At 35.7% G+C, this 60,716-nt stretch overlaps 1 protein-coding gene across 4 annotated transcripts; it reads left to right on the top strand.

The window, feature by feature from the left end:
• Positions 1-7,884: 7,884 nt before the first annotated feature.
• Positions 7,885-47,090, top strand: LOC127865021 (uncharacterized). 4 transcript variants are annotated; one of them, XM_052404881.1, is made up of 9 exons: positions 16,231-16,560; positions 19,907-20,070; positions 28,364-28,948; positions 34,443-34,552; positions 36,884-36,976; positions 41,348-41,528; positions 42,052-42,147; positions 44,846-44,977; positions 46,127-47,090. In XM_052404881.1, exons 3-9 carry the CDS (start codon positions 28,471-28,473, stop codon positions 46,246-46,248), a joined length of 1,212 nt encoding a protein of 403 aa, XP_052260841.1. In that variant the 5' UTR covers positions 16,231-16,560; positions 19,907-20,070; positions 28,364-28,470; the 3' UTR covers positions 46,249-47,090. The 4 variants fall into 4 exon arrangements, with proteins under 4 accessions (XP_052260839.1, XP_052260838.1, XP_052260841.1 ...); XM_052404879.1 differs by lacking the exons at positions 16,231-16,560; positions 19,907-20,070 and adding an exon at positions 7,885-7,975; XM_052404878.1 differs by lacking the exons at positions 16,231-16,560; positions 19,907-20,070 and adding an exon at positions 7,910-8,068.
• Positions 47,091-60,716: the final 13,626 nt, after the last annotated feature.

Genomic DNA, 60,716 nt, shown 5'->3' with positions numbered 1-60,716 from the left:
GAAAAATATCTAACTTGACCTTAAAATTTTATTTTTATTTTAGCTCACCTGAGAACGAAGCGCTCGTTGAACAATTGGTACAAGAGATCTCTCCGGCGTCATGTGTAGTCCGTTGTCCGCCGTTCATCTATATCAGCCCGATAGAGACTTCTCTTTTATTCAATCTTAAGCAAAACAGTTCAGTTTGTGCAAAACCATAATATTTATGTTTGCATTGTTTTCGGGCTTTTCCCACAAGTGCAATTATAGACATTGCCTATTTATGCACCGAATTGCAAAGCAATTTGTGCCGCATATATACTTAATTGTCCGTTGAATCTTTACCAGTCATAAACCGTTTGTATACGATTATCAGATCTTAGCAGAATAACAAAAATAGGCAAAAGTTCGGTACACTTATTTGAGTTATTGCTCCTTGTTACGAAAAACACTCAACATGGACATTATTCATGATAAAAACTAAACAATTGCCAACAGTGTGTATACACACATTTCTATATAGTACTATTTGCATGTACCTAAAATTTAGATACAAAGTCATTCAAAATGATCTCTTATGTACATTTAAGATTGCGTTATTGCTTATCACTTCCTACAAAATGGGAGCTTGGCGTATCTGAGTAGTTGGGAAGTGCACGAATGCTGTTCCAAAACTCTTTGACCAACGGTCCCGATTTTCCAATGTATTCACAACATAGGAGGCCTATGTCAAGATATTCCGCAAAGGAATGAAACTTGCAAGAAAGCCCGAGCTTGCCAAGTTGTTACCAGGGTGAGTAATATAAATATGTTGTTACCGGTAATATTGTTCCGGTTTGTGTGTTTAGGAAAAGAACATGATCACCATAAAATATGTTCACCTAAATAAAGAATTCTTGATTTGTGGATATTCCAAGAAGCGGATTATAGTTTTCGTTTTTTTCTGTTATCATGGCAAAACCAATTTTGGTCGGACAAAAAACAAAAATAGTGTGCATATTCCCCATATTGAGCTCCACAAACATACTCTGTTTAAGGTTATCGCAGATTTTTGGGTCGGACAGACGGACGGGACAGAATTACAAATAGACAGTAGGGCACAATTGAAATAGCATGCATATTCCCCATTTCAACTGCTATCCACAAACCAATTTTCATCAAAGTAACTTATTTACTTCTTAATTTACCTAAACACGTAGTGTTCAATGTGAGGCATTTTGATCACCTTTTATCCGGCGTCCTTCGTCCTGCGGTATCCGGTGGATGATCCAGATGCTAGTTTTCGATAATTTCTGTAACAATAGCATCGATAACCATAGCCACCACACGTTTTGTCTGACGACTATTATTAAATGTCGTGCATATTTGCTTTATGTCATTCCATCCAAATACCAAGTTTTATCATCCTAGCTAACATACTTTATGTGTAACCTTAGGATCCATAGTGTATTGTTTTTTTATATCCCCGACTATTTCAACGGCAATTTTAGTCCTACGAAAAATATGAAATATCGTGCATAGTTCCCATGTCGTCATCTTTTCACATACCAAGATTCATCAACCTAGCTTAATTTCTTTATGAATTATCGGAGTATCCAAAGTCGGACCGACTGACGGACAGACTGACAGAGCGCGGGCAAGGCTTTCGGCCTAGCCGGTTTAACCGGTAGGGCACTGATAAGCTATACATCAATGTAAAACTTATTATATTATCAAATTAACGCTCTATAACATCTTTCTTATATATGCATTCCAGATAAACGGTTTCAGACAAGTTCCCCACTGCGATGAGGAGGCCATAAAAGCCGCTAATTATACGATACCAGTCTTGGCACTGGTTGATGCAAGTCATCCATCTTTTCAATTATATAGGAGCGGTGTGTACAATGACCGTCATTGCTCAACAACCAGTTTGAACCATGCGATGCAGGTGATTGGATACGGATCGGAGGACGGCAAGGATTACTGGATACTGAAAACATGCTGGGGTGAATGAAAATATTGCCACTAAAATAATTTTGGCAAGCGAAACAAAGTTAATTACATGTTCCTTGGCCAATGAAATTGCAACATTTTAATGCCCAAATACGTTTTTGAAGTTAATAAATTAATTTTTTTGGCTCGACTATTCACATATAGTATAAGCTACACCACTCAACAAAATGCCGGTGGTATTTAGTTGAAACTTCACATATGAGTTCGGTATCATCATTTGAGGTCCTTTACAAAGTACCATAGCTCTGACCTGTAATTTAACATTATGCATGAATTTCTGCGTTAAGGAGTTTTATGAGTAATCACTTACAATGTACGAGAACTGTTAGAAGCTTTTTAGCAGGAATATATCCCCGTTTGGCACATATTCAAGTGTGGTAAAGGTTTGCGTGATTTATTTAACGTTTGTTACGGTTTGCTTGCACCAAGTTCATATCTATGTAACTACTACTGATATTTAATTGAACCTTTAGACACTTTTTGGGGAAGCATCTGCGATGTCAATTACCAGCAAATGTATGCCCTTATTATTCTTACAAAATACAGATAAACTTTGGTTTACAATAACTCTTATTTCTATCTGACATGTTAATCAAGCATAAGGTTCCATTTTGAAATCAGTTGTACAAGTTCAAAGTTGCGGTTATATAAAATAAATATAAAACGTTTGTATTCAGTAACTTCAGTTTAGATAGAGATCTTGTGTGTAATTTTGTTGTGTAAATATGTTACATGCTGAGCTAGAGATGTTTTAATTTGAGACCAGTGATTCAATGTGACTGTTACTTTAATTAGACAAAGGGTTTCAGAGTAATAGCTTAAAAGTAATAATAGTTCGGATGGAAGTAGTTTTTGTAATTTTATGTGTGGGTAGCTTGCATATATTGGGATAGCTTTTGGGCCAGTTATTTCAATGTAACGGTTACTGAAAATAGATACAAGTTAACAGTTTCCACTCAACAACATGAATTTTGATGGAGGAAGTGTGCTGTAATTTTGTTTGTAGTTAGCTTAAAGACCTAGGCTGGGATTGCATTTGGGACTAGTTTGGATAAGGTTACTGTTACTAAAAATAGAAAACGAGTTTACGTTCAAAACTTTAGTCTTGGGGGAGAAATTGTGCTGTAATGTAGGTAGCCTTTATACAGACATTGTTTGCAAATGCATTTAAATAATTGAAAGTCTTATTAATTGGCATGGTCCCATGTATTGTGTTTATTTATAATTTTTCATTTAAAAGTGTTCTTATACTAAATATCATCTTTAGATATGACAATCTTAAAAAATGTATTTTTTGTAATTGTATTAAGTGACTGACAGACAACGTGCATAATACTATCCAAGCGGCAGAATAGTTTAGGGCGTTGTTTTTTTAAGCTTATCATTTGCCGAGCTCCGATCTTATGTTTAGATTAAAAAACTCACACTATCTGAATTATATGTAATCTATGTGTTTGATGTTGTGCTGCATGTAATAATGATTTTCAGGTAGATGTTGGGGCATGCAAGGATATATGTATTTGGCAAGGAACCATAAGAACATGTGTGGAATCGCCACTTTCACGACGTATCCGGTATCATGATGCTTTGATATTTAACAAATTTGCCAAATTAACTTTGTTGTGCATACTATATTTGACATTACATATATAAATACAATGTATTGGTATATTGTTTTAGTGTGTTGACAAAATACAAAGACATCATGTTTTCATTTTGTTTTTCATTTTTCCAACAATTGAAAAGTTAGAAAGGAAATATACATTCAATTTGACTGTACTCGTTTTCGACAGTTTTTTTTTTAAAGACATGTGCTTTGCATCCATCAAGACTGCACTGCTCTTATTTAAAATTAACGCAAATAATAATCGCAATAACTCGTTTTTCATTTTTTCATCTCAACCAAAAGTCTGTATTATGACCCTATTACAATATCAATCAATATAAATAAACATGGGCGTTAAGTGTTTACCGCAAACTTTGAAGCTATCAAGTTAAAAAGATATACCCCGGTAACAACAATCTCGTTTAGTTTTAATTGTGTGTGTTTGCGTTTCTCTGATCATTGTTGAAACATATGGTCAGTCCGATGAATGGTTGATATGGAAATTGGTACGTCAAATCATCTACTCCGGCCTTAGTTATGAACATAGGCACAAGTGCATTTTGGGTAGAAAAGTATCGGCTTGTTCAGGAACAAAATACAAACTGACATATACACAAAATTCATGTAGGTTAATTATTTTTTTATCTTTTTTGCGCATGTTTAAACTTTATGGCATTTTCAAGTTTTGTTTCATAATAGACTTAATGTTAATTGACCATGTGACAGGTCCAGTTACACGGCCGTTAATCGCGAGAGCAATCTCTTTTTGGGATGAATTTGTTGTTTAAAAAAAAAGAGTTAACTACCCGTATTGCGGACAATTTGTATAATTTGGAAGTCAGCACATATGAATTCAATGAATGGTGACGTTTGAAATTTTTTTCATGACAATTTATAAACAAAAAAATCAATACATTTTCTTCAAATTGGATAATGTATTTCTATATATAAGAAGATAGAGTGTTCGTTTTCCCATTTTATTATTGTTACAACATAAACACATAGTAAACAAGAAATGTTTTTTAAACAGACAAACGGTGTTTATTGTGGTTGATGATGGTGAAATATGAAGTGTTCTACGATAAAAACATGTGTGGAATCGCCACTTTCACGACATATCCGGTATAGATACCATGATGCTTTGATATTTAGCAGTGCCAAATTAACTTTCATGTGCATACTATATTTGACATAACATATATAAATACAATGTATTGGTATATTGTTTGTTTGTTGATAACTTAAAAAAGACAAAGACATCGTGTTTTCAAAATTAACTTTCATGTGCATACTATATTTGACAGTACATATATATATATATATATACAATGTATTTGTATATTGTTTATGTTTTTTGATAACTTAAAAAATACAAAGACATCGTGTTTTCATTTTGTTTTTCATTTTGCCAACAATTGAAAAGTTAGAGAGGAAATAGATGTATATATCCAATTTGACTGTACTAGTTTTTGACATTTTTTTCAAAGACATATGCTTTGCATCCATCAAGACTGCACTGCTTTAATTTAAAATTAACGCAAATAATGATCGCGATAACTCGTTTTTCATCTCAACCTAAAGTCTGTATTATGACCCTTTTACAATATCAATAAATATAAATAAACATGGACGTTAAATGTTTACCGAAAACTTTGAAGCTATTAAGTTAAAAAAATATAACAACGATCTTGTTTAGTTTTAATTGTGTCAGTCCGAAGACTGGTTGATATGGAAATTGGTACGCCAGACCATCTTCTCCGGCCTTAGTTGTGAACATATGCACAAGTGCGTGAACATATGCACAAGTGCATTTGGAGAGAAAAGTATCGGCTTGTTTAGAAACAACACGCAAAATTAATCACCTTATACACACAATTCATGTAGTGTAATTATTTTAAATCTTTATTGCGCATGTTTAAATTTTATGGCATTTTCAAGTTCTGTTTCATAAGAGACTTAATTTTAATTTGACCACGTGACATGTCCAGTTACACGGCCGTTAATCGCGAGAGCTGATCTCTTTATGAGATGAATTTGGTGTTGTTTTGAAAGAAGGGGTTATAATACCGGTGTTGCGGACAATTTTTATAATTTGGAAACCATCAAAGATTGATTCAATTAATGGTGACGTTTGAATATCTTTTTTCTTCATTACAATTTATAAACAAAAAATCAATACCTTTTCAAATTGGATTGCACTAAAGAAAATGTGTTTCTATATATTGTAAGATAGGTATGTTCGTTGTTCCATTTTAGTATAGTTACAACATGAACACATAATAGACAAGAAATATTTTTAAACAGACATACGGCGTTGATTGTGGTTGATGTTGGTGAAAGATAAAGAGTTCTATTAATCTAGTTCGACGATAGCGAACTTCTTTTTCTGCGCAGTTCTTAACTGCATCACAAGAAAATCGATTGCGGGGTGTTACGCAAGATTTCGTGGCTTATTTCTTACTATAATACTTAAATGATCATTTATCTCTAGATAAAAAGAAGAATCAAAGAAGAATGGAAATGAAATCAGGTGAACCTGGCCACACGAATTATCCGTACACAGATCTTTTTGAAATATTTATACGCGCGTACTTCGAACAGACCTATGTTAGTGGTTTTATAGGGTATTGTTAATTGATTCGATTTTTAATGCTTAATAAATTGGTAAATATGGTGGGGAAAATCTTGTTAAATTAATCAATAAATATAGTATGTATCATGAAAACCTCAATACACATTACAAATCAATTAATGTCATACCTTAAGTATATCGCCGAATATCTTCATTTATGATATTTCTGGTCAAACTAAAATTCGAGTTCACCCAATTGATGCGATAGCGTTTATATTATATAATATTATATTATATAACGATCCTTTTACTGACATCGAACTTATCTTGATACCGTGCGGGTTGGTATGCTATGCATTAAAGTGAGGTCACTATTCCACTGCTGGAACGACGGCTTGTTTAAAACTGTATACTTTTGCAAGTTTAACGTTCGATTTCGAAAACAATTTTGAATATTTTGGTAACAACAAATACCAGTATAGCGAAAAACAATACTTTTGTCATATAAAATATACTGGTACACAGAATACAATATAGTAGTAATTACTTAACATGGTATCATAGCCTTTAAGTGCAAACGCTGGCGCTGACAATCTTTTAAGTAATAAGAGGCACACACAAACTGTATTGATGACGAAAGTTGAGTGTAAAACTGTTTCATCCCTGAAGCTTTTTCATAAGAGATAAAATTGTTTCAAGGTGAACACGCATTTACCATCGTTGTAAAACGTACTGTTGTATCTCTTTTGAGGGCCCCTCTTTTGATACCTATACTTCACAAAATAAAAAATCGGTAGAATTACCTATTAATGTAAATGTAATAAGTTTTTGAAGATTGCACGTTTTCTATTTCAACAAGTTTCTGGCCCACTGGCGGGATAGTTTTATTGAGTGAAGGAAAAATGCCTCTTTTATACAGTAATAAATAGCGGCATAGTTCAGAAACAAGTCCTATGGTCTGAAGATCGTTAAGGGCCAAAGTTTTGTTTTACAATAAGTTGTCTTGGTAGGGTGAACATTACGTTAAAAGCGACATCCACTAGCACAATTTTAGTATTATCATGTGCATTAATATAGGTATTAAACACATAAAGCGTATGTAAGTTGGTCGTTATTGAACTTTCAACCATTCGGTTCAACATTCTGTCATCGTGTCTGAACAAAGAGAGCATAAATAAGTCAAAATTAAATTTCACTGGTCTCCCTAATAATATTTTCAAGCCACGGTGGAGGCTCTCGAGTTAGAAGGAGAAGAAACCATTTGCATGAAAAGGCAAACATCAACCTGCTTTTAGTGTTCTGTCTTTATACCGATGAAAGACGTTGATAATTACAAACTACCTTGATCGTATTATTTACGAGCAGAAAATAAGAGACCGATAGTGAATGTACGTGTATGATACTGATAATTATGATGCCTTTTTTTCAAGCGGAATAGCGGTTTGGACAGTTTAAAACGGAGAGATTGAGCCATTTGCGCTTCCTTGGAAGTATGATTCGAATGTATTTAATATATTGATCTTTCGGAGGATTCCGGAGATGTATCACAAATGCGTTTTACTATAATCGCTATCGTTTTAATATATCAGTGATTTCTTCGTGAACACCACCATCGGTCTCAATTGTAAAACATGACTTGGAGTAAAATATATGGATGCATAAAGAGAGTATGCTAATTATAGAGTACACATGACTTGATAATATTATTATTATATATTAGTATTATGTAACCAAACCGAAAACAACAACAACAACACACAATACGACGGGTAGTTTGAAAATACATCCGCCGATCTTTTTAATAGAGCTTCATGATTAAAACGGTAGGGTCATTCAAATAAAATCTGTATTTCCATCGGTGTTTTTTTTCTTCGGATTGTTGTCATGCTTAAGTGTGCTTTTTTGGAAGATGTAGTGTAAGTTAATTCGGATGGATACAATTTCGGAAGTGATGAAGGTCACAATATACTATTACCAATCCTTATGTAATTTAATGTAAAACCCTCAAATTGAGTCAAAAACTAAGTCAACATTGTGCACGTACAGACCCCTATAACCATACATTTACATTAAGAGATCTCTCATCTTAACCCGTTTTAGAACAAAAAATTAGTTGGCTTGTGATATCTTTAGAAAGAATTTGACAGATATCACACTACACCGATTTTTCAAGTTTTCAGTGCTATGATTTTAAGGAGTCCTTGAAGCAAGGGTGAAGATATCACATGATAAATATGCACACCATATTGAATGATGACAGCAGTATTGTAGTGTTTTTACGGTTAGCTCTTTGTGGGGTTCGTCAACAACTACAGCAATTACTTGCAACGGCACTAAATACAATACTCACGTTGGCATCGACTGGAATGCTCGTCAGGATGGCACCAAACGTCCTCGTCGTCTTCGAGGGAACTCGTCGGCTATACTCGTCGGTTGCACGTCACAAAATGGCACTATACATGTACTTCTGGGAATACACCTCCAGGCAAATACGTACTTAAACACACAGTCACCGGCTTACATACACATATACTTCTGGGAATACACTTCCAGGGAAATGCCTGTCATTTACACAATCACAGGCAACTCACAGACTCACATACACAGTCACAGACTCACTTATATCTTCTGGGAATGGCCTTCCAGGTAAATACGTGTTGAACACACATAAAATACAATATAATACAATATGATACAATATAATCTATACTCAGGCTCACAATTACTCACTCAGGCTCACAATTACTCCAAGCAATACTCAACTTGGGAAAAGACGTCCACTCGCATCAGTCACCCGTGCATAAGAGACCGTACAAACTCGTGCTACCCAGCATGCACTATTCCGATTTGTCGCTGGTTCCCAATCACGAGGTATGTGCGCATTTTGTAGACCGGGCACCGGCACAACACTCCTCCCACTTTTCTCCTTTTGGGACGACGCCACACAGCGAAGGAATCATACCGGCGCAACCGATGAAGTAATAGTGCCCCTTGCGTAAGCACCTTGACCTAACACCTCAAAGTTAGGTCTGCATGCCGGCCTCTCTTGGCGCAACGCCTGCCATAGACCACAACTAAAGTTAATGCATCTCCATTAAATGACCATTTGTGTTTAGCACCTTCGCACAAATATGAACGCATATGAGCCATAATCTTTGTTAATAAAGAGTTAAAAATAAAAGTTCACAATAAGGTCCGGTAACTCTTGCTCCTTTTCTTGTCTGCACAATAATTGGACAAGTGTACCCACCTTCCAACCTATTTTCACAAATTTTAAGAAATAAAATAACTTATCCAATAAAATCATAAAATATCATACAAATACATCCCCTCGCAGCCCAAATGAGAAGGCCTACGCCCTCTGCATGTGACTGCATAATATACAATAAAAATCCGCTTGGTTATATTAAAATAAAAATCACAAGAAACGTAACCTTCTAAGGCACTACAAATGCGTTTAAATAATATCTCAGTGACAAAAAGGTTAAAAATATAAGAATAAAAATAATCTTATTTTTGTCCAAATAATACATATAATCATTGACATTATATGGAGGAAAAGACAACTAAAATAAAACTATTGTACCCACTACATTCCTCCCACTTTTCTCCTCTTGGGCCGCCGCCGTACGGTCGCACCCAAGGCAGAAGAGACAAAGACTCAAATGGGACCATGATCCCCCTCCCGCAGGCACGGGAGTGCCTTTGCCCAGCGGGGTACATACAGACCGCTGCATTCTAGCGGTTAGTGACCAATATGTTTCTTGCATAAGAAAATTTCCATCACATTAGTAAATAAAAAAAACATTATTGTCGGCTATCGTCCGACAATTGCTTAATCAAGAAAAAACATTCTTGTTGGCTTTCGTCCAACAAGTACAGTCACTTATGTATTAGAATGTGGAGATCACACTGAGAAATAATGTACTTTACAAAAATAAAAACAAAATAAAAGTGTACATGCACCGGGAAACAACTCCGGCCATTCAAAAAATTAAAGTGACGCTACGAGACAGTTGCCGTCAAGCACGGTCACACACAAATTTAAAAAGACCTGCAAATATTGTTTAAAAGAACAACTCCGGGAAATACCACTTCCGGCCAACAGTATTGAGTGTGACAGTGTTCGTCAAGCACTGTCACCTATAAAAAACAAACTCATGCGACAAAATTCTACGACATTGCTCGGTATATGGTTGGTAGAAAAGAAATTCATTTATAGAAAATTACGGAAATAAATGACATGATACAGCAATGACGAAGTGATTGAAGTTAGATCGACTCACAAATCTTAACATGGAAGGATAAAAGGTGACGGAGGTGCCAAGACTGGGATATTGCAGGGGAAACCGGGTTTCTATTCACCATCTGCGTAGTTACCACATCCGATGGTGCGGTGTGACAGCGGTCGTCCGACAATGTCACACCCGACCATAAGTTAAAAAAAAACAAACAACAGACTTCACGGGAAATAATCAAACACATCCGTGACTGTGCAAAGCACTTCTTAGCGCGGTAATACAAAAATTACAGGAAGTTAAGCGCGGACGGCACAAGATAATTTGGGACGACACTTTATGCCTATTCATTAAACCCCCATTTCGCAGAGCACTGTTCAGATTAATTTCAACAATATTGCAATAAAAGACTGGGCTTAAACTGAGACAATAGGACATATATATTCAAAACAATCTAATCAAACTAATCAAAATGTTTAAAAGAACTATTACTTTTATACACCGCGTACTTCATGTAATATTCATAACAACAACTTTTACTACTACTACTACTACTACTACTACTTCTGCTACTACTACTACTACCACTACTACTACTACTACTACTACTACTACCACTACTACTACTACCACTACTACTACTACTACTACTACTACTACTACTACTACTACTACTACTACTACTACTACTACTACTACTACTGCTGCTGCTTTTAGTGTTACTACTAGAGATACTCCGCGTACACCGTAATACGTTATCAACACCGCGAATAGAATGTCACTGCAACTTTACTGTAATTTTTTTTTTTTAATTGGGGGTCTTTTGTATTTTGCATTGTTTTCCTAGTTTTACTAACAATTAACCTCGCCATTTACAATTTAAGGCGGTACAGATTTTGGAAGTTAGACGCTCTGGTGGTCGCCAACCTAATTTCCACCGCTGGGACCGCTCCCAGCGGCGAGAACTAGAGGGTCGCCACCCTTTGGAACCACGCCTAACAAGTCTTCGAACACCACCTTCCCAGCTGTCATCTGGGGTAACTCGGCATCCGCATGCGCCGCCCTTACGGCGGTCACACGCGGCAACTTCTGTCGCCCTTCTGACAGGTACTGACCTTCCGGTGGCCGGAGTAGTTTCAGCAGCTTTTCGTTGGGCTATTTTGGCCCCCACCTGGTCGGCCCTGTCGGTCGCCATGCTTTTAGCCGCCTCCGCAGACTGAACCGCAACGCGCTGCACGCGAAATTCATCATCGCACACAGGATCTCCATGGTCTCCTTCAGTGCTCTCGCAAATGACCATCCTTGGATCACTGACGACATCTGGCACTGTTGGCAGCACCAAGGGAACTGCATCGTGCACGTCCTTGGCATGCTGCACCTTCATGCAGAACTGGGAAACCGGACCTAGCTGGTTTACATGATCCACTTCCGGTTGGCCCAACTGCTTAGTCGTCGCAGCTACCACAACGGGCTCCTTCTCCTTATGGTTGGGCAAGGACATGGCATGAAAATGTCCCCAGTTGGAACCATATCTGCCGCGATACGATCCCTCAGGGCGGACTTTTGAATTTTGGTTCCGATGCCCACGTAAACCTCCGCCACCAGCACCCGCAGGATACATAACCTGGCGTTGGTCGTTGTACCACCGGTTCCGGACCTTCCCTGGGTAGGGGCACTCCACAGGGTATTCGGCATAGCCTTTTTTATTTCGAAACGGCTTACCCGGTTGTCGGACAAAGGGATCAACGGCCGAAATTCCAAAAGAGTTTGACAATCTCTCCACAGCATCCAGCAACTTCTCGACCACCTGGGTCAATTTGTCGACCGCCGACACACTGACCTCATCCGCAGTGGGTGCTTTCTTCACCTCGTGAACCCACCTTGACTCTTCTTGCTCAGTCTCCTGGGTATACCTCGGAGCCGCGGCGCAAGCCGACTGAACATGGCTATATATCTTCAGCATGTTCATCGCATCTCCCATAGATGTTGGTAACTGCAGACTAACATGCTTGCCGGCCTCCTCGTCAATCAAACCGTGACAAAACTTCGTCACTGCCTGTTCAGCGGCGTATGCATAGGGCAGATCACGAAACGCCGCTGTTGCCAGCTTCAGCGCCCGATCTGACCAATTGTCTAGGGACTCGCCTACTTCCTGATGGGCAACGTGGAAACGGCCCTGCGCGGTGGCGGTAAGCTCCCTGGCGCCAAAACGCTCCTGCAGTCGCTGCATTAGCTCTGCGTAAGGTACCGCCCCTCTCCCTTCGGTAAGCAACGCATAGAAATCGACCGCCTTTCCTGTCAAACACCAACCAAGGCAATCGGCGCATTCTGCGTCAGACCAATCTTGCACCCTTGCGTAGCGCTCAAACTTGCTCTGAAAAACAAACCAATTGCTCTGCCCATCATATAACAGGCTCTTAGGCAATTTTGTCAGAACATCCCGATCTTTCTGTGTCGGGGGAATACTTGGGCCAGGAGGGTTGCTTGGTCCGGGCAAATTATTGAAAACCGGTGCATTGCTGGGTATGGGAATAGTGATGGTAGATGGAATTGGGACAGGTAGACCATTCGGGGCAAGAGGGCCCTTTGAGGCACGATGGGATCCCGTAGGCCCATTGTCCCTACTCTGGGGCAAACCTAACAAAGGGGGCGGGGCGGGGACGCTTGATGCGACATTAAACGGTTTCGGTATGCTTGTCATCATATTGTCCGGCTGTAACAACAGACGCTTTGGGAGCAAAGGCTTTGCAATCTGGGGAAGAAAATCGTCCCATTGAGCTACGTCCGCCTCAAGAGCCGAAATTTGGGCTTCGAGTTGGGCCCTCTCGTGATCCTGACTTACCGACTCCTTCTCGAGCACAGACATATCTATCCACCTTTCGTGTGGGTCCATGGGCCTATTAGCGATTGACCGCCCCATTCCACCCTCCCCAACATGTTCCGCCCCATCCCCATACCCCAGGGCTTCTCTAAATAATGCGGGGTTAGTACTAAAATCCAACTCGGTCATGTCACCAAAGGTCAGCGGCCGCCCTATAATTGCCTCTAAAGTATGTGGTAACAAATTTCCCGTATTTTCCCGTATCAAAACAATGGCCTGTGCCAGTTGTCTGCCCACACCCAGAATATTGCATAATCTAGTGGGAGTGTCGTAGTTCACTCGAATTTTTCTGGGGGCTACCAGTAAAAATGGTGGGGTATATCCACTTCCCATATCCATTGTTAATTTAGAACTTTACAAGTAAATATGAAAAAGTTAAATTAATAAACAACCTAAAATAAATGGGCCAAGAAATTCTGAAATAAAAACTTTTGTATCTACTGGTAGGCAATTAAAATTTAATTGCCAAACAATAACCAATTAACAAAATCGCTATCACTGTTGTTGCTATCAATAATCAATAAAAACTAAAAGTAAGAAACACGTCGCTTTAACTTGACGTTAAGCACTAATTTCCCGGGACCCAGTTTACTTTCGCAATAACACTGCTATAAAAAGAATTGCCAAGGACAAAACTCGTGCGTGTAAACTTCTATTTCCTCGGACTTTAGTTACCGATATATCAGCAATTTACACTGCTATATACAACAGTCAACCAAACACGTTTTTCATGAACTGCTGCGCACAGAATACGCGCCAACTAATCACGGGAAAATTGCCAAATAAAAAAAAAACACGTGGCCATCCGTTGATTACACAAGCAATTAAACTGTAACAAACAGCATTGGAAAATCACGTTTTTTAAGAAATATTTCACCAACTGATTACATGGCCGGCGAATGCCAACAATGGAAAAAAACTACGATGCCGTCTGTTTGTTACACACTTCTTAAAATAGACGAACACTGAGTTCAACAAGTTAAAAACAGAAATCACGTTTTATGAAACGAACAGTTTCTATAAACTTTAAATTAAATTTGATCCGTCGATTGAAAATAAATTATGCGATGCCGATTGATTTTGCAACTAGCCTAACCGTTAAACACAATTTTCACTTTGTCCCCCGTTGGGCGCCATTGTAGTGTTTTTACGGTTAGCTCTTTGTGGGGTTCGTCAACAACTACAGCAATTACTTGCAACGGCACTAAATACAATACTCACGTTGGCATCGACTGGAATGCTCGTCAGGATGGCACCAAACGTCCTCGTCGTCTTCGAGGGAACTCGTCGGCTATACTCGTCGGTTGCACGTCACAAAATGGCACTATACATGTACTTCTGGGAATACACCTCCAGGCAAATACGTACTTAAACACACAGTCACCGGCTTACATACACATATACTTCTGGGAATACACTTCCAGGGAAATGCCTGTCATTTACACAATCACAGGCAACTCACAGACTCACATACACAGTCACAGACTCACTTATATCTTCTGGGAATGGCCTTCCAGGTAAATACGTGTTGAACACACATAAAATACAATATAATACAATATGATACAATATAATCTATACTCAGGCTCACAATTACTCACTCAGGCTCACAATTACTCCAAGCAATACTCAACTTGGGAAAAGACGTCCACTCGCATCAGTCACCCGTGCATAAGAGACCGTACAAACTCGTGCTACCCAGCATGCACTATTCCGATTTGTCGCTGGTTCCCAATCACGAGGTATGTGCGCATTTTGTAGACCGGGCACCGGCACAACAGTATTGCAATGCCATTCTAACAATCTTAAAATTGTTCTTATTGTGTTTTATACAAGATTAAAATTAAAAATTGTAATGAAAGACACTGCAGTTTCTGCAACTCTAGTGAGTTTATCTCATGTCTGCAAGTTTATTCAATTAAAATATCAAATAAAGTGTTGATTCTACAATGAAATACTTTTTAGAATTGTGACAAAATGAAAATATATCTCAGCATACTGGCTTCTTCGACACCATGGACATCAAGTGTCACATTAAAGTGATATCAAGCCGACACCTGTGGTTTGTAAGACCAGGTTTTTCAGAAATGGCATCTGGCTTATAAGTTTTTAGTGGATAGAATGTATGTGAGGAACATATTTTTGCCAGGCTTTTTAGCACATTGGAAATAATGATACATTATGAGTTATAGCAATCGTGGAATGCAAAACAATGAAGCACTTTTGAGTTATGACCCTTAAATTATGTCCATTTGTTTATCTTTGACTTGTGATTAAATTTTGTCAGACTAGAGGATATTTTGAAAACTTAAACTCCCATTCCCCAATTTGTAAGGATATTTTGCTTAATTTATTTGTACTTTATTCTGTTTACATAATAAATCCATGTGATGACTGTCCACCAAACACTTGTTTATATGTCCAGCAACGGCACATGTGTGCGATGGACACATGTTTTTCTTTATTTTGTTTTATCACTCTGAAAATAATTGTTATTTGATATTCTAATGGCTCAAACAAAATTGAACACATTGACTCATTAAGATAATATCCATAAAATTATTTCAATAGTACTTTATAAACTCATTGTTAACAATGGTATAAAATAAAATATGTATCAAATATATCAATTTCCTCCAACAAAATCATTCCAGTTGATTGTATTTATGTAATTACAATCCTATTAAACCAAGTTTCTATTTAAGAAATCAGTGTATGTGCATATTTTAATAAAAAAATCACTATGATAATGTTATGGATAGACTGCTTTTTTGTGGAATTATTTTGAAATTTTCAAATGTGCCTAAAGTACCCCATACTGTTCTCAATGATAAATTTATATTATGTACATTTAAATGTATATATTAAATATTTTAAACATCAGTCTGTGGTAAACACCATAATGTCCAACATTCCCACAATGAATTTTCCACTGAGTTTACTGTAGCAGACAGATTTTGGATTTTACATCATCCTTCTGTGTGACTTTGGATGACATGTCCTCCGTTTTTGGCACCACCTCTGCTACTCTCCGCCTCCCATCTTTGTCAACCTCAATGATTGCATGGGACCCAACTCCACACACCAGAACATGTCCTGAGTCAGTCACACGGAGGCCAGGTGGGTAACCTTTCCAGTTCAGTGCAGGGTCAGTTAGAGTGGAGATCACTTTGCCATCCCTGGACAGGGTGACCAGCTGATTGCTACGGATGTTGGCCAAATATATCCTGTCTCCATCATTATTCACTGCACAGGAAGCAACTGTGGAATGGAAGACAGTGAAAAAGAGGTTTTGCTTTTGAAAACATAAAGATAATAGCAGGTCATATAATAAAAAATAAATATAAGTTCATTAATGTCAAGATTTCTGGTAGTATTTACTTCATAAATAAAACACTAAATGAGATGAAACATGAATAAAAGTACTTTATCATGTCTCCATCAGGACTTTTGCACAGTGTCTAACTGTGGAATAGGAAACACTGAAGATAGGATGTTGCATATGGACATTAGGGCATGCAATAAACAAAGATGTAATTTGAGTTTGCATTTGGCAATATAAAGTCCAGATTTCTGGTAGTACATGTATATTAGAAACATAGATAATTTTATCAAATAAAGCATACATTTAAGTTAATGGGTAGAACATTTTAACCAAATTGTTAATACTAAAAACTAGTAGAACTATGCATGTGATTAATTGTGTTTATTTTGTTGCAAAGGTTAAGTGTAAAAGATATGAATTGTTTTTTAAAGACATCATAATATAATGGAAGTATCTTTTTTAGCTCATCTAGTTTTTGAAAAAAAAAAAATGAGCTATTGTCATCACCTTGGCGTCGGCGTCCAGTTAAGTTTTGCGTTAAGGTACACTTTTCTCATAAAGTATCAATGCTATTGCATTCAAACTTGGTACACTTACTTACTATCATGAGGGGACTGGGCAGGCAAAGTGAGATAATTCTTGCTTGCATTTTGACAGAATTATGTGCCCTTTTTATACTTAGAAAATTGAAAATTTTGGTTAAGTTTTGTGTTTAGGTCCATTTTATTCCTTAAGTATCAGGGCTATTGCTTTCATACTTGCAACACTTACTATCATAAGGGGACTGTGCAGGCAAAGTTATGTAACTCTGACTGGCATTTTGACGGAATTATGTGCCCTTTTTATACTTAGAAAATTGAAAATTTTGTTAAGTTTTGTGTTTAGGTCCACTTTTTTCCTAAAGTATCAAAGCCATTGCTTTCATACTGGCAACACTTACTAACTATAGTAAGGGGACTGTGCAGGCAAAGTTATGTAACTCTGACTGGCATTTTGATGGAATTATGTGCCCTTTTTATACTTAGAAAATTGAAAATTTGGTTAAGTTTTGTGTTTAGGTCCACTTTTTTCCAAAAGTATCAAAGCCATTGCTTTCATACTTGCAACACTTACTAACTATCGTAAGGGGACTGTGCAGGCAAAGTTATGTAACTCTGACTGGCATTTTGACGGAATTATGGGCCCTTTATACTTGATTTTTTTTTAATTAAAGATCATCTAATAAACACCACACCCTCACACTATACCCCCCCCCCCCAACCCCCACCCCAAAAAAATAATTTTTATGGCCCCAGTAGGGTGGCATATAGCAGTTGAACTGTCCGTCAGTATGTCAGTCAGTCTGTCTGTCAGTCCGAAAAAAAACTTTAACATTGACCATAACTTTTTCACTTTTTAAGAAAGCAACTTGATATTTGGCATGCAAGTGTATCTCATGGAGCTGCACATTTTGAGTGGGGAAAGGTCAAGGTCATATGTCAAATTTATGGTGTCTGTCCGTCCGAAAACATTAACATTGGCCATAAGTTTTTCAATATTGAAGATAGCAACTTGATATTTGGCATGCATGTGTATCTCATGGAGCTGAAAATTTTGATTGGTGAAAGGTGAAGGTGAAGGTCATCCTTTAAGGTCAAATGTCAAATATATGGTGTCTGTCCGTTCGAAAACTCTAACATTGGCCATAACTTTTTTAATATTGAAGATAACATCTTGATATTTGGCTTGCATGTGTATCTCATGAAGCTGCACATTTTGAGTGGTGGAAGGTCACGGTCATCCTTCAAGGTCATCCTTTAAGGTCAAAAAATAAAATAAAATCAAAGTGGCGTTCTCATGAAGCTACACATTTTGAGTGGTGGAAGTTCAAGGTCATCCTTCAAGGTCAAGGTCATCCTTCAAGGTCAAAAAACAAAAAATTTCAAAGCGGCATTATCATTAAGCTGCACATTTTGAGTGGTGGAAGTTCAAGGTCAAGGTCATTCTTCAAGGTCAAGGTCATCCTTAGAGGTCAAAGGTAAAAAAAATAATTCAAAGCGGCATTATCATGAAGCTGCACATTTTGAGTGGTGTAGGTTCAAGGTCAAGGTCATCCTTCAAGGTCAAGGTCATCCTTCAAGGTCAAAGGTCAAACTAAATATAAAAAAATCAAAGTGGCGTTATCATGAAGCTGCACATTTTGAGTGGTGGAAGTTCAAGGTCAAGGTCATCCTTCAAGGTCAAATAAAAAAAAAAAATCAAAGCGGCGTTCTCATGAAGCTGCACATTTTGAGTGGTGGAAGTTCAAGGTCAAGGTCATCCTTCAAGGTCAAGGTCATCCTTCAAGGTCAATGGTCAAAAAAATTTAATCAAAGCGGCGTTCTCATGAAGCTGCACATTTTGAATGGTGGAAGTTCAAGGTCAAGGTCATTCTTCAAGGTCAAGGTCATCCTTCAAGGTCAAAGGTCAAAAGAATAATAATTTCAAAGCAGCGTTATCATGAAGCTGCACATTTTGAGTGGTGAAAGTTCAAGGTCATCCTTCAAGGTCAAGGTCATCTTTCAAGGTCAAAGGTCAAAAAAATATTTCAAAGCGGCCTTCTCATAAAGCTGCACATTTTGAGTGGTGGAAGTTCAAAGTCAAGGTCATCCTTCAAGGTCAAAGGTAAAAAATAAATAAATAATAATTTCAAAGCGGAGCAATAGGGGGCATTGTGTTTCTGACAAACACATCTCTTGTTTTTTTCAAACATGGTTAAAAAACACAAATATATATTTATTATTTTATTTTTGAAATACCGTCCAACCATCCCACCCAAGAATCCCCCCCCATTTTTTTTTGCATTTTTGGAAGATAATGTAATAAATGACCACACCCCCACACTATACACCCCTCTCCACTCCACCCCTCCATCCTTTGTGATTGAAACTGAGATAGGTCCCTACACCTTTAAAAAGAAAAATAGATGAGCGGTCTGCACCCGCAAGGCGGTGCTCTTGTTTAATTCATCTAATTGTTTTGGGAAAATACTATTTTGATTTGAAAACATATGTTTCTGTGAATGTGAATACAAACTAGAGATTATGACATTGTTAGATATGTTCAGCTTATTATTTACAAAATGTACATTTGTTTTTTAACATTTTATGAAACAAATTGCTTATTGATTTCATTGATAGTTTAAACATGGGTCTTATCAGTATAAACAATTGGAAAAACTATGTTGTTAATGATTACCTGTCTGTGAATCCAATGCATCCTCATACATTTTCCTCACCAGTGTTCCATCCACAGTGTACTGGTACAGAGCTGTGCTTGATGTAATGTACAGGTGACTGCCTTTATGGGCAATACACAAACATGGATGTTCGAGCTTTTGTATCCTGTCCTTAATCAACTGACCATCGGTCACTCTGATGAAATGGACCTCACAGTTATCCACAGCAACAGCCACCAGATTGGAGTCAATGCTGCACATAGACAATGGTATACCAGGCAAGTCATAGTGGGCCACCACCTTGTAGGTCTTGTCCAGTAGCTTCACTTTACAGTTGGACTTGTCTGTGATAAGGCGTTCTCCCATAGATGTCTCACAGATATTGGATATGTTGCATTCATTTCTATCTTTTGTTTTTACTGTATATCTCTCTCTGTTCTTTTTTGTGATGACTTCACTAGTATTGCACAGCTCTGAAGGTTTGTTCACATCGCTTTGTTGCTGTTGTTGGCTGCAAACTGTGTTGGAATCAGGCATTTGGCTTCTTTTTGCCATGTTCTCTGTTGCGCTTTTGGAACTTTTTGATTGTTTCATTTGGCAGAGTATCTGTCCCAATCCAGAGAGGGTAGCTAGGTTTTTTTTTATGGTTGTATCAGGGTTAAAAGTCAGTGTCATTGCTTGTGTTGTTGCCATGCCTTGTAAGATTGTCTTTGTCTTCAGGGACTGTTCAAGGCATTTTCTATACTTGATGAAATGGATCACTTCATTCTTGTCTTTCACATTTAGCCAATCATCTTGTACACATGTCATATTTTGTACTGACTCTGTACACTTTTTAATATCAGCTTGAATTGATGTCCTCATGGTAGCCAGTAACTTGTCTAATTCCTTGAGAGTACTATTCTCAAGAAGATCCAAAGAATCGTTTATTTTCTTGCGTAAAGCTTTGATTTCTTTGAGACTCTTTGTATAAGATTTTCTAAAAGACATAAGACTTTTCCTAAAGTAGTCTATCTTCTTCGTCAACTTCTGGCGTTGTTTATCAACAGTTACTGACAAGTGATCAAGCTCTCCTTTCTGGTCAAGGTCTTTCACTTTATCAGCTATCAGTATTACTTGGCTGCAATTCCTAAAAAAAATTTTTTTTTTTATATATTTTTTGTAGAAATTGTTTCCATTGTCATATGTGTTTTTTATTTTAAATTATTATATTAAGTCAGAAGAAATAATTTTAAAAATCTATTTGGCTGTTATTTTCTAACCTTAGATTTTGAATCAAACTGATATCATATGTTATACATAATTAAAACATTACGCATAGACCATATTTGCACACAATTCTCAAGAACATCATCATATCTGACCTTGAAAAAGATTCCATTATATACTGGTGTGAGCATATTTATTTTCTATGGTGGAAAAAATATTAGTTATTTACACATACTTTAGGATTCTCTATAAACTCCTTCAATGAAGGGAGCATATAGCAACAGTCTCCCTACTACAAAGGTCACACGAAGTGGTCTATTTTGACCATAAAATAGCTCGTCTTAGCCATAACTTTTACATATATTGATGGGTTTTTTAATTTCTAAGCACAAAGCTTATCCATCAAAGGACAACTTGGTGTGTAAGACATGTCTCCCTACCTTTTAGTTCAAAGTCACATGTATAGTTCAAGTCAAATTTAGTCATAAAACAGTTTGTTTTGACTTAACATTCATCATACAAGAGGTCAATGTTGGGAGGGGTTAGTTACTTTTCAGCGCTAAATAACATTCACATTTTCTGGCCTTGTTTGTTATTTATTAAGTTGTGCATGTACAATATTTCTCATAGTACGTAAAAAATTGCAAAAGTTATGCCAATTTTCAAACACCTGTTTAAAAAAGGGGATGTATTATGGAACATCATTCTGTGGCTGGTGGTTTTGCCAGTGGGTATTAGACTCAGTAGGCAGGAATGTTGGTGGGTACCAGAAAAAAACATCAGCTCAAATCAGTTTAAATCAGATCAGCATGCATCTTGGTGATAATGTTTATGACCAATATATCTCAGCCAAGTTTTATTACAAGCCAGATCACTTGAGCTTTTCTGAATTATGGCCCTTGAATTATTGAACAAAAAAGTTTTTATTAACCTTGTCTGCTCTCTGAATCAAAATGTTTTAAACAGATTATCGTGAAACTTGGTGATGATTATTTTGGCATAATAACTGAGTCAAGTCTAATAACCAGTCAGTTTGTATGAAACACTATTATGGCCCATGAATTGTACTACAAAAAGGTGACATAAAATGTTTCCACTCTCTAAGTTAAACAGTTCAAACGGGCTCATCATTAAATTTAGTGATAATGTTTGTGGGCATATAATATTGGCCAAGTTTGATGCCTACCCAGATACTCTGATTTCTGGGGAAATAGAGCCCGTGGGCTCCTTTGGGGGTGGGGGTGGGGGTAAGGCATAAGTTTTACACAGAATGCCTTGACAGGAGAATTGAAGAATGATATCAATTCACTTCAAGTTATATTAAGAAATGAATACCTACTTACTATCTTTGTATACCCTTCTGGAATATAAGCATTATACTCTTTTGTTAAGCAATTTATACTACTTAAACTGAACTAAGATAAAACTTAAAAATTCAGATTTTTTGTCAGAGGGGTATTGTAAATTTGAAGTCAAATATGTATACTGTTTTCTAGGGACAATGTGGCCAGACTTTGGCGCCAAAAGTGGATAAAGTGTGTGCTGAAGCACTTCAGCGATATCGCTTTCGAATCATCCAAGGGCTTAATTAAATAACTAAATTGAAATGTAATGGTCACATAACCCTGTTCAGGCATAAATATCAACTGGTTTTAATCTTCATCAAACTTGGTCACAATGTTTGTGGTTATAAAATCTCGTCCAATTAAAATAACCAGATAGATCATGTAAAGCACTTCTCAATTATAGCAATTCAATATTCAGAAATGGTCAAATTAATGTTGTATGCTCACTAACTCAAATTTTTCTCATCTTATAATCATCAAACTTAATCAACTTGAGCCAGCCCCTTTATCAGGGTACTTTGTGACAAGTTGTGATGCTTAAGACATAATTATAACATCAGGCTTCCTATTAGGACATGTGACATCTGTGTATATGATAAGTTTCTATTGTGATGAACGTAGTATTTACAACATTGTAACGGTATGAAAGATGGTCAAAGATTTATTTAGACATAATTTAATACACATTTTGATAATAGTGCAACTGTACTTACTTATGATTGTGCAGATGGCAGACATGACATATCAGTTCCAAATGGTCCTCACAAAATCCTGTTAGTCTTTCTTTCGTGTGCTCTTGACATATCTCCAATTCATCCACATTGGTCTTAGGCCACTGGCTTATGTGATTTCTGCCCAACAATTCATGCCTCTTAAAAAGTGTGTTATGGAGCTCGACACAATTGCAACAAAAAAACTTTGAACATTCCTCACAGTAAAATGCAGCCTCTGAGTTTCTGTCATTTTCCTGACAAGTCAAGCAAGAGAAATCATAGATCACATCACAGCCTTTTTCAATTGAACTCTCAACATTGGAAGCCATTTTTTATCACTATTGAGTATTTCTTTTGTTGTAATTGTAATCATTGACATTTAATCTTAGTTACCTGTTTATCGTTTGCTGCTTAATGAAAGTTTAAAGTTCATTACACCATTACACATTCATTCACTGTAATAATTAATATATTAATGAGTGCCTACTTAATTGGCACTCATTCTGTATACCGTAATTACTTTAAGTTTTCGGACACCCTCCTTTTTAGTAAAAATATTTATTTTTTCGTGACTTAATTTTCGGACATATGGGTTTTCGTTCATAATTAATGTCTCTTAATTTTTGGCAGAAATATTTTACCGTCCTATTTAACAGACTTCAGCTCTGTTTTTTCGCTTATCTCGTGACACTTTGATCATGGGTTTTTACAACCGGATAACCATGTATATAGGTAGAAAATAATGGATTCACTTAACAGCATTTGAAACAGTGTCATCTTACTATTGAAGCAGAATGTTTTCTGTTTTTACTTTTTTGTTCTATATCATTTCAGGTAAGTGTTAGCAATGCTGTGAAGTTGTATTTATTTCTTAAGGCAGAACAAGAAGATTTAATCACAAACAAATTATTGTACATTTGTTTATTGCATTTATTTCAAAATAATTATAATTTTCGGACACCTTAATTTTATCTCGAAATTTTCGGAAACCTGTAATTTTTGAATATTTTTTATTATTATTAAGTGTCTGAAGACATAGAGTAATTACGGTACTTCAGGGCAATCTTTAAACTCCTGTTTATTATAAACATTTAAGTCAGTATTGATGGGATTTAAACTTGATCACCATATAAAATATACAACCAGTTGAAAGTACAGGCTAATCTGGGTTTAGAGACGGTAAGAAGGTTGATCTTTAAACTGATTTCTTAACAAACGTGGTCTGTTAATACTTATTAATGCATCCTGGTCTCTTGTTGTGCTTTTATGATTGTTGCTTAATTAACAGGTGCTATTATAACATATATTGCATACTGCTTTGTATTATTTTTCTATAGAGAATATATAAAAATTGCTGGTAGTAAAAAAGGTTTGTTTAATGAATCTTTTTTTTTCATACGGATTTATTTTCAGGTTGATTTTCTGAACAGGTATTGAAGGGACATTTTCAAGTTTTGGTAAATTGGCATCTTGAAAAAAAAAGGTTCAGATTTGTAAATTTTCTTTGTTACAAGTTATAATAATTATCAGTAATACTGAAGATTTACCCTGCTGTAAAATATCCATAATATGCATCTTTTGACGATTTAAAAACATGAAAATCATAAAGCGTAAAAATCATAAAACAATAGAATAATTTGGAGAGCTCTGTTGTTAATATAATATTTTGTGACACTACCAGGATTGCTTTTATAAAGTATAAAAAACATCACGCATTGTATGAGCATGGATGGCCGAGTGGTCTAAGTGATAGACTTTTACTCCAGGGGTCAGTGGTATGAGCCCAGTTGAGGATTATTTTTTGTTCTTTCTTTAATTTTATTCTTGATTTTTTACTGCAGTTTTTTAGATCAATTGTTATACATTTATCAATATATAAAGCATTTAATGACAATCTTCAATACATGCCAAAATCTGTGAAAAGGTCCCTTTAAAGACAACGCAATACAGCAGGGCATTAGTGGGAATTTTTTGTAAAAGAAAAAAGTTTATTTCATTGTTATTCATCTGGTTGTGTACTTAAGTGCACTAGACTGACTTTCCTAATAATGGGTTTTTCGTGGAGGATACAAAATGGTCTTTGTAATAAAGTTTATTCTTTTCTCAAAGAATTATTTCTCACTAGTTTGGGATTGGCACTGTACTGGTCAAATTAGGAAAATTAGAGTTGTTTTCATTAAAATTGGGACATTTATGTTTTTCTTAAAAACTGACATAAACAATAAATTTAGGGCCCTTGCTACACTTTGGGGTATTGGCGCCGGGGCCCTTAGAGGGGGGAATTTGGCGTCATTTTTTGGCAAAAGGGGAATTTTAAAAGATCTTTCCACCAACCATTCAACACTTAAAATTGCTATATTTTAATGTTATTTACATTAATATACATTTAATCAAAGGTTAATAGCACGATACCAGCTGGCAACATAGGTATAAAAGTAAAAAAATAAAAAAAAATTGGAGGGGGGAAATTTTAAGCTGAAATATGGGAAAAAAGTATACTATTTTAAGTGGGAATGGGGCCAAATTTCGGCCCCAAAAACGGCCAAACGATCGAGGGCCCTGAAATTACAATAAATAAATTCTGAAACAGCATTTTCAGAGGAACAATTGATTTTGATTATTCATTTGTACATGATGGTATTTCTTTTGGGGTCTTTTTGCATTATTTTCACAGGCTTTCAGGATCTTGCACCTTTATATCAGGTATAAATGAAGGAGAATTTGATTGTAAAGGTACCATGTTAGGGTAGGGTAGCAAGTTTATATAGGGGGACAACGCTCAAAGCATATGAGCGTAATTTTTTTAATTTTTTTGAAGTAAGCAGAAAGAGAAAGCATTAAATTGCCACATGCTTTAAAAGAAAACATCCTGGTGACATAATCATTTTTAGCCGGATTTTTTTCGAAAAAATCTCGGCTTATAGATTGATGTTGTCGGGCGGGCGGGGGGGCGGGCGGGCGGGCGGGGTGGCGGCGTGCTCGAAAATGTTTAAGTTCTTATTTCATGGTATAACTTTGGTATGCTTGGACCTAGAGTCTTCAAACTTGACATGAAGGTTGGCCAGGATTAACAGATGACCACTGGTCATTTCAAGGTCATTCATTTGAAGGTCAAGGTCACTGTGACCTTCAATATAAAAAATGTTAAAGTTCTTATAACTTTGGTATGCTTGGACCTAGAGTCTTGAAACTTGACATGAAGGTTGGCCATAACTAGTTAGTAACCACTGGTCATTTCAAGGTCATTCATTTGAAGGTCAAGGTCACTGTGACCTTGAATGTAAAAATGTTAAAGTTCTTATTTCATGGTATAACTTTGGTATGCTTGGACCTAGAGTCTTCAAACTTGACATGAAGGTTGGCCAGGATTAACAGATGACCACTGGTCATTTCAAGGTCATTCATTTGAAGGTGAAGGTCACTGTGACCTTCAATATAAAAATGTTAAAGTTGTTATAACTTTGGTATGCTTGGACCTAGAGTCTTGAAACTTGACATGAACGTTGGCCAGAACTAGTAAGTAACCACTGGACATTTCAAGGTCATTCATTTGAAGGTCAAGGTCACTGTGACCTTGAATGTAAAAATGTTAAAGTTGTTATAACTTTGGTATGCTTGGACCTAGAGTCTTGAAACTTGACATGAAGGTTGGCCAGAACTAGTAAGTAACCACTGGACATTTCAAGGTCATTAATTTGAAGGTCAAGGTCACTGTGACCTTGAATGTAAAAATGTTAAAGTTCTTATTTCATGTTATAACTTTGGTATGCTTGTACCTAGAGTCTTCAAACTTGAAATAAAGATTGGCCAGTACTAGAAGATGACCACTGGTCATTTCAATGTCATTCATTTGAAGGTCAAGGTCACTGTGACCTTAAATGTTAAAATGTTAAAATTGTTATAACTTTGGTATGCTTGGACATAGAGTCTTCAAACTTGACATGAAGGTTTGCAAGCACACTTAGATGACCACTGGTCATTTCAAGGTCATTCATTCTAAGGTCAAGGTCACTGTGACCTTGAATGTAAAAATGTTAAAGTTCTTATAACTTTGGTAGGTAAAAATGTTAAAGTTCTTATTCCATGTTATAACTTTGGTATGCTTGTACCTAGAGTCTTCAAACTTGACATAAAGGTTGGCCAGTACTAGAAGATCACCACTGCTCATTTCAATGTCATTCATTTGAAGGTCAAGGTCACTGTGACCTTCAATGTTAAAATGTTAAAATTGTTATAACTTTGGTATGCTTGGACCTAGAATCTCAAACTTGACGTAAAGGTTTGCAAGCACACTTAGATGACCACTGGTCATTTCAAGGTCATTCATTTCAATGTCATTCATTTGAAGGTCAAGGTCACTGTGAACTTAAATGTTAAAATGTTAAAATTGTTGTAACTTTGGTATGCTTGGACCTAGAATCTCAAACTTGACGTAAAGGTTTGCAAGCACACTTAGATGACCACTGGTCATTTCAAGGTCATTCATTTGAAGGTCGAGGTCACTGTGACCTTGGATGTAAATATGTTAAAGTTGTTAATACTTTGGTATGCTTAGACCTAGAGTCTTCAAACTTGATATGAAGGTTGGCCAGAACTAGTAGATGACCACTGGTCATTTTAAGGTCAAGGTCACCGTGACCTTGAATGTAAAAATGTTAAAATTCTTATTTCATGGTATAACTTTCTTATGCTTGGACTTACAGTCTTCCAACTGGACATGAAGGTTGGCCAGCACTAGTAGATGACAATTGGTCATTTTAAGGTCATTGAAGGTCAAGGTCACTGTGACCTTGAATGTTAAAAATTAAAAGTTGTTTTAACTTTCGTATGCTTGGACATGGACTTTGCCATGACTAACAGATGACCACTGGTCAAGAGAACAACTGGTCATTTTAAAGTCTTTCAATTGACAGTGACCTTAAATGTGAATATTTTTTTCATGATTTAACTTTGGTATGCTTACCACTGGTAATTTCAAGGACATTCAATTGAGGTTCTCAGTTGCGGCAACTTCAAATGTGAAAGGGCTCTAAAATAGGTTTGCTCATGCCTTGAAAAGTACTTACATTTCATTTTGACCTTTGAACAATATTTCAGTAATTTAAGTATTGCATTGACAAAAACACGAAAGGTACTTTCCTGTCATTTAAATCAAAAATCCGGCTTCAATGCGGTCATCTCCGACCGCGGAACTCTTGTTACTTTTTAGGTTTGCTCATTCTGTGATGAATAAAACACAATAACAGGGTTGGTTAAAAAAAAAAAAGAATGTTATTAACAAAAAACCATATTTTCATTTTCAGGTGCTGATAAGATGTACAAAAAGGGCAGTATCAAAAGGCATATTGTTGTTGTACTGGTTTGAAGAGGTACTCACAGCAACAAATTCACACTAGATAAACTCACTAAAATGGGCACCCTAAGAGGAATGCTGACGATCATCAGTAATGCAACTATGAGGAACAACAAAGGGACACAACTCATCCTAGCATGCTGTTGTATCCATTCCTCAACTTGGCATCACTCCATTTTTAAGAAAAATCTTCAGGTTAAAACAGACACTTCAGAGATTCCTGAAATTGGCACACCAGTTGAGTCGTGGTATTTTGATGTTTCTCGGTCAGGGCGAATTAAAATCGAATCAAAAATGGATGTGCATGTAGAGCCAATAAATTCACTGAAATTTCCAGAGATGAACAAGTTGTTTATCAATATAATGTACATGGGACAGAAGAAGCTGAGCAGTTATGATATTAAAGAGTTATCGAAGCAGTATGTGGTTGATGTTGATCTTGAGGACTTGAATGCAGGGATGCATCTTAAAATCGAGCAGAACACAAAAGCTGTACTGGAGACTCTGTGTCATATTAAACTGCCGCTCCAATATGGTATTTTACTTGCTTTTTGTTTGTTTATTTTTCAATTTGAAAATCATCTTTTGATTAAATTAAGTATGGACTTCAAAATACAATTTTATATTGTATGTACATGTATTCATTGAATCCTGAATGAAAAATGAATTAAAATACACATTTTTTTATATGAATTGTCCCGGAAGGATTTTAAATTGAGTACATTCAATTTTGCATATCTATGTTGCTCAATTATTTAGTTATGGCCCTTACATGATCTGCCATTTGCCATTTGAACCATTTACACACATTTAAGTCCAATACTTTTGTATAGCTTATTCAACAAATACGAACAAAACTTTGCCATCTTTTATAAATAGACATTTAAATCTTGCTTAAATGAAACTTGCTAACATGCTCTCAGTTATGGTCATTGCCTTGATATACAAAAAAGCTGTAGTTTTTCATAAAATTGCTTTAGCCAGCATATAACGGTTGGTTCTTATCCCACGCCAAAGGCAGAGGGATAAACTCATAAAGAATTGGCGTTGTCTGTCCATCAGTCTGTCAGTCCATCGGTCTATCAGTCTGTCTTGTGTGTCACAAACTTTTCAGGGCTATATCTTAGAAACTTTAGATATCAACATGAAACTTCATGGGTGTATAGATATCAACTAGGAGAAGTGCTATGAACAAGAACCATAAACATACACTTTCTTAATAAGAGTTATTGCCCTTTGTTGTATGAGGTAACTTTTCAGGGCTATATCTCATATATCATTCAAGATTTCAACATGAAACTTCAGAGGTGTAATGATATCACTGAAGAGAAGTGCCATTCTGAAGAACCACAACCCTTCAGTTTCTTAAATAAGAGTTATTGCCCTTTGTTTTGTTTCTATGATGCTACTTTTCAGGGCTATATCTCAAATATCCTGCAATTACCGTACACTAAATTTTTTTTTTGTATTATACAATACCGTAATTCCGCAAATATAATACGCACTTTTTACCTGGCAAATTTTTCTTCAAGTAGGGGGTGCGAATATATACGAGTTTAGATCAGAACAAAAATTTTCCTGTGAAAATTTTCAACTTAATCGTTGTTATTCGCTTCGTGACAGCCATTTTGAACTGCACCATTACATCAAAGGGGGGCACTATTAGTGAACATGGCTCGCACTGTCGTTCGCCATTTAAGCCATTTGTGAAAATACAGTCCAACCCCTTCTTCTGGTCACCCCTCATCGCCGGTCACCCCGTGTAGGCGCCCGGTCTGCGCCGCGACCATCGATAAACACTATATAATGCACCCCTCTTAAGCGGTAACCCCGTTTCTCCGGCCAGCGGCCAGCAATTTTGCATCCCAAATGTTAAATTCCCCCCATATGAGTGGTCACGCGCATGTAAGTCAGTCATGTAAATTGGCAAAATTACACAGACGCAACGGCGAAAAAATCGATACTTACTTCCAGTCTGCGGTTTAGGCTCTGTAGTACTGAAGCGTGATGTGTTATAAACATTTTGACAGCCAGTTTGCAAATTGCAATTAATTAGCGGCGGATTATCGGGTTATCGGGTTAAAAGCAATATGCGACCGTTTGATCTTTTTATTTCCGCACATGCGAATATCACCTATTATTAATGGAAAGGAGATTCTTAATTTATAATTTATTATTGTAGCTCATACTATTTCAAGCACACATTTATGACAAATATCGGCTAATTTAAAGTTAAAAAGAACAACAAACTTTTAACCGAAATCAACTGATCTACATGTTCTCTGTGCTACAAAGTTTTTATCCAAAAATCAATACACGCATGCTTTCGAACCATGGGTATGGCGTGACATTGTACATTGGTGCATAATTTTCGCGCGATTTTGTCGGGACAAAGGAAATACACGATGCTAGAATTTGTAAACGTCTCGTTAACATTAAACAATCGGGAGTGTGTTTCGGATTACAAATTATTATTCTCATTTGGGACTAAAAAAACCCATTTATATTTGTTTTATATTAAACAATGATTTCAATATTAATTTTGATAAAACCCTTTACACGGCGAAAAAACGTTTTTATAATATTATGCATGAAAAGCACGATTACCAGGAGGATAACACCCGGTTGCTATTATCAGTCTCTTAAGTAACTGGCCACGATTTTATCGTGAAGGAGATCACTGTCGGGACCAATTCGTGTGGTAGGTAATCAAAGCCATAAAACTTCAATAAACCGATTTATAGTGACACGGGAGTTATTCACGCATAACTGATTCACAACTGTTCCCATCTTAAGTGCATTGCGGCCATACAACGTGCATTGTGTAAACAATGAATCATGAGAATGATTCTTTTTCATTGACTTGATTTTGATGATGATATTGATGATGATTAGAAAGATGAAAAGAATATTTTTTTGAATGAAAATGTTGTTTTATAGGTGATTTTAGAAAGGAAGAAATAAAATTATTTTAAGTCTATACATTGTTTAGTACTTGTACACATATTTACCATTTTGTTTATACAAAATTTGAACAGTTGGCCATGCACTCATCAACTCCAGACTCTCTATGACCCAACCCCCTCTTAAGAGGCCACCCCGCTTAAGCAGCCAATTTGGCTGTTTCCCTTGACTGGCTGCTTAAGAGGGGTTGGACTGTATTGAGAATTTGGCTCACTAAAAATCTTACTTGCGAAAATTCTAAAATCTAGTGAAATTTCGTTGAAAACATCTGCAATTTATATTGGACTGGTTTTCTATATTTGTCTCTTTGTTTCAATGAAAGTGTTCGCAATTCGAACAGTAAACAAAACCCAGTCTGTACCCGATTATGACACATTGCTTGACCTTATTGTTATTGAAGTGCACATAGTAGCTGGCCAGTCAACATTGAGCTGGCTTACACCTGAAATGACGTTGTCAAATGAAACGTGAGATCGGGTGGAGCTATCGGATAATATTGGGTCATTCATGCGCAGACACTGTATACATTGAATACACAGTTAATATCGTCGTCTGCCTACAAAATAGCGACCGGACGCTAAGTTTTATAAAAAGAATAGCAAATGAAAAAAACAACGTGACAATACCCGTAAATAAATATTTCTAAGGTGACCACTTTTTATCTTTCTACCGAATATTTACCATATCTGAAGTGAAGATTGGTAATTAAATAATTAGTTCTATGATGCTAAAATTACACCTTTCTTCCGATTGCCGAATTATTTAGAGGTAATAATTAATTTTTTTTTTACTCCCAAACTATCCTTAACGACAGTGGCATATTTTAAATAAAGGGATACAAGAAAAACACGAGGGGTTTAATTGTATTTAAAGTTTAATTAAAGTATCGAGTTTGTAACACTTTGGAAGAGTAATTCATCTAGAATACTATAAAAACGGAAGTAACCACTTTGTCTACTTAGTATTTTATTATTATTATAATTATTATATTCCTTAATATTGTCAAATGGAATTAAATGTTAAAAAAAACACCAACAGCGTCTCTGTTTCTTTCGTTTGCAATTATGACTGCTTGACCCAGGTGTAAGCAGGTGGCCTGCGAGTTATCGGTGACAATCAACGGTAATATAAACAATAGGCAGAGATATTTATTATGCAACTGTCATGACAACAGCACAATAACACATCGCGATCAATATACCGGGGTAATACTGTGAAACAGATGGTTGATAACGCCGAATTGATTTGCTATTTTTACAACCCAAAAATAAATTGACACATTTTTTCGGAAATGGCTGATTTCGGACACTGATTTTTTTAGTGCGTATTTTAGTCCAATTTTCAATTTTTACAGATAAATTTTTACCAAACTCAGGGGTGCGTATTATACACGAGGGCGTATTATATTCGCGGATTTACGGTATATCAAGGTGTTTGCACCCATCCATAAAAACAATTTCTGTGGTTTGGGAGATCAATTCAAAGAATTCAACAAATTAACTTGTTTTCTTTTACAAACTGATCTAAGACTTGTTAGCTCCACTATTTACTGAATAGTTTTACTTATCACCCAAACCTCGGCTTTGGGGTCAGCATAAATCATCTCCTTAGGACCTTATTACTTTTCCTTTTACAGCCATTCAATTGAAACTTGACTAATGTGTATAGGGTCATTGTGTGCGGTCACTTTCCAAGATCCATAACTCTCACCTGAAATTAAGCAGAATTTTGCCATTGAATATTGGTTAAAAGAAATGTGCATCATCTCCATATCTCTTTTTTTAGCTCGGCTGTTTTCGGAGAAAACCCGAGGTATTGTCATAGCCAGCTTGCCGTCCGCCGTGATAAAACCTTAACATTGGCTCTAAAATCAAAGTGCTTCCACCTACAACTTTTAAACTTCATATGTAGATGCACCTTGATTAGTTTTACACGCCACACCCATTGTTGGGTCACTAGGTCAAAGGTCAAGGTCACTGTGACCTCTTAAAAAAAAAAAAAAAAAAAAATTCTGACAAGCTTTCATTTATTCAAATCTGCATCCACAGCCAAGCGTTGGCACCCGTTATGCGGTGCTCTTGTTGTTAAAAATTATAAATTTAAAATGTACACATGTGTTCAGGGTAATTGTTTGAAATCACTGATCTAGTTCTATTACTCTTACATGTACTTGCAATTTTTAGCAGAATTTAGCTCCTTTTTGTACTTGGAAAAGTCAGGTTAAGATTTTGGTGCAGCTACTTGAGAACATTTTTAGCATATTTAATAAAGAATTTTCTATATCTTCTACAGATACTGAAAAATAGTCTTAATGATAGTTCACTGACCAAAAGCTATAACTGTGACCAGATTTTTATGCAGGATTATGCCCCTTTATTTTATATGCAACACATATCTCTGTCAAAACTACAACTGATGCTCAATAGACACCATCACACATGTGTTTAAGATTATTCCATGACCACACGTGTCCTGCCGATCATCTCAGGCTTAAACTCTTGTCTTTTTCATTTACCAACTTTGGATATAGCAATCCTACATGGCGACCCAGCATCAAGGTCAATTTGCTTAAGATATATGAAGATTTTATTTCATATAACTTCAATCAGTATGGAGATATTGTGATGTAATTTTGTTTATAAAGCTAACACGCTTAGCTAAAATGAGGTTGCACTTTTTTTCAGTTGGGTCAAGATCAATCATACTGAAAAAAACAAAAAAACAAATTTCTTTCAATAACTTACATGTGAGTTTAAATTGAGGTGGTTGGCTGTTCTGTGTGTAAAGTTAGTGTGCATATACACCTATTCATGAATTACATAAAGGCTATTTGGGTCAATGTCACCATTACTAAAAATGGAAAAATTATTTCCAGTAATTAACTTGCTTCCAGGTATTGAACTAAAATTTGTCTTTACAATAATTATAAAAGATGACGGACAGACAGTTACTTTATCAAAGTGGAAGAATAGTCAAGTGATCTGTATTTGTACCGCTCTTGTTTTATATTATTTTAACCATGAAGTCTGATTACAAACTTATTTCCATTAATTGGTCTTTTGCAGACGTGGAGGTGGCATGCTTTGATCAGGCCTGTGTGTCAGTTGAACAGACAGAAGGAGCAAAGGTCAGTGTTCGGACCCATGCTGGAGGCTGCACGCTAAAGAATGTTAAGGTCAGTCTGGGGTCATATTATAAATGGCAAAATGATTCTTTTTCCTTAATCATAAATGCGGGTTCAAAATTCCCAAATGATGGTTTGACTTTCAGATGTTCCCTGAAAATAGAAAGACTTATTTAGTTGTAAATACCATTCTACTTATTTATATTTATGCCCCCCTTCGAAGAAGAGGGGGTATATTGCTTTGCTCATGTCGGTCGGTCTGTCGGTCCGTCCACCAGGTGGTTGTCAGACGATAACTCAAGAACGCTTGGGCCTAGGATCATGAAACTTCATAGGTACATTGATCATGACTCGCAGATGACCCCTATTGATTTTCAGGTCACTAGGTCAAAGGTCAAGGTCACGGTGACCCGAAATAGTAAAATGGTTTTTGAATGATAACTTAAGAACGCATATGCCTAGGATCATGAAACTTCATGGGTAGATTGATCATGACTCGCAGATGACCCCTATTGATTTTGAGGTCACTAGGTCAAAGGTCAAGGTCACAGTGACCCAAAATAGTAAAATGGTTTCCGGATGATAACTCAAGAATGCATACGCCTAGGATCATGAAACTTCATGGGTAGATTGATCATGACTCGCAGATTACCCCTATTAATTTTGAGTTCACTAGGTCAAAGGTCAAGGTCACGGTGACCCGAAATAGTGAAATGGTTTTCGGATGATAACTCAAGAACGCATATGCCTAGGATCATGAAACTTCACAGGTGGATTGATCATGACTGGCAGATGACACCTATTGATTTTGAGGTCACAAGGTCAAAGGTCAAGGTCACGGTGACCCGAAATAGTAAAATGAGTTTCGGATGATAACTCAAGAACGCTTTTGCCTAGGATCATGACACTTCATAGGTACATTGATCGTGACTCACAGATGACCCCTATTGATTTTCAGGTCACTAGGTCAAAGGTCAAGGTCACAGTGACACAAAATATATTCATACAATGGCTGCCACTACAACGGACAGTCCATATGGGGGGCATGCATGTTTTACAAACAGCCCTTGTTATTGTTATGCCCCCCTTCGAAGAAGAGGGGGTATATTGTTTTGCACATGTCAGTCCGTCCGTCCGTCCAACAGATGGTTTCCGGATGATAACTCAAGAACGCTTAGGCCTAGGATCATGAAACTTCATAGGTACATTGATCATGTCTGGCAGATGACCCCTATTGTTTTTAAGGTCACTAGGTCAAAGATCAAGGTCACAGTGACTGGAAATAGTAAAATGGTTTCCGGATGATAACTCAAGAATGCTTACGCCTAGGATCATGAATTTTCATAGGTAGATTGATCATGACTGGCAGATGACCCCTATTGATTTTCAGGTTACAAGGTCAAGGTAAGAGTGAATCGAAATAGTAAAATGGTTTCCGGATGATAACTCAAGAATGCTTAGGCCCTAGGATCATGAAACTTCATAGGTACATTGATCATGGCTGGCAAAAAACCCCTATTGATTTTCAGGTCACTAGGTCAAAGGTCAAGGTCACAGTGACTCGAAATTGTAAAATGGTTTCTAGATGATAACTCAAGAATGCTTACGTCTAGGATCATGAAACTTCATAGGTACATTGATCATGACTGGCATATGACCCCTATTGATTTTCAGGTCACTAGGTCAAAGGTCAAGGTCACAGTGACTCAAAACAGTAAAATGGTTTCCTGATGATAACTCAAGAATTATTAGGCCTATAATCATGAAACTTCATAGGTACATTGATCATGACTGGCAGATGACCCCTATTGATTTTCAGGTCACTAGGTCAAAGGTCAAGGTCACAGTGACAAAAAACGTATTCACACAAATGCTGCCACTACAACTGACAGCCCATATGTGGGGCATGCATGTTTTGCAAACAGCCTTTGTTATTATTATTTTTTCTCCAATGTCATGTAAAATTACTGATTTGATGCTTAAATTCCCAATATCGATTGTATAGTTTTTCTTACCAAAATGATGAAAACAGCCTTTTAGATAAGCTCTCCTGCTTTTTAGACAAAAGCCTGCCCATGTTTGTTACCTTAAGGTTGGACATACATATTTTTTATAACAAAAACATAATCTCATTAATATGTAAAAAAAATACTTCATTTTGCTTACCCAGATAATAATAACCAACACTTTGTCTGCAATTATGCAAGTTAATCACCACAAAGCCTTTTGGTTGAAATTTTTATGTCGTGTTGTGGGCATGCTTCGACACTATTGTGACAAATATAGGTTTTAAACTGGTTGTTGTCCCAATATTATGGGTGTTCTTAGATAAATTATGGCACATGTTTCTATAACCATATAAACAATATTATTTGTCTGCAGACGATGACCACAGACGTGTTGACACAGGGAGGTAACATCTCTATCAAGAAACTTTTACAGGGAAGCGTCGACCTTACAGCCAGTATGGATGGGGTACGTACATTTGTTTGACATTGGTTTTAGTTAGAAAAGTTAATTAAGCATTTTCAGGATTGTTAAAAACCACTCTCCGTTGATTGCTACCTATCAAGTGGTTTTTACTTAATTTTAGTAACCTTAAGATAAACGTTTTTCACAGTCACCCTTACAAAGGCATGATCTTTCTTCCAAAATATTGAAAATAAGCTGTTTTGTGGTAAAATAAATGCTGTACATTTTACCCTTTGCTCAGAAATTGACCTATAATTATTACTTACAGTACCATCAACTTACCATATAGAATGGCATACAGACACAATCTTATCATTTCGCTTCAAGACAATCACCTTTTACAAAATAAAGAAGATGATCTGAAAATTAAGTCACCTGATCAGGTGATTATTTGGTATAAACTTATTTCCAGAACCAAAATGTTTGAGGCCCATGCCAGGGGCTTGTGACATTTTCCACCCTTGTGTTATTAGCTCGGCTGTTTTTAGCTCACCTAAGCACAACTTGCTCATGGTGAGCTTTTGTGATCGCTTTTTGTCCGTCGTCCGTTGTGCTGCGTCAACATTTGCCTTGTTAACTCTCTAGAGGCCAAATTTATTGTCCAATCTTCATGAAATTTGGTCAGAAGATTGGTTTCAATGATATCTTGGATGAGTTTGAAAATGGTTACGTTTGCTTGAAAAACATGGCTGCCAAGGGGCGGGGCATTTTTCCTTAAATGGTTATAGTAAAATCTTGTTAACACTCTAGAGGCCACATTTATTGTCCAATCTTCATGAAACTTGGTCAGAAGATTCATCCCAATAATATCTTGGACGAGTTCGAAAATGATGCCGGTTGGTTGAAAAACATGGCCGCCAGGGGGCGGGGCATTTTTCCTTATATGGCTATTGTAAAACCTTGTTAACACTCTAGAGGCCACATTTATTTTCTGATCTTCATGAAACTTGCTCAGAAGATTTGTCCCACTGATATCTTGAATGAGTTCAAAAATGGTAACCTTTGCTTGAAAAACATGGCTGCCAAGGGGTTGGGAATTTTTCCTTATATGGCTATATATGGCTATAGTAAAATCTTGTTAACACTCTAGAGGCCACATTTATTGTCCAATCTTCATTAAACTTAGTCAGAAGATTCATCCCAATAATATCTTGGACGAGTTCAAAAATGATGCCGGTTGGTTGAAAAACATGGCCGCCAGGGGGCGGGGCATTTTTCCTTATATGGCTATAGTAAAACCTTGTTATACAACACTCTAGAGGCCACATTTATTGTCCAATCTTGATGAAATATGGTCAGAAGATTTGTCTTAATGATATCTTGGATGAGTTCCAAAATGGTTACCTTTGCTTGAAAAACATGGCCGCCAAGGGGCGGGGCATTTTTCCTTATATAGCTATATAAGGCTATAGTAAAATCTTGTTAACACTCTAGAGGCCACATTTATAGTCCGATCTTCATGAAACTCGGTCAGAAGATTCATCCCACTAATATCTTGAACGAGTTCAAAAATGATGCCGGTTGGTTGAAAAACATGGCCACCACAGGGGCGGGGCCATTTTCCTTATATGGCTATAGTAAAACCTTGTTTACACTCTAGAGGTCACATTTATTTTCCAATCTTCATGAAACTTGGTCAGAAGATTTGTCTTAATGATATCTTAGATGAGTTCGAAAATGGTTTTCGTTGCTTTAAAAACATGTCCACCAGGTGCGGGGCATTTTTCCTTATATGGTTATATATTGCTATAGTAAAACCTTGTTAACACTCTAGAGGCCACATTTATTGTCCAATCTTCATGAAATTTGGTCAGAAGATTGGTCTCAATGATATCTTGGATGAGTTCGAAAATAATTATGTTTGATGGAAAAAAATGGCTTCCAAGGGGCGGGGCATTTTTCCTTATATGGCTATAGTAAAATCTTGTTAACACTCTAGAGGCCACATTTACTGTCCGATCTTTATGAAACTTGGTCAGAAGATTCATCCCGATAATATCTTGGACGAGTTAAAAAATGATGCCGGTTGGTTGAAAAACATGGCTGCCAGGGGGCGGGGCATTTTTCCTTATATGGCTAGAGTAAAACCTTGTTAACACTCTAGAGGCCACATTTATTTTTCGATCTTCGTGAAACTAGGAAGGAAGATTTGTCCCAATAATATCTTGTTGTCTCAGGTGAGCGACTTTGGGCCTTTCAGGCCCTCTTGTTGGAGAAAACCCAAGGTATTGTCATAGCCAGCTTGTCGTGTTTTGTCGTCCGCCGTAGGCGTCATGCTAAAACCTTAACATTCGCTCTAAAATCAAAGTGCTTCCACCTACAACTTTTAAACTTCATATGTAGATGCACCTTAATGAGTTCTACATGCCACACCCAGTTTTGGGTCTCTAGGTCACAGGTCAAGGTCACTGTGACCATCTTTAAAAAAAAAATCGGACAAGCTTTAATTTATTAGCTCATCTATTTTTTGAAAAAAAATTATGAGCTATTGTCATCACCTTGGCGTCGGCGTCGGCGTTGGCGTTGGCGTCCGGTTAAGTTTTGCGTTTAGGTCCACTTTTCTCAGAAAGTATCAATGCTATTGCATTCAAACTTGGTACACTTACTTACTAGCATGAGGGGACTGGGCAGGCAAAGTTAGATAACTCTGGAGTGCATTTTGACAGAATTATTTGCCCTCTTTATACTTAGAAAATTGAAAATTTTGGTTAAGTTTTACGTTTAGGTCCACTTTTCTCAGTGAGTATCAATGCTATTGCATTCAAACTTGTTACACTTACTTGCTATCATGAGGGGACTGAGCAGGCAAAGTTAGCTAACTCTGGCATGCATTTTGACAGAATTATGTGCCCTTTTTATACTTAGAAAATTGAAAATTTTGGTTAAGTTTTGTGTTTAGGTCCATTTTATTCCTTAAGCATCAAAGCTATTGCTTTCATACTTGCAACACTTACTAACTTTCATAAGGGGACTGTGCAGGCAAAGTAATGTAACTCTGACTGGCATTTTGACAGAATTATGTGCCCTTTTTATACTTAGAAAATTGAAAATTTGATTAAGTTTTGTGTTTATGTCCACTTTATTCCTACAGTATCAAAGCTATTGCTTTCATACTTGCAACACTTATTAACTATCATAAGGGGACCGTGCAGGCAAAGTTATGTAACTCTGACTGGCATTTGGACGGAATTATGGGCCCTTTATACTTAGAAAATTGAAAATTTGGTTAAGATTTATGTTTTGGTCCACTTTACCCCTAAAGTATCATAGATATTGCTTTCATACTTGGAACACTCAAAAACTATCATAAGGGTACAGTAAAAGGACAAGTTGCATAACTCTGGTTGTCATTGTTACGGAATTATGGCCCTTTTTTGACTTAGTAACTTTTAATATATGGTTAAATTTTGTGTTTCGATCCACTTTACTTCTTAAGTATCAAGGCTATTGCTTTCAAACTTCAAATACTTTCATGCTATCATGAGGTTACTGTACCTGGCAAGTTGAATTTTACCTTGACCTTTGAATGACCTTGACTCTCAAGGTCAAATTATTAAATTTTGCTAAAATTGCCATAACTTTATTTATGATTAGATTTGATTGATACTTTGACGAAACTACTCTTACCTGACATACCACAATAGACTCCACCCAAACCGTCCCCCGTGCCCTCCCCCCCTCCCCCCCCTCTCCCCCCCCCTCCCCCCCTCCCCTCCCCCTATTTTTTTTTTTTTTTTTTTTTAAGATAATCTCACAAATGACCACCACACCCTCACACTATACCCCCCCACCCCCCCACCCCCCCCCCCCCCACCCCACCCCCCCCCATTTTTTTTTTTATTTATTTTTTTTTTTTTAAGATCATCTTTTTTTAAGATTACCACCACACCCTCACACTATACCCCACCCCCCCAATTTTTTTTTTTAAACGGTTATGTTTGAAATACCGTCCAACCATCGCACCCAAAAAATTCCCCCCCCCCCCCCATCGCCCCTTCCCCCCACCCCTACCCCCCCATCCCCCCCCCCCCCGATTTTTTTTTTTTTTTTTTTTTTTCGCTTTTTTGGAAGATAATGTAATAAATGTCCACAACCCCACACTATACACCCCTCTTCACTCCACCCCTCCCTCCTTTGTGATTGAAAATGAGAGTCCCTTCACCTTTAAAAAGAAAATAGATGAGCGGTCTGCACCCGCAAGGCGTAGCTCTTGTTCAAAACTGCATCCGCAACTGAGCGTTGGCACCCGTTATGCGGTGCTTTTGTTTAGTTATTGGTATAAGAAATCAATTAACCATGTTTTTAAATATGCTGATGGCACGTTTTGCAAGGCACTATATGTACTTCAACATTAACTTCTTGTCTTTCATAAAGACAATTTCTGCGGATAGGTTGCAAGGGCCCGTGGTGCATTGCCAAACCAACAAAGGCAGCATATCCGCAAAGGCCATATATGCAGAAAAAGTGGCGCTGACTGCGCGCTCCTGTAATATCTCCATAGATAGCTGTCATGGGCACTCTCTTGTGGACATCAAACAAGGGCATCTGACTATTGGTAAATATGATTGTATTAAAGCATGCATTATCAAATAAATTATTTTTGCTTAAAGCTATTGTTTGTTATAAATGTGAGGCAGATACAACAATATCACACTCAAGCCTGGATATATCTACATGTATCATATGAAATTGTTTATTACTTTAGCATTATTTTAATGACCATTCTCCACCTTATGTTTATGTAACTAGTACTAATACAAATTTAGTTGATGTGTGGAAAGTAAATTGTCACTAAAATTGTGTGAATGTAAGGGTCGGCAGCATATATTTGTTTTACAAATGTAATCATAATTAAATGTATATTTTTTTAACGAAATAGTTTTCAGTGAATTAAATGGAATTTACTTTCATTAGAATGAAAACCATTTTAAAATATAATGAGTTATTATCAATGGTTTCGGACTCTATATATCCTGATAAGTAATTTGGAATAAAGAAAGTATTTAATTATCACACTATTAGTACATCGCCCAAGGATGTGGTTGCTTTGCCTTGTCCATCTTTTCATATTTTTTTAGGAACAGTCGCTGGCAGTCTCCATGCAAATATTGGGTCAGGGAACACACATATAGGAATGGCAGAGCCAACACAGGCACAGATAAGTACTAACTCAGGTAAAATGTCTTCTTTTGATGCCCTTGGATCGATAGATCGGGGGTATATTGTTTTTGTCCTGTCTGTCTGTCCCAAAACTTTAACCTTGGTTAAAGTTTGATAACTTTTGCAATATTGAACATACCAACTTGATATTTACCATGCATGTGTATTTCATGTAGCTGCTCATTTTGAGTGGTGAAAAGTCAAGGTCAAGGTCATCCTTCAAGGTCAAAGGTCAAATATCATTGTTTGTTTCTTTGCCAAAACTTTAACCTTCGTTAAAGTTTAATCATAACTTGTTTAATATTGAACATAGCAACTTTATATTTTGCATGCATGTGTAGCTCGTGGAGCTGCACATTTTGAGTGGTGAACGGTCAAGATCAAGGTCATTCTTCAAGGTCAAAGGTCAAAATTAAAAATAAATAAATTCATTTCTCCATTCAATCTCTTACTTACTTCTCGTGCAGCTGCACATTTTTAGTGGTGAAAGGTCAAGGTCAACCTTCAAGGTCAAAGGTCAAATATCATTGTATTTTATAGCTTTAACCTTCGTTGAAGTTTTATCATAACTTTTTTAATATTGAACACAGCAACTTCATATTTGGCATGCATGTGTATCTCTTGGAGCTGCACATTTTGAGTGGTGAAAGGTCAAGGTCATCCTTCAAGGTCAAAGGTCAAAATAAAAAAAAAAATCATTTCTCCATTCAATCTCTTACTTACTTCTCGTGCAGCTGCACATTTTTAGTGGTGAAAGGTCAAGGTCAACCTTCAAGGTCAAGGGTCAAATATCATTGTATTTTTCTTTCCTTTAACTTTAACCTTCGTAAAGTTTTATCATAACTTGTTATGCCCCCGGATCGAAAGATCGGGGGCATATCGTTTTTGCCTGTCTGTCTGTCTGTCTGTCATTCATTCATTGTGTGTGTCCCAAAACTTTAACCTTGGTTTGCAATAACTTTTGCATTATTGAAGATAGCAACTTGATATTTGGCATGCATGTGTATCTCATGGAGCTGCACATTTTGAGTGGTGAAAGGTCAAGGTCATCCTTCAAGGTCAAAGGTCAAATATATGGCTTCAAAGCGGCGCAATAGGGGGCATTGTGTTTCTGACAAACACATCTCTTGTTATAATTAAAGTCCCTGAGGAGGGAATTGGCCAGCTAACTACTGAAAAAAAATTTACTGAAACTTTTAAATTTTTTAAAGCATGATGTAAGGTCAGTTCCAGAATTCGCATATTACCTGGCCAAAGAACTTAAGAATTTATAACAAGCCAGTTAAAGGGTGTATTTTCCAAGGTTGAATGATTGTCATGAGGCAGCGTTTAGACAGTCAGTTGGTCAGTTGTCAGATTGTCTTACAAAATATTTAGAAAACTGCGTTGTAACTTCTCAAGTTATCAGATTGAAAGGTAAAATCTGTCATCACCATAAAGTCTAGATGTGCAAGACACTATTTTCATACAAACTGAACCACAGATCACTTGAGTCAAGTGGTCTTGATCATAGCCATGGGCATGCCAAGGGTATAATATGTTGTAAGTTAGAAGATATAACTACTTACACATTTCTCAAGCCTTTAATATGTCACCACCATGATTTTTTAACCAGGTTTTCCGAAGGAAAAAACTGGTTATTAGATTGGCGAATGTCGGCGGGCGGGCGGGCGGGCTGGCGGGCGGGCGGGCTGGCGGGCGGGCTGAACAAGCTTGTCTGGGCCATAACTTTGTCGTTCATTATGAGGTCAAGGTCACACTTTGAATTCAAAGGTCAAAAATGGCCATAAATGAGCTTGTCTGGGCCATAACTATGTCATTCATTGTGAGATTTTAAAATCATTTGGCACATTTGTTCACCATCATTGAACGGTGTGTCACACGAAAGAATTACATCAATATCTCCAAGGTCAAGGTCGCCACGACTAAAAATAGATTTTGAAACAAGGGGGTAATTATCAGTAACAATGCACATTTTGAGTTTGTCAGATTTTTTTTTTCAAATTGAAATCAACTTTGCCACAAGTAAAAATATATTGAATCTTACACAAGGGAGGTAACAATACACATTTTGAATTGTCTCCCTTTATCAGACTTTTTTTTTCACCTGGTTTTGTGACAATTTTGTCCCTTGTTTATTTATAAACCCCTTTTTCATTCCCAGTGATCCCTGCAGCTGTTTGCACTTGAGCATAGCTCAACTAAGCATTAGGGTATAAGTCATATCTGTGACACAGCATTAGTTTTGCCAGTCCCTGATAACTTTACTGCTCTTGAGAAGAAGTCTCACATGTCACTTAAGTTTTTAAGTCTGCAGTTTTATTTTTATCACTGGAACTGCCTCATGTTTGAGATGCAATGAGAAAGAGCTGGTCAGAGTGTTCAAAATTCATTCTCTTGATGTTCATAGTTGTAGCTATCTTCTTGTCATTTTTTAGTGCCATCTACAAAGTTTAAATTTTCTTTGATGAGTATTCTTCTGCAATATTTAATCTGAAGAAACAACAACATTTTTATCATGTAGCAGAATGTATGCAAACACATTTGCACTATTATAACAGGTGAAATGTAGATACAAATTCTTCTTAAAAAAAGTGGTGATGATGGTAGTGAATAATTTTCTGAATATTTTAATTGAAAGGAAAACTTTTTATTCAGTAGCAGGATGTTCCCTGTACAATAATAGCTAAGCTTATTTCTTTCACACACCAGGTGACATAGAGATTAAGTTGTGGCAGAACGAGTCAGGATCTGTGCGACTACAGGCTGATCAAGTAGATGTAGGGGACGTAACTCTGCTGCATCGTTCCTCAGAGAAGAGAGGTGACCAGGAGCTGCTCACAGGTTTGTTTATCAAGAAACAGTTTATATGCTCTCAAAAAGTGGGGGAATCATATAGTCACTGATTTATCCATCAGTCTGAAGTAAAAACTTTATTGGAATTAAGCTTGTGAAAAAAAATTGGTTAAAAGTAAGAAATTTTAATTGCTGTTCTCTGAAACTTTTAAATTGATTTCAAAGACATTTTTAGGCAGCTTCATTATCAAGGAGTTATGCACGTATTGTTAGGTCGCACCTGTCAGTTGATCTTTCAGGAATTAATTTCCCCATGTTTTTTTTCACATGCATTAAATAAGTCTGTCCAATGATAAAGAGCATTATAAGGGAGCATGCATCAGTTTCACTGGAAATCTTGAATATTAAGTGTTACTTATTCATTGTGTAACACATATGTTTAAATAGCCCCACATCAGAATGACAAAGCTGTGTTTATTTGGAGAACCAGAAGGGCTTTTAATTTTAACATGATGCAAATTGTGAAGTGTTTGTTTATAAGTAATACCTAATGACTTGGCAGTTTTACTTTTTTTGAACTCAAGTCGTAAGTACAAGTAAAATCGTATGAAAGTTCCTGCTAATGTGACACAGTTTTAAGTTAGAGAAGCACTTACTTAATTAAATGTGGTTATTATAATTGGTCTTGTCTAGTAAATCCACCAATTATTTGCATCACATTAGTTAGACAAACTTTATCAACATTGAACAATTATCTGCATTTAAACTTGACAAAAGTGTCTCTTTTGGTTGTGTTAAGGTGCAGAGTAAGGAACCAGCCAAGTTGACTCGGCTGGTTGGTCACACATTCTGTCTGTCAGTTTGTTAAAAAAAACTTTAAAAATTGTTGGATTTCAGTAGTCCACATTTCTCAAGCATTTTTTAAATTAAAACTTGAAATATGCTATCCACAGTAAGTGTAGATGTGCAAGTCACTTTTCATTCCAATTGATCTCCACGTTCTACAATTATGTGCCCTTGACCTAAGCCATGTTCATGGCAGCGGCCAAAACATTTGTGGAGCGAACTAGTTGTAAATTTATTTAGGGATTACATTGAAACTTCATATATGTCGGTTTCATGAAAGAGGGATGTGTGGGTGTAAGTCTCATTTGTGACAAAGCTTCAGTTAATTCATTGGAAGTTTTTATTTTTTAGGAGAGCTTGGCAAGAATACAGCACAAGGTGAACCAGTCATCATTGCAAAGACTGGGAAAGGGAAGATCAAGCTGGGATATTACAACTGGCTGACCTCTCTCAGTTTTTCAAAAGGAAGATAAATTGATGTTCAAATAGGTGCTGATGTCCATAGAAATCAAGACTGCTGTTCACAAAGCTGATTCTTACTTCAGTGGCACTGAAGTGAACATTTCACATACAATTTGAATTGGGAAATCAAATGTTTTTCACTTACGAAATAATGAAATATATTTGCAATGCTTCTTCCTTTTAAACAATTTGAATGCTCATAACATTTAGGTTTTGATTTCCACATGTTTAATATTCTAGATTTAGTCTTAGAGTAAAAGTTGTTTACAGTTATTAAGCCTTATCATGGTAGAACATTGTTTATCCAATTTTCATGATCGATGGGTATTTATTAATTGTTCTTTTTACCGTGAAATTTGATTTTTATGGATGGTTCTGTGTGGCTTAAAACTCCAAGGTTAAGTCTGTAAAAATTGTTTGACCTTTGCATATTTTTTTGTTGTTAGGATATTGTGACTAACTGTGTACAAAATTACAAACCAGGTAGCAATTGTGTGTGAACAAAAACAATGGATATCCAAAGTTTAATTTTTGCACTGGGCATGTGCATTTTCATATCTTGAAATTAAGAATAAAATGTCAGTTTATAAAATTATTGTCCATGCCCAAAATAGTGAAATCGCCCTTTAAACACATGTTGTGCCATTTCTGACAGTTGAAATTAATATTATTTTGTTAACAGTGTCTCGCCTTGAAGTTGTATGTCACAGCTTTAGTAGTAAGTAAAAAATGTCTTGAATTTTGTATGTTTAATGTTAATATTACATGCTTATGAAAGATTAACATGTTCTTGGTTGAATACTCCTATTTAATTTATTGTTTTCTATGTGTTGAATAAATGATAGGCTCCTCAGTTTTGTGTTAGATTCCACCATTCAATTAACAGCATATATAATATTTATGCAGTGTTTATGTCTTATGCCGTTAATTCCTCTTGATTCTTACTATACAACCCCACCCATAAAGAAATAAAGGGGGGGGTAACAAATATTTATCCAAAGATGTTCTCATGCACATTTAAGCTTACAACATTCACACTTGCAGGCATTGTCCTTATTATATGCAGGTGTCCATATGATGATTTATTTTCCTATGTTGAAAAACAAAAGTTATGACCTTTATCTATGAATATATTAAACTACCGATAACCGAAGAATGCATTAGTTTCCGCCCTTTAAGAGAAAGTACTGATTAAAAGCCCATAAACACTCAAAATCAATGAATATTTCATACAATATTTCGAAAAATAAAAGTTAACAAAAAAATGAATGTTCCTTATAGCAAAAGCCACAAATGAAATGCTAGCTGTGGTCTGGTAACAAAGATTAAACAAGATACAAAATGCTCGTTTTGTTTTTTGTGGGAAAGTATGTTTAAGACATGTTCATGTACCAAGTTAGTGTTCGTGTGTCATATGAATAGAAATCGTTGCGGGAAATTAAAATTGAATATACAATGTATTTGCCACAAAAAAACGAGTATTTTGTATCTCGTTAAATATATGTTTCAACACCACAGCGAGCGTTGAAATTTTCGCTATTGCTATGAGGAATACTGATTTTTTATGGGTTAACTTTATTTTACGAAATATTTTGCGAAATGCTCGTTTATTTTTGAGTATTTGTGTTACTTTAATATAGTCGCATTGACCTTGTGCAAAACGTCCGCGCAAACCGAATGCAAATATAGGAAACAATCCAAGCTGCTGCTTAATCAGTGCACGTGTGCCAGGTCAGTGTTGTGGAGCTTTACAAGGACATCTACAAATTTCGGGAATCACCAGTATTCTTTGCACATTGGTGCATAAGACATAATTATGGTTCTGCTACAAAAAGGACCAAAAGTGTCGCTATCGGCATAAACTCTATCATGATGAATTTCATTGAAATGATATTTTATGAATGATTCCAAATGTAAGATCATCATATATTTTTTAAATGCATTCTCAAAATTCATGCAAAGTTGATTTAAGATTGCAAAAATAAAGTTTTGATATATATATATATTGTTTATACTCGCTTTAACCATGATGAATACGTGTAATTCATAAAATGCTCAAACGTAACTAATTCTTAAAAAATGTTTATTTCTATACAAAGACATATGAAAGAAAAATAATTATATCACGATTCCTTCCTGTGTGCTATTTACTTGTCTTCCTGACCTATATTTTGTTTGAGAAATGTTTGCATGTTTCCATATACCGTCTATTTATTTCTTTTTACAATAAGGCATTCATTATATAGCCTTAAAGCAACATATCACTTAAAAATGCATTACATAAGATACTCAAAACTACATGCACACGAATTTGATTTGCGTGTACTTTATAGAGTTTATTTTTAACATGCATTAGGCATTAACCCCTTGAGTACACACATATTACAACTAAGTATGTCCGAGTTAACGCGTGACGTCACACGCACCTGCAAAGTTTAGACTCCGTCCACTGGTTGGCAAAAGAGGTGCAATTTATATAAGCGCATAAAGAGAAGGTTGACGAAATCTTCGTTTTTAATGATAATCATGCACAATATCAAATATAATTTTACTAATTATGTCTGAATAAAACATTAGCATGCAAGGAAATGCATCTTTGGAACGATTATATTGTTGTTATTATTATTTGTTTTTACTGACAACGAACTCGGGAGTGGAACACAATCTAAGAGCTCGGTATGTGGTTAAACAAAAATCTCTACTTGGCACTTCATCGCGACCATTTTTAGTTAAAAACTTCTCAGAAAATGAAATTCTTTCAGAATAAATTAAATTTAATGAACGAAAACAAATAAGGATAAAAACAAACAACGAATAGGTCAATTGTATGTACGCGACATAGGGTAACTGATTTGAACCTTTATGTGTCTGGCAAAACTTACCTTCTTACACATTAAATAAATTCTTTTGTTGAATGTAATTGTTTTATTTAATTGTTCACACTAATTTTGGCACTCTTTGTTGCAGCATTTATATCCCGGTGTTTAATTGCACCTTTGTTATCACAAACCGATTATCTCGTTATGATCAGATACTGTCCAGACAATTACAAAGAAAACATGGTGTTATAAACTCAGGGACCTATACTTGGGCCCCTGCATAAACCACATGTTGCAGACGAGTGTCTGGTCAGTAAACATAAGTCACGATACCTCTATGTCATCTCTTGGCATATTGAGCAATCATTTAAGCCACATTTTAAAGCTAAAAATACTGATAAGTTAATTTTAAAATGAAATATTTTAACATTTTAACAAATATGAAGACATTTGTCGGAAATGTATTAACGGGAACGAGTGTATATATTTATTAGCCAGTTAAACTTAATAATACATTGTTTAATAACTATACATTTAAATATTGTGCAATTTTACTGCTATGCAATTAAGGTATTTAACAGGTACCGGCAAAAGTTAACTCCGCTATTATGTGTAAATATTGTACATTACTGCAGGGTCCGAAACACGATCATGAATATAAGCAGTCACAAAAAGGGCCGTTAGATAAATTTAATATATGCATTTATCATAAAATGCTATATTTTTATCACTCCTTATTACTAATAGAGATTTCAATATACATGCAAAGACAGTTAAATTTGCGTAATTAATATGCAGGGTTTTTCCATTTGTATGGTAAGTTGAATTTATATTCATTCAATGTAAACGAAACGTAAATTCATTAAATGTAAAAGAAAATTACCACAATATTTAAAAATAGTACTGTATTCCGCTTTTTAGGACTTTTTTTATAATTGATTAAATGCACCTCTGACTCTATCAATCGCTGATGAAATAAAACACTATCCACACCACTTAAAATTATAATACAATTAATATATGTTTTATTAGTGTTTAAATATAATTTATTCAAGTCTTATTATCAGAAAGAATACGGCTAATTTATTGTTTTGTTTTTTGGAATTGTCAGTATTAAGTCTTCCGATCACGTTTACTCTATGCTAATAACTACTTCGTATTTTTCTGAAGAGGAAATTTTATTTGTGAATATACATTTATTTGGTACTAAATATGCTATATTTGCACTTTTTTTGAAAGAGTTTTAATGTTTATTTCGTTTTTATTATCAATTTATTGACTAAACAAAAGCCCTTTATACATGTTTTACGTTACTGTAATCAGTGTTTTGCCAACCAGTCAGTGCGCATGCGCGGAAAATCCCGAATGTAACAATAACAATTAAAGAAAGTGTTAATACAAAAAATTGTATACAACCTTACTCCTATAAATATGAGGTCGATTTATCGTTTAACGTTATTTTGCAATAGCATCGTTCCGACATGAATTCATGTCGGAAGCTTTAACGGCATCAAATTCATATAACAGCACAGAATAATCATGCAATAAATTATTAAACATAAAATATAAACATTATTTTACTAATTGCAGTAGAAAAATGTTTATACAAACTTACAAGTAATGATAGTCCAGTCTTTAAAACACTACCACTGTTCAAATTCCATATTGTTGCCATATATCACTGTGTAAATTGAAAGTTGCATAATGTTACCTCATTGGTCGGTTATAAATACATTGTTTTTCAATATATAGTATTCGATTTAGACGAAAATAATAATTTACGTGGAATGTCATAGTAGTTTTCCATTAAAACTTTGATCTTGCTGTGTGTGTTTATGGACGTTATTAATTATGTTATACTTATTTTTGTATTTCATTAAGAATGAGAACGTGTAGCCCTTTTTGTTAACTGTTTTAAGCAAACGATTCGCGGCTTAATAAGACACGGAAAATAGTTAAAGCGACACTTTCATTTTAAGGTTTAATGTGAACAATATTAAATGAAACCTTTTTTGGTATTAATATATTTTATTGACATGTTAAATTCAATACTTGAAAAGGCGTTTAGTCTTTAAAAATATGTCGCTGATATTGTTAATTTCAATAACTGTTAATATGCTTAATGTTGTATAAGAAATTGAATAGTTTCACTAAGTTGTATTCCCGCCTAAAATCCGATATCGTAAAACGCGCAACGGTTAAGAATAAGGTCTAAATTAGTTTAAGTATTCAGATCTGAATATCAGCAGCTGTGCCAGCTGGGAAGCCCCGTTTTGGCTTTAACAACCGCAAGCGAAACAACATACTTTTTTAAGTCTTGCACTTAGACTCCATGATCACAAGTATAGGTCCCTGCTGTGGCGTATGACACCATAGTGTTATTTAGTATTGGTCGGCACAGTATCTGATCATAACGAGACAATTGGTTTGTGCTGAACACAGGGGCAATAAAACCACAGATCTATCAATAAACAAGATTATTGAGATATCTTTTATTGAACACCGCGATAAAAATGTTCAAACCACGGACTCTAGATTACACGGATAAGAAACATGGCAACATTCTCATAATCATCACTGCTATATGTGTAATCACCTAACAATTCGTCTAAAAATAATTTATATATTTGAGTTGAAGACGATGTACTGTTGAATAAGTCTGAATAAACTATCTGTCTGCCTGTCTAAATCTAAGCCGTCATCGTCCCAGTGAAAAAAATCTGATTTTGAATAGTTGGACATGATGCCCTGATGTCAAAATACGAAATGACCCGCGTAACACCGACCGTGATTTTCAAGATTCTTTAATAAATTGATAATTTAAGGTAAATAACATTTCATATAATTATACATAATTCCCTCGTTGATAATTAACAGCAAACGATGAATGTTTTTGACACCCATTTTATTTCAAGTATGCATGCAAAGCCGAATAAAATCGAGAGGGTCCGCTATATACGCTGTTTCATCATAAATTTAACACCCTTTCTGTGTTATAAACAAGAGCTGAAATCGTTAATTTATTAAGATTTATTTATAATAAGCTTTATTGATATGTTTCGTGAACAAAATACTACAATATATTCCATAAAAAATATAATAATCATGACAAAGGAAATTCAATGGCCGGTTTCTAAACAAAAGTATAATCGCCAAGACCGTAGCATCAGTTCAGTGCGTTAGGAACGCGCGCTACTTTCTTCCGCCTTCATTCCTTAAAGCGGGTATATACGATTTTGTCAAATATTAATGAATTTATATAAAATGTGTAAAAAATTATTATATATATATTTCAATATAAATTAAAATAAAAGTTAAGAAGAACATTTGTCGAAAAATGCGAAATAAGCCAGATATTTAATTCTGAAATTGAAAACGGCTGTACAGCCGAATTCGCCAGCATGTATACCATACATGTACGATGTGAATCTAAACTTAGTTTAACGGTTTATTTGAATTCCCGCAACGATATATATTCATACGACACACGAACACTAACTCCGATCCTTATACAAAGACGAATGCTTCGGTTATTGTAGGAAAATATGTACGTCACAATCGGCTCGGGGCGCTAATTTGTCTTTGCTGCATTTTATGAAATTCGGCTTTAATGTATAATTTTTCTTTCCCATTTTATGTATTGTAACATATTTTATCAATATATTATAATTAAACACATATACAAAATCGTATATACCCGCTTTAATTACTTTCGTTTTTAAACAATTTTTTTTCTATCGTATACAGAATTCTATTCTTCTAAGCAAGATGTAATTTTTAAAACTGAACTCCAAATATAAACGCTACAAATTGGTATTAAGTACGAACATGTCAACCGTAAATCTAGATTCTAAAACTCCAAAACGGTATGATATTTGCAAAAGTTAAAGTTATAACTCGCCGGGCTGTCGAAATCAGAAGAACGCTACAAATTGGTATTAAGTACGAACATGTCAACCGTAAATCTAGATTCTAAAACTCCAAAACGGTATATTTGCAAAAGTTAAAGTTATAACTCGCCGGGCTGTCGAAATCAGAAGAAAAACTTAATATATATTTATATATCTGTTTACTACGTAACGTAATCTTTCTAATGATATATAATTTGTCAAAATCGGCTGAGAAATGAAACTATAATTCAACAAAAGACGTGAGTGGGTACATCAAAATGTATAACCTCGGCGCTTCGCTGCACGCTAATTGTACAAGATCGATAGCCACAATACGGTAAAACGCGCGTTGGTAAAACATAAAATGTGTATTTCTTGAGTTTATCTCGCTATAAATCCATTAATAACAACGGGAATATACTAAAACGTATATTTTTTGAAAGAGGAATTAATAAGCAACAAGATAACGTATAAACCAATAAAATCGGATGAATAGATAAGATTGAATTTACTACAGTAAGGGTCAAATACTCGATTCATCTCATAACAATATACACTCCGTGATACAACTGGTAGTTTTAACACACACATATAGGTTCCATTTAATTAAAGAGTACAGAAAGCTAAAAAGTGATGTGGTTTGTTGTACAACAACAATTGGTTATGTGTAACCTATTCAAAAAATAATTTCGTTCAAGATCATTCAATGTAATTCTATAAACGACAAACACATTTCGTGTGTTGTGTATGTTTATTTTTAAAAATGTACATAAGTGGTTTAAAAGCACAATTTTTACACATTTAAGAGGTAATCGCACACATTTATCTCTAATTAATGATAATTTTATGCATTAGCACAGATTTAACGAGAAAAACTGAAGTGTAAAGTGAACTCAATTTGCTATAGGAAAACGACGGTAGCCGTTTAGACGTAAGCGGGGTAGCTTACGTCTAATTATTTGGACTAATACAACCTGAACGTAGATTAAAGTCTTAATACAAAAACAATTTGTATACACTTTTTAGTTTTTTGTATCTTTATATTAAATATATAAATACATGTAAGTACATTGAGAGAAACTATTGATAACATAAGTAAGCTCTCTATTTCATTGTCAGTTTGTAAGAGGTCAATAAACTTGATCATGTTTGTGTACTTTCAGTAGTATTTATATACTTCTTACGTAAATACATAAACATTGGGCATTTCAGTAAAAACGAAATTCGTCCTCAAGAACGTTACAGTGTTTGCATTTTCTGTTTTGAAACGATATCTTTTCAGGCTTGTGCCATCTCCCCGCTTCCACTTCAAGTCTGTGGGCAGATACTCTAAAACGAGTTAACGCAATTCTAAATTTTGAAACATTTACTACATTTAAATGTGGTTGGAACTTAAAGCTACTGTAAAGGCTATAACTTCTACCTCTGGTCGTGTTTTGCATTTCACTTGAATATAAAAAATATATAATATCTCGTACACCGTGAAAAAAGCATACATCACTCAATCCTAATCTGTCTAACAATTCCTTGAGGGATTTAACCCAATACTTTTTTCTGGATATATATCATGATCATGAAAATAATAACATATCATAAACGATTTTTATGCCCCCCTTCGAAGAAGAGGGGGTATATTGCTTTGCTCATGTCGGTCGGTCGGTCGGTCTGTCCGTCCACAAGGTGGTTTCCGGATGATAACTCAAGAACGCTTGGGGCTAGGATCATGAAACTTCATAGGTACATTGATCATGACTCGCAGATGACCCCTATTGATTTTGAGGTCACTAGGTCAAAGGTCAAGGTCACGGTGACCCGAAATAGTATAATGGTTTCCGGATGATAACTCAAGAACGCATACGCCTTGGATCATGAAACTTCATGGGTAGATTGATCATGATTCGCAGATGACCCCCATTGATTTTGAGGTCACTAGGTCAAAGGTCAAGGTCACGGTGACCCGAAATAGTAAAATGGTTTCCGGATGATAACTCAAGAATGCATACGCCTAGGATCATGAAACTTCATGGGTAGATTGATCATGACTCACAGATGACCCCTATTGATTTTGAGGTCACTAGGTCAAAGGTCAAGGTCACGGTGACCCGAAATAGTAAAATGGTTTCCGGATGATAACTCAAGAATGCATACGCCTAGGATCATGAAACTTCATGGGTAGATTGATCAAGACTCGCAGATGACCCCTATTGATTTTGAGGTCACTAGGTCAAAGGTCTAGGTCACGGTTACCCGAAAAAGTAAAATGGTTTTTGGATGATAACTCAAGAACGCATATGCCTAGGATCATGAAACTTCATAGGTAGATTGATCATGACTCGCAGATGACCCCTATTGATTTTGAGGTCACAAGGTCAAAGGTCAAGGTCACGGTGACCCGAAATAGTAAAATGATTTTCGGATGATAACTCAAGAACGCTTTTGCCAAGGATCATGACACTTCATAGGTACATTGATCGTGACTCGCAGATGATCCCTATTGATTTACAGGTCACTGGGTCAAAGGTCAAGGTCACAGTGACAAAAAACGTATTCACACAATGGCTGCCACTACAACGGACAGCCCATGTGGGGGGCATGCATGTTTTACAAACAGCCCTTGTTATATAATTGACATCATCAGATTGTAATTTTAAACCAGTGCATTAAGACACTGATGATACGTTTAGTTGTTTATGGCAGACGTCCCAGTTTCCCATAACAAAATTATTTTGTGTTTTGTAACCTCACATCTAACACTTGTTTACAGTATCGTATATGTTTTCTTTCGATCTGAACACTGTGATTTAACCCTCATTCACATATTTCACAGCCATAGCTTAGCATAGGCTCAATAAATTTATTGAAAAGCTCAAGTCTATGATTAAACGATATGTCTGGGTATTTAACTAAGTCTGCTTTCAGCTTGTATATTGCTTTTAGAGCCTGTCCTGAGAGTGCGTCATATGTTAGTGAAAAGAACCCCAGTGGTAAATACTATGCTTAATTATGTACAACTATTCACTATTTCTACAATGTGGCGTCTGAAATAACAAGTTAAATTTCGTCTATTCTGTCCGCCTTTTAAAAAAATCTGAATTTTTGTTTTGTTCATATTAACACATAGCTTCCATTTAGTACAATACTGCTCTAATAAATCTAATCCATTATGAAGTCCAGCTTCTGATTCCGCAAATATTACAATACCATCAGCATATAACAATAAAAACACTGTAAACATACCAAGAATAACTTCTTCAAACTAAGTAAGCACAAATTGTTCCTCAATATCATTTAAATACATGTACATCGAAAACAAAAATGGCGATAACGACGTACTCACCTTATTTCACGCCCAGATAGCATGACATTGTAAACGAATCATTACTGATTTCATTATTAAATTTGATTTTCGATTTAACCAAAATTGTATATCGATCTTACTATATTCCCAATTTTACCATGTACCCCTTATTTTATCAATTTATACCATATGATATTTTTAACTATAAAGTCAAATGCCTTCGTAAAGTCGACAAATGTTGTGTACAGTTTGTTATTTTGATTCAAAATATGTGTAATAATATCCTGCAGTACAAAAATATTGTCAATTGTACCCATACCCTTTCAATATCCGGCTTGAGCTTCTATATACACATTATGTCCCCCCCCCATAAGTTAAATCGACTATTTATTATTTTACTAAATACTTTTTCAATCGTTCTTAACATTGTTATTCCTCTATCATTGCTCGTTTTGTCTAAATCCCCTTTCTTATCCAGCGAGACAATAAGTCCCTCTCTCTAAGTTTCTGGGAAATAACCTTTATCACATATTTCATTAAAAAGTAAAAATAATACCCTCATAAAGTATTCATTTCTAACACCGTGTTTAAGAAACTCGTTTAAAACATAATCAGGACCAACAGATTTTCCATAATTTAAAACTGTACATGCCTTTTAAATTTAGTCATGCGTTATTTCGATATTTAAATCATCAAACATTACCTGAAATTCCTCATTATTAAAATCATTCATTAAAATACAGAACGTCTTCACATCTTGCTGATAAAAAATGTGTGTCTGGACCATTAATGGATTTAAAATATCGAAAAAAATCATCAGTCTTTAATTTATCTGACTTGCAAGACTGTACCGATCCCTTTAATAACATCCAATATTTTTATGAATGTAAAAGTCGATTATGTTCTTAAATATTTTTCTGCTATGAATCATATTTATATTATTTTTTTCTAACTAAACTTATAGAGTTGCTCCGGAATTGGACCATCAAAATCTTATTTTCATTCGACAGTCCTTTCTATATATATTCAAGTTAATATAGAATTCAGAAATTGCCCTATGACACTCGTTATTAAACCATCGATTATTTTAATATTCACGATGTTTTCCTCTAACTTGAGTATTTATGGTCTTCATAAATAAAGGTAAACATACATTTATAAATGACGCCAAACACCAAATGGACATTCAGATGGTCATATACTTGTTTATGTGTACACTGGTTCAAATATCTTATTTCCTTCGACAGCTCTATACAAAAACTTAAATTGTAAAAACATCTCACCAATTTACAATTATTATCTTCATGCGTCTCTGACAGAGGTAAACGGCAACACGCATAACAAATGTTCGTTCGTTATAAATTACACGTGTTTTATAATTTAAGTTTATTTGCCTGTTATTTGAACTCATCCTTCTTTGAAGCTTTAACAACCGTTATTATATTTTGAAATCTGCTATACTAATGTTAAAAAGACATATATATGCCCTCACAGGCCATAGAAAATAAGTTATGTATTCCACTTATGTAAAAAAATATGTGTTTTTTTTAATATGGTCGGCCGTAACTCTTTTTACCCATATCTGGATCTTAAATGACACTCCATTTTCAAATCACTAAGCAACTTTTATTGTTCATATATATTTTCAATATAGCGAATATAATAGATTGCAGGGACAATTATATCAAAAACAAATTTAAATACGAAAATACAACAGTTAAGGGTTCGCACGAACTATTAGAAACGGTTGGTCTTCTTGAAACAACAAACGGTTTATATGCCCATTATAAATTTAAATTTAGTCATCGTTGTCTGCATGTTATATATTTACGACGAAACTATTGATAATATCAATGATTGTTGACCATTTCAAAACCAAATATTGGTTTTTATCTTTTATTCTCATAAAAAATACAATAAGAATAAATCATGTTACGGGTAGTTGTAAACATTGAAAGAATGTATTCTTCTACATCTATATATTATATTGTTATGTTTGCAGTAAAGTATGTTCCTATAACTGATGTAATTAATTATTTTTTAACATTTTAAATATATTCGAAAATTGATGATGAACAACTTATCCACATTCTGCGTTTCGGTTAATATTACCGTTATTTTTCACAGCTACACCTGGATATCTTTTTTATTTTGTCCTCATTTATAATTAACAAGAAATATCTTTAAAAAAGATATACGGCGTAAATAGTTTAATGAATGAGATCAAGAATAGCGAATGTCTTTTTCTGTGCAGTTCTTAGCTGCATCACACGCAGTACGGGATGTTACGGGGAGTTTTCGCGGCTTATTTTACATTATAACATATTGCTGGTCATAAACCTATAGATACAAAACAGAAAACCAAAAGAAGAATGGAAGTGAAATTTAAACATATGAGTCAACCGGCCACACGAGAACAAACCTGTTTTAGTGGTCTGTCGGGCATTGCTATTTGATTCGATTATTAACAGTATCGAGAATCATCGTGCTCATGCTTAAAGTGATATTATGGGCATTTTGCACTGTTGAATTGAGCTGAAAAGAATTAACAGGTCAAAATAGTTAGTTAAAATGTGGTTACTGATCAATTACCTGCAACTCACCTTGCTACCAGTTGTTTATAAAAATATATTTTAGATTCGATATTCTTACGTGACCCACCCAGTCCTGTAAGCCGAAATGATCCGTAAAACAATATTGTGTCTTTGTGTCGTATGAACAAATCTGCACTAAAACTAAATTTAGGTTCAACCCGTAAACGCATGATCAGTTGTCAAACGAAAGTACGGTTGATATTCAAATGCATTATTTTTCTCTTTCTGGTATATTGTTTTAGTATGTTGATGCTGCATTAATTACTATAAGTGTATATGAAGTAGAAACATCAAAAATAATCAACGGTTGCGATAGACACCTATAAACTGTTACATGCTCATAATATCACTTTAGTACATTAGGCAATATGGTGGAATAATTATTGTTAAATTTATTAAAAATAATATTTATCATTGTATTGTTGAAAACACATTAAGAATCTATTATTGACATACCATAATTATATTGCTGAATATCTTCTTTTAACATATTTCTGGTCTAAAGAAAATTCCAGGTCAACTAGTTCACGGATAGCGTCTTTATTATATAACGATGATTTTACTGACCGCGAACTCCGGTGATGACCTGTATATAAACTCTGAATGTCCGCGAATTGACCCGAAACCTCGCGGGTTGAAATGCAATTCTTTAAAGTGAGGCCTCGCTTCCACTGCTCTTTATACTTTTACATGTTAACATGTTGACAGGAATATGGAAGTAAGTACTAAATATGAGAACATAGCCTTTTAAGTATAAACGCTTTTGCGCTGGTAATACTCTGAAAATAAAAGGTGTACGCACAAACTGTATTGATGTCGAGAATTGAGTGTAAAACTGTTCTATCTATTAAGCCTTTTCATTAGAGATAAAATTGTTTCATACAGTAAAACAGTGTTACAAAGACGCGGATATGTTTCCAATGTTCTGGTGGTATACTCAAATCAGCCAATGGAATAAATGAAGTGTATTCATTCGTACCTAGCCGCGGGAAATTTTATTTGAATTTTATTGGACACTTACAAAGGTCAAGTCAGGGTGAAAAGCTGGCTTATTCAGCTTACGCCGATAAAAACACACGCAACTTTTTCAATCTAAAATTATCCAATTTGGAAGAAAATACTCCGTAAGGACGAATTGCTTATCAAGTTGGGATCCGTTTACGGCCTGATGCTTAGAAATGATAGTTGTTCCCCCCGCCAGCCAGGCTGCCCACCAACCAAAACTCCCCGTGGAGACAATGGTATGGTCACATGAGCCTTGAACTGCCATATCCACTGAGGCAAGGTTGCCCTCCAAGAAAGCCATCTTCCTGTTTGTGCTGTTGTTATTAAAGTTGGCTTACACCCAATCGATACCATCCGAACCAAATATGAAAATGGTTTCGTTTCCAAACATTTCAATGCACAATTGTATTGCACGATTAAAAACTCTTTTGTCACTGCAAAATGGCCGAACTCTATTTTCGATTTCTCAAGGAAATCACCTCTTCGGATATATACTCCAACATATGTGCGATTTAGTCCTGTGGCATTTAACTGTTTAGCGATGTCAAGCTTTATTCTCTTGGCCTCTGACGAGATGCCGAACGAAAATGCAAATTCCTTTCATATATGTTTCTCAATATTGTGAAAATACATCTATGATAATAAGTATCCAATCACGTGCACATCCTCGGTGTTATTGCATTTCGTAAGATGTTTGTTGAAAGCACAACATTCATTTTCACATATGTTTCTACCATTGGTTTATATACGAGTAAATTTGACTCTGTTGTCAAAGAGTTGAAATGAGGACTGAAGATCCTGACCGTCTTCGAGGACAATATGTATGAAGTTCATCATGTCGGCCAGTCCAAGGATTGATGCATATTGGAACAT

The sequence above is a fragment of the Dreissena polymorpha genome, chromosome 1, assembly GCF_020536995.1.
Source record: "Dreissena polymorpha isolate Duluth1 chromosome 1, UMN_Dpol_1.0, whole genome shotgun sequence".
In the NCBI taxonomy this organism is placed as follows: domain Eukaryota; kingdom Metazoa; phylum Mollusca; class Bivalvia; order Myida; family Dreissenidae; genus Dreissena; species Dreissena polymorpha.
Note: the sequence above shows the minus strand (reverse complement) of the source record. Positions and strands in the feature narration are given on the sequence as shown.

What these genes read in the sequence shown, in the direction of transcription:
- LOC127865021 (XM_052404879.1), top strand. Translation starts at nt 28,471, where the DNA reads ATGGGCACCCTAAGAGGAATGCTGACGATCATCAGTAATGCAACTATG. An exon ending in GCACGCTAAAGAATGTTAAG is followed by an intron (nt 34,553 to 36,883) that starts GTCAGTCTGGGG and finishes ATTTGTCTGCAG; the next exon opens with ACGATGACCACAGACGTGTT. An exon ending in ACAAGGGCATCTGACTATTG is followed by an intron (nt 41,529 to 42,051) that starts GTAAATATGATT and finishes ATATTTTTTTAG; the next exon opens with GAACAGTCGCTGGCAGTCTC.